At 41.6% G+C, this 72,089-nt stretch overlaps 1 protein-coding gene, 1 long non-coding RNA gene and 2 pseudogenes across 2 annotated transcripts; 2 read left to right on the forward strand and 2 right to left on the reverse strand.

Moving 5' to 3' along the window:
* Positions 1-33,109: 33,109 nt before the first annotated feature.
* On the reverse strand, positions 33,110-39,357 carry LOC148113447 (uncharacterized). The gene is made up of 2 exons (XR_015734498.1): positions 39,077-39,357; positions 33,110-33,424 (listed from the first exon to the last, which is right to left on the reverse strand). It is a non-coding gene; the product is annotated as an uncharacterized LOC148113447 (long non-coding RNA).
* On the forward strand, positions 38,453-41,152 carry NR0B1 (nuclear receptor subfamily 0 group B member 1). Its single transcript, XM_034423776.3, has 2 exons — positions 38,453-39,104; positions 40,680-41,152. The coding sequence occupies exons 1-2, from the start codon at positions 38,453-38,455 to the stop codon at positions 40,922-40,924; spliced, it is 897 nt and encodes a 298-aa protein (XP_034279667.2). The 3' UTR covers positions 40,925-41,152.
* Positions 41,153-46,464: 5,312 nt separating this feature from the next.
* LOC117669373 (putative ATP-dependent RNA helicase DDX23 pseudogene) lies at positions 46,465-47,713 on the forward strand (annotated as a pseudogene).
* Positions 47,714-53,959: 6,246 nt separating this feature from the next.
* LOC148113448 (uncharacterized) lies at positions 53,960-55,514 on the reverse strand (annotated as a pseudogene).
* Positions 55,515-72,089: the final 16,575 nt, after the last annotated feature.

The following is a 72,089-nucleotide window of genomic DNA, read 5'->3' on the forward strand; positions in this document are numbered from 1 at the left end:
TCCAAGACCTCTTAGATCCCATTCCATACTCTAATTCCATCCAAACTGGACTATGATCCGTTAAAACTCTTGGGCAGATCTTTGTCTTCTTCACCCTAGAAAAAAGATCATTTGTAATTAATATAAAATCAATCCTAGAGAAAGATTGATGTCTATCAGAAAAAAAGGTAAAGTCTTTTTCTTCGGGGTTCCTCTCTCGCCAGATATCTCTCAACTCCATATCATCCACCATTTCAAAAAACGATTTTGGCAATCTGGCACGCGTTGAAATATTCTGCAAGAGCCCCTTCTTATCTTTTTTAGTGTCCAAAACTCCATTCCAATCACCCAGTAAGATACATGATTTATAATCCCATTGTAGTAACTTGGAATGTAAAAGCTTATAAAATTTTTCCTGTTGTTGGTTCAGTGCATAAACTCCAATTAAAAGTATTTTTTCTCCTATTATTAAGAGTTCAATTGCTATAAATCTTCCTTGATCATCTGCCTCAATTAATTTGGCAACTAAGTCTTTTTTTAGGTATATAACTATACCATTCTTCTTCTCGGGAGCAGATGCAACAAAATGTATACCTAACCTTGCATTTATTAAATATTTTTGATCTTTGCTTCTAATGTGAGTCTCTTATAGACAGATTACATCATTTTTAAACTGTTTCAAATAATGAAATATTTTTCTCCTCTTTTGTGGTGAATTTAGGCCATTAACATTCCAGGTCAAAAATCTAGTTGCCATTCTTGGGCCCTGAAGCTTTTAGAGCATCTGCTGGAAGTCTCCATGCATTTTACTTTTTGGCCTTGCTCCTCCCACTGCTTCTGTTTTTGTAGTTTTTTGAATCATCTGGAGTTGCTGCACTCTTAATTCTTCTTGACGCTTGGCTGCCACTTGGGTCTGTCTTTGATCCTTAGGTTCTTCTATTTTTTCGAATATCTCCAAAGCTTGAGCAGTAGTCGAAAGTTGTATTAAGTCTTCTTGAGTAATCAAAGCCCCCCTTTAGCCTGTGCCAACAATTCTTCCTTCTCCCCCTTTCTTGCCCCCTTTTCTGCTTCCATCTTCCTTCTAGCTTCTGGGGACTGTGGGTGTCCAGCCTTTAGTACATTGGTGTAGAAATCTCTTGCCTTCCACACTGAGTTAAAACGATGTCTTTCTCCTGAATAATTCACCACTAGTCCAGCTGGAACCTCCCATCTGTACTGTATCTGACGGTTTCTCAGCTCTTCCACCAGAAAGCCATAATCCCTTCTGGCTCTCAACATTTTAGGGGGGATTTCTTTCAGTATTAAAACCTCCTGCCCCTGCACTTGAAGTTCATTCTTAAAAGTGACTTGTAGGATTTCATTGCGTATTCTCCTTGTTGTAAAATAAACTACAATGTCTCTTGGTAGATGTTCCTGTCTGGCAACCCATGAATTGACACGGTAAATTTTGTCAATTTGCCATTCAAAATTTGCTTTTTGGTCTCCCATTATCTATGCAAATGCTTCTGAAAAAATCTCTCTCAAATTCTCTTGCTTATTTTCTTTGAGGCCTCTTATTTTCAAAGCAAATTCCATATCTCTATATTGTATCATTATCACATCGGCCTCTGCTCTTTCCATCTTATTCTGGACCTCCCCCATTTTATTTTCCAGGTTCTCATTAGACTGCTTAATTTCTTCCACTTTTTCATCTATTGCTTCAATATGGCCTGCCAGACCTTGTACTGCCATGATAATATCTTCTCTAATTTCTTGATTTCATTTTTGAATAATCTCTTTAATTTGTACTATCTCCTCAGCAACATCTTGAATTTTATCCTCAAACATTGAAGCAATTTTTTTTTCTGTAACAAAGGCTTGTATTTTAAATGTTAATATTTAAATATTAATATTTTAATATTAACATTTCAAATGTTAATATTGGTGGTTCCATTGGAACTGAGAGAGATTGCAATTTGGATGTTTGAGCTGGTGAGGTCCCAGCACTTTTAGGGACAATAGTCTTTACTTGTTTTGAAGCCATTTTTAGTTTCCAATTTGAATTTATTTAGCAGCCAGAACAACAAATCCACCAAATCCAAAAATTCCCAGTCTTTAAATAATATCAATCCTTTTTTAAAAAAATCACTGCTATAGTCTTTTTAGCCTTTAATCTTTTTTTTTTTTTTGAAGCAAAAATGTCTAATTTTGAACAGGGGCTACCAGCGCTAAATGAAACTTTCCTTTTTAACTTTCGCTTTCACGCCCCATTAAAGCTCAATCAGCATCTTGGTTTCACTTTCTCCCCTTAATGAGTCAGAAGGAAGTAATACACATTTGGAGTTAAAGTTCAGTACTTGTAAATCTGATCTCTCCTGAGTTTGCTCAGCCTGCTTCCGAATGAAGTTTATTCCAAGCATTGTTTGCAGGGGTGGTTGCGGCATCTTCTTCTGCTTAAAGCAGAAACATCCTGGATCCGGAGCTCTGTCGGGCTTCCAGGGAGCTCTCACCCTTCGAGCCCCAGAATTGTTCCTGGGGCTTCTTGGGGAGCTCTACCTGCACCCGTCTGCTCTCTTCCTGCCCTTTTCCCGGGGAGAAAGTTTCCAAACCGCTAGACAGCTGATTTGCGCTGTTCTAGTGGCTTTACGAGATCGCGGGGCTGGCACTCACAAAAGAAGCGTCTTCAGCGCCTAGGGTGCCACTGGAAGTCCTATTCCCTCTATTTCTTATTTCTACCTCTATTCTAACTTCTAATCAGCTCACTATTGCAAATAGTGCAAATCCAGATGCCCTAAACTCTATGGTCTCCCCAAGATACACAAAGAAGGAACACCACTTAGACCCATAGTCAGCTCCATAGGCTCACCTCTACAAAACCTAGCCAAATTTCTTGCCAAACAACTACAGCCCTATGCAGAATCCATCACCTCACACGTAAAAAACTCATTCCAGTTCATAGAGATCATAAAGAAACAAAACTTATAGCCCAGCGACCTACTCGTGAGCTTCGATGTCATATTCCTCTTCACCCAAGTGCCAATCAAAGAAGCCTTGACAGCTATCCAAAACAAATATAACCCCCCCAAGCACTTCCTAGATCTGACCAACCACTGCCTATCCAACACATACTTCATCTATAACAGACAAAAATACAAACAAATAGAAGGAGCACCCATGGGATCACCCCTCTCACCTGTCATTGCAAACCTCTACATGGAACACTTTGAAACCCAAGCTCTAGAAAAATCTGATCACAAACCCAAATTCTGGCTCAGATACGTAGATGACACCTTCATAATCTGGCCACATGGGAAAGAAAAACTGGACAACTTCCTCACACATCTCAACAGCCTACATCCCAAAATACAGTTCACCATGGAAACAGAAGCGAACAACCAACTTCCCTTCCTGGATGTCTTAGTCTACAAGAAATCCAATGGCTCCCTAGGACATACCATCTATCAGAAGAAAACACACACAAACCACTATCTGCACGCACTCTCACACCACCACCAAGCACAGATCAAATCCGTAGCCAAGACACTCATCTCCAGAACAAAACACTTAGCTGACGAACAACACCTAAAAACCGAACTACACACTTTATTTATTTATTTATTTATTTATTTATTTATTTATTTATTTATTTATTTATTGTTTATATTTATATACCGCCCTTCTCCTGAAGGACTCGGGGCAGTGAACAGCCAACAGATAAAACACAAGAAAGACAAAATTTAAAAACATTATTAAAATCCGATTAAATTAATTTGGCCCACAATTAAAAGCACCCCTGTATTAAAACCCATAATTAAACAGTTTAAAAATTAAAACAATTTAAAAGAGTTAGGCCAGCCTGGCTTGTTGGAATAAAAACCTCTTTAGGGCATGGCGAAAGATGCGTAGATCTGGGATCCGTCGTATCTCCGGGGGCAGCTCATTCCAGAGAGTAGGTGCCCCCACAGAGAAGGCTCTCCCCCTGGGGGCCGCCAGTCAGCATTGTTTGACCAATGGCACCCTGAGGAGCCCCTCTCTGTGGGAGCGCACTGGTCAGTGGGAGGCTATCGGTGGCAGAAGGCCTAAGCCATGGAGCGCTCTAAAGGTGGTAACCAATATCTTGAAGTGCATCCGGAAGACCACCGGGAGCCAGTGCAGCTCATGCAGGAGAGTTGTTACATGGGAGCGCCGAGTCGCCCCCAAAACCACCCGCACGGCCACATTCTGGACCAGTTGGAGCCTCCAGGTACTCTTCAAGCGTACTAACATACTAACATCCAACAGATTCCAAAGAAATAAGATTACCAACCTAATCCAAAAAGAAACCCCCACTAAAATCCAAGACAGAGAACAAGAAAACTGCAAAGCCCTCCACCCATACATAAAAGGCACCACAGACAGAATCAGCAAGATCCTCCACAAACACAACATCAAGACAGCATTCTGCACAAACCGAAAAATTTCCACCATCCTAAGAAACCCCAAAGACAAAATTGAGTTAGAAAATCAAGGAGTATATGAAATCCCATGCACCGCCTGCCCCACCAAATACATCGGACAAACCAACAGAAGAATAAGTGCACGCATTGAAGAACACAAGAACTCTGTCAGAAAAGAGGAACCAACTTCTTCCATGGCCCAACACCTTAAAGCCACAGGACATGAAATTGACTTTAAAAAGACCAGAACTATCGCCAAAACTAAACACTTAAACAACAGAATAATCAGAGAAGCCATCAAGATGGAAAAATGCCCACACAGCATGAATAAACAAGATGATACCTCCCACCTACCAGCCATTTGGAAACCCGCCCTTATTGACAAACGAGTCCCTAACACAAAGAATGACACCAGACTCACACTCACGAAAACCACACAGGATGTCACCACCACACATCCACGCAAAAAGCAAACCCAAACCCACACCGATGAGGCACGACCACAAACAAGAAGCCAGACCACAGCTTCATCATTAGCCACTTTAAACCCCTCCAATCCATACATGAAGCAAATTGACACCCACCATGAAGATGTGGCATGACCACGAACGCGAAGCCAAACAACAGCAACGCAGCTCACCAGCTCAAATCCCCCTGCAACTCAGACTAACCCGAGCACAACCAAGCCCCCACCCAAACAGAACACACCTTCACCCAATCAGAACACAGCCAAACTCCCACCCAATCAGTTCACACCCCCACTGGCAGTTAAATGAAGAAACAGCTGTGATCACACATTGCTCCTAGAAGCACAAAGCCGAAGACACCAGCGTGAAGATGATGAATGGGACTTTGTCGAAATGTTGCCAAGACACTTCCAATTTTATGCAAGAGAAAACCTGAATAACCAAAGACCTACATACTGTAGAGACCACACACACAAAGGTTGAGGATGTATGTGGTAACTTTATTGTCTTACATAGTGACATTATATAGTTTGTTACTTTCAAGTTACAGCGTACTTGGCAGCATCTCATTGGCTACAAAATCTTTCAGGTAACTAGAGTCTTTGGTTAACCATTACTGCTTTGCTTAAGCACCTATAATGTTAGACTTTAATTAAAGTCTAATACACATATATCCCATTTTCTCTCTTGCTGTTCCTCTTATTTACAGAATTAGGGTCTTCTAATGTAATTTCCTGGCGCTTACGTGCAAGTAACCTTCCTTATCTGAGGTTTGACATCCAAGATAGGAAAATCCCTGCATATATGCAGATTGCAGATTCCTACATGTCCCCTCTTTTTATTTAATTTTGAGGGAACAAAGATTTTTGAATATATCGCATTTGATGAGGAGGCAGAGAAAGAGGAGCAGGGAATACACTGAATGAAACAACAGCAAGCAACTAACATGACAATAATAATCACAGCATTAAAAAAAACAACTGCTTATGCCAGGTCAACCAGTCAAAAGAAAAGGAAATAGCATGAACATTATTCTGAAAATATGATTGGAGTTTAGCAAGTTCATCTTCAATGGTTCTGTTCAAAGAGTGAAAATGAACAACACATCCATGACGGCTAACAAGTTTACAAAAATCTCCTTGTCGTGCTAACAAATAGTCAATAGCAAAACGTTGCTGGAGCACATCCTGATTCAGGTCCTCAATTTCATGTTGGAGATCATGAACAATAGCAGCAGTGGCATTAATTGATTTCTCCAGGCGACATGTTAAACCCAAGATAGAATGTCTATTTTCTTGAGCTATTATTCCAGGGTAAGCCCCTAAGGTGATCACCCCAGTAATAGCTCCAGCCACAGCACAGCCAAAGGTATTGAGAGAGGACAGTTGTGTATCAATGATAACTTCATCATTACATGTAGGACCTAATGAAGCACAGCATTGTCGTGAAGAAGAAGAGAGAGCACCAATCTGCACAGGTAGGGAAAAGTAGCCAATAGCAGTACACTGATAGTTCTGAGGGTGTACATTGGTTGCATATTTGTCAAAAAAGAACCACACAGAAGCGTTAAAAATAGGAAAATTATCAGGATACTTTTCAGGCACAATATTAGGTCCATACAAAGAAGAATTAAAGGTTCCCCAGAGCCAATAATAGTCAGTACAATAACTATAATTCCCTACTTTCGGTAAAATACGTTGAGCCTTAGCATAATCATTCCAATTGTTAAGCCAAGTATGGCGAGCATAACAGCAAAAACATAAGCCTCTAGTATATTGATTAGTACGAAGATAACGCCAACGGACAGAATTAAGTTTAGGATTAAGTTGTATAGGTTGAGTGTTATTCAAAGCAGTAACAACTAAGAGAAGACAAGAGAATACAAAAAAAGAATTGTGACAGAATTAGCTGTAATAATAGCAAAAACAGAAGCAACTAGATTTTCAGGAGTCTGAGGTAGGTCAGCTTGACTCAATTGTTGTTGAGCTTGGTATGTTGTGGCCTTCACTTGCTCCCATGTGATTGGCGAAGGTTGTTACTCAGGATTAGGAGCAAGACGATACTTTACTAGCGGTCTTATCAGTGGTTCTATTGTACGAAAATGAACATTAACAGGAACATCTGAAAAAGAATCTACAAGAGTTAAATAATTCAAAGTAAATAAGGCAACAGATAATAAATGTTCTTCATTTCCCATTTTTCTTTTTAATAAAAAAACAGGAGTATGACTGCATATATGCTCCACATATAAGGAATGTTGTCGATTCTCCAAATGATGCTTAAGAGACAAAAACAAAGCTAGCAAATTTATATCTAATGACAATGCACAATAAGAAAATGGCAAAGATTGCATAACTAAATAGACATATTGTGTATCAACCACAAGATTAATTCATTGCATAGGGAAAAGTTGTAAAGCTAATATAACAGCTGCAAGTTCAGCCCGCTGGGCGGAAGTTTGAATTGATGTGAATTTTGAATGCCGGTGAACCATCTGTAAAAATTGTCAGAGCATCAATAAAAGAAGTATAGACAAAAATATTAGAAAAAGATGGGTTTAGAGTAGTAGTAACCACAATTCTAGGATCTTTTGGTAATGAATATAAAACTTCTCCAACATAATTGGAGAAGGCAATCTGATAACTTTTAGATATCATCATAAGATGATCATGCTCAATTTTTGTACATGTGAACGCAATGCCTATCAAATCCTGTCCAATCAGTTGCAAAGCACGCTTTTGGCCTTTTATAATCAATTCTTCTAAAGCAGACTGGTAAGGATAAATGTTTTTAGGTGGAGTAGCAGATAAAGTTAACCACTCACAAATAGCTATTTTTAATGTGCTCTTAATGGTATATAAACACCCAGTAGGCAATGGAGAAGTAAGAAGAATAGTTACTTCTACTGACTCAATTTGGTCAACATATTGTTGCTTAACTTTGTCCAAGATGAGCTGTAAGCACCTTTTTTGATCATTCATCAAATGAACTGTATCACCAGGGGATTGTGCTCCTTTTAAAAGTTGGAATAGAGGTAACATATCACCAGTTGTTATGCAGAAGAAAGGCCTAGCCCAGTTAATAATGCCTAGCAACTTTTGCCATTGAACTAAAGTATAAGACTTTTGTACTTTTAAGTCAGGCAATACTGGAATGTAAGAAGCTTTCAGTAACCTATGACCCAAGTATAAGTAAGGTTCAGTTTTCTGAATTTTATCATCTGCAATAAATAACCCTTTCTGTGCAACAATAGTTTTTAATTCCTGCAGAAGGGCTATAGAATCAAACTGAGGAGCAGCCATTAAGATATCATCCATGTAATGATAAACCAAATAAGATGGAAATTTCTTACGAAATGGCTGAAGTGCATTGTCCACAAAATACTGGCACAAAGTAGGAGAATTAATCATGCCCTGTAGTAAAACACGCCAATAATATCGTTTAGTTGGCATGCTATTATTAAAAACACCACATGGGGGCAGCAGAGAGCCATTTAAGGAGAAGAGCCATCATCCAAAATCAATTTTGTATTTTAAAAAGAAAGGAGGTCCCGACCCCAAATATTAGTATGAATAACAAAGGGCGAAAGGAAGTAATAGAGAGGATTAAGCAATAGAGGTTCGATCAGGAAGAATTTGAGGAAGGTTCACCCAAGCCTGAATTAAAAGAGTTCCAATGTAATCAGAACCAATAACACCAGGGACTACAAAGCACCCCTTTTTATGAGAAGGTAGCTGGAGGAAGCACAGTTTGAGCAGGAATTGAAGCAAATTTTTCTTTATCCTGTGGTTGAAATGGAATAGTAAAGAAACAATCTTTTAAATCAACCCACCAACAATTGATAAAAATTAGGAATTAAATTAGGATTAGGAAGACCACATTGCAAAGGACCCACTAAACCAGAGGGAAGAGGGCCCTTAAATTGAGAAGGAATAAATTTAACTTCCAAAGGAAATTTAAATTCCACAGATTCCTGAGTTATTAAATCAAGCCCAGCATTACCTGCTGTGGCTGGAACTGTGGAAAAGAGACTAGGGGAGGAGACATGGCTACGGGGAAGGCACTCTTTTGTCCCCTCTACCAAGCCTCTGGCAAAATTACCACTAATACCATAATCAGTGACAGCCTTTTCTCTTAAAATTTGATAAGGCAGTCCTTCCCATTCTGCAATCTGCTGTCCTGCCAATTGACCCTGGCCCTGATGATATTGTACCGGACATACAGACAACAATTCAGCAATTTCTTCCCCAGGCATGGAGGAATCCTGTTTAGAGGATTTCACCATCTTCTGAAAAGAAAACTGAACAACAGAGTCAGAAGGTTTAGTAATCTGACCTATGTCAGTAAGAGCTGAAAGAGGCAGAATCACATATTCTGGAGAGGAAGGAGGACAGACAACAGCATTGGAATAACTTGGGGGTGAAGGAGTTAAAAGAGACAGTTCAGCAATTCCAAATTTTTCCACTGCATATCTACATAAATGCCATACCTGCAAAATCTCTACCTTAGCTCTTGGTTCAGCATGTAAAACTTTCCCAATTTTTTCCCAATCAGATAATCTTAAAGACCCCTTTTCAGGATACCATAAACACTTATTTGCAATCTTCTGGACCAGCCTTAAGAGACTGCATTGTGACAAATCAATGTGATTTTTCTTAAGTAAATAGCTTAATTCCTCAGCATGCTTTCTTTGTTCCTCAGAAAGCGAGGATCCCATACTTACAGAAACCTTTAGAAGGTTGAAGAAGCCACGAGGGCTGACGGTGCACCAGTCCTTGCTGGACGGAGTAAGGGTCCCTGTTCGGGCGCCACTTGTAGAAACCACACACACAAAGGTTGAGGATGTACGTGGTAACTTTATTGTCTTACATAGTGACATTATATAGTTTGTTACTTTCAAGTTACAGCGTACTTGGCAGCATCTCATTGGCTACAGAATCTTTCAGGTAACTAGAGTCTTTGGTTAACCATTACTGCGTTGCTTAAGCACTTATAATGTTAGACTTTAATTAAAGTCTAATACACATATATCCCATTTCCTCTCCTGCTGTTCCTCTTATTTACAGAATTAGGGTCTTCTAATGTAATTTCCTGGCGCTTACGTGCAAGTAACCTTCCTTATCTGAGGTTTGCCATCCAAGATAGGAAAATCCCTGCACATATGCAGATTGCAGATTCCTACAACATACAAACACCCACGAAAACCTATATATATTGTTCTTTTTTCGTAGGTCTATATGTGCATTACTGTTCTAGCCAGGATTTTTCCTATGTAAATCAAGATGTTTGTATAGCCATAGTTAAGTGACATCACAAATCACTATTTTCTAGGCTTCATCAGACATTTAAGCAGCATTATGCTGTCTGCTGCAAGACTTAAGGGAGACTAAAATAGATCTATTTCTCGCTTATTTGGCTTCATCAGTTAGCCACACCCTCATTTTATGACTCCTCCCTGTAACGGTTAAATATTTATTTTGTTCTTTTTTCGTAGGTCTATAAGTGCATTACTGTTCTAGCCAGGGTTTTTCCTACGTAAATCAAGATGTTTGTATAGCCATAGTTAAGTGACATCCCAAATCACTATTTTCTAGGGTTTATCAGACATTTAAGCAGCATTATGCTGTCTGCTGCAAGACTTAAGGGAGACTAAAATAGATCTATTTCTAGCTTATTTGCCTTATAATCGCATAGGCAATTAGTTTTTAGCTACTGAGGTAAGCTAATTATTTTTGCAAATATGCCGAAGAAGTAAAAACAAATACAGAATGCATTTTGCCGAAGATATAGATATCTCTGCTCTCTCTAATGAAGAAGTGAAAAGAATTTTACAAAGGCTTCAGGAGGAAAATAACGGAAGAGCTGCTTTTGAAGGCAAAGCACTACAACTGAAGTCAGTAACGCCCTCTTCCAATTATGCATGCTCTCAAACTGTCCTCCCAGAACCCAAATTTGAAACGCTTGGTGCAAGGCCAAAGTTTCCACAAACGGTGAAGCATTTTCCCTCCCATGCAGAGAGAGAAACAATTTATTATCCTCCTCAATCCTTCAGGATCACTCCTAATGAATTAGCTATAAGAAACTATCGTGATCAAATTGAAAATTTTGAACATGAGCTATCCCAGGCAAAAATGGCTTTATCTATGCTTGAGCAAGATAAGAGAGAGTCTTGTGTTTTTAAAATCTCTAAAAACACCAGTTTGCCTTCTCCTTTGGAGCCAAAGACACACCCCATGGTGGATTTTGTGTCAGGCCAATCAGAACAGAGAGCTGTGCACACGACACATGTGTCACATGATCATCTCTATTCTCAAATTACAAGTGCCATGAGTACAGAAAAATTACCTGAGCTGCCTAAAACTAAAGTTGCAGCACCATTTGCAGGCGAAAGTAATTTACTAGAGAAAGCTGAAATGCACTGCATCTTGAGAGAGCAATTACAATTGTTGCAGAAGACTTTATCAGAGATGTCCTTAACTCATTCAGATATTCAGTCTGCAATGCCACAAGTGTCTCCACAGGCTCAATCTCCAGCACCCCCTGGTGGTGCTGGTATCCTTTTAGATGGAACACAACAATGCTTAATGCAGCAAAGGCAAATGACTGCATCCCCAGCAGGTCATGTTAATATTGCAGCTCAAATGCCACAGCTCCAACCACAAATGCATGCACATGTGCCTCCAGCCGTGCAACCAGGACCATTTGTTGGTCCACAACAAGCACAGCAAATACCACAGGTATTTTTACCGGCACAGCCAGCATACCAAATGCATGTTCCTCACCAGGCATTTTCTGTTGCTCCACTAGCTGGTGAGTCAAAATTAAAGATGTCAGGACAGAATTATAAGGCCTGGGTCAGTGAGATTGGATTGTTACTTTGCAGAGAACGTACTCACTGTATGGTTTTTAATCCTCCTGCTCAGCCATGGACTCCTGCAATAAGAGACTTAGAGACTAAAGCTTGCACAACATTATTGATGTCCATGGATACTGAACTGCAGGTCACTTTTCCGCCTGATGCAACAGCCCAACAAATTTGGGTCCAATTGGAAAATTGCTACAGGCATGTTTCAATTGAATCTTCATGTTTACTCATGTCTGAGTTCCATGGTTCGAGATTGAAACCTGGTGAACAAATTGGAGGACATTTAACCAAACTGAAAGGTCTGAGAACAGAATTGAGAGAAAGAGGCTATTTTATTGATGATATTCAAATGATCAGCATTATTATTAACTCATTGAATTATGAATGGAAAGATGCCATTACAAAGATCAATCTAGTGCCTATTGCTCAATGCACAGTGGACAATGTATGCAGACTTTTAATTGAAGAAGAAGCACTCATGTTAGCTACGCCACATTTGAGAGGACCACCCGCATCAAGAACTCCAGCTAGACGCCCCTTCTGAGGAAGGACCTACGCTCCAAGGATGCCAAGATGCTACATCTGTAACCATGTGGGACATGCCACCCGGGATTGTCCCCAACGAGTTCCAGCTCCCGTCACGTACCAGCCCAGAGGAACAGACTCCAGAGGCAGAGGCAGAGGCGGAAGACAAGGTCGTCGGGGTCCCCGACGTGATCCACAACTCCACTCGCCACATTGGCTTTAACCAATGATCCACAACCTCAACCAGAGTACGACAGATGACTCCTGTGGACTTTGGACAGTGGTGCAGCGTTGCATGTTACTTACAGAAAGGAACTTTTCACAGAGATGCACGAGCCTGAACCTGAACTATGTGAACTTTATTCTTTTTCAAATCATCCTTGTCAGGTCAAAGGAAAAGGAACTGTTTATGTTGAAGAGCTCGATGCATTCATTCCTGATGTTTATTATATACCAACAGCAACTAGTAATTTGCTTAGTCAGAGTCACTTGTCTAGAGCATTAAAGTTCCAGGTTCACCACCTTGAAAAAGCAAGTTACATAGTTAAAGATGGAGATATTGTTGCTGAAACCATGTTAATTGGTGGTGTTTATTACTTAAAGCCAAAGCCTAAATTGCAAACACAGGCAAGTATACAAACTCCAAAAAGAGAAAGCACAGGCCCAGAGAGAGATGCTCCAGAGAGAGATCCTGTTGCTACTCCAAAGGCTCCTAAAGCCAACAAAATGAAAATTAGGAAACAGGTTGCTCAGAGCAAGCCTGGGGTTCCTCATAAAAATGTTAATGTTGAGAATTCACTAACTGGTAAATCTTTGCATTCCAGGTGTATCCATAAATGGCATAGAAGATTGGGGCATGCCAGTTTCCATGTTCTTAGGAAGATGCCGGAGTTCGCAAAAGGTTTGGATCTAAAGGGGTGTAAGCTGTTTTTGGATTGTGCTGTATGCAAAAAGGCCAAATCCAAAGAGCAGCCATTCCCAAACGTACTACACGCCTGGCAACACGCATTTTTGATTTGGTTCACACTGACATAGTTGGTCCTTTTCCGCCAACACTTGGTGGTAGAAAATATTTTCTAACAATTGTTGATAATTACTCTAGATATGGATATGTATATCCTATGAAAGAAAAATCTGAGACTTTTCAGATCTTTAAAGATTTTGCTGCTCTTGTTTCTACCCAATACCAAGTTCGCATCGCCAGAATCCAGAGTGATCGTGGTGCTGAATTCATGTCTCAGCATTTCCAGGACTGGATGCATAAGAATGGAATTCTTCATCAGACATCGGCTCCTTACACACTGGCTCATAACGGGGTCGTAGAGAGACGACAAGGGGTACTGCAAACCATGATGCGTTGTCTCCTAGAAGACACCAACCTTAGTAACCCATACTGGGGTGAAGCTATCAAATATGCAAATTACATTGTCAACCGTACTTGGAGCAGTGTAATAAATCAGACTCCTTTCTTCATGTTGTATGGCTACAAGCCCGATCTCAAAAACATCCATATTTTTGGTTCATATGCTATGGTGAACATTCCCTTAGCTCAAAGAAGAAAAGGAGATCCAGCAGCAAAGAGACTGAGATTTATGGGTATTGATGATAACTCAAAATGGAGCAAATAAGAAAGAGCCTTGGTAGTACAGTGGTTTAAAGCACCCTGTTATTAACGCAGCTGCCTGCAATTACTGCAGGTTCGAATCTTACCAGGCTCAAGGTTGACTCAGCCTTCCATTCTTTCTAAGGTAGGTTAAATGAGGACCCAGTTTGTGGGGGCAATAAGCTGACTTTGTATAAATATACAAAAGTATGAAGGATATTGCTTAACGCATTGTAAGCCGCCCTGAGTCTCCGGAGAAGGGCGGCATATAAAATCAAATAAAAAAAAAATATTGACTCCAAACATGTAATTGTGATTTCCCAATCTGCTATTTTTGAGGAAGATGTTGACTGGTCCAGGATTCATTCCAATGATCCTGGAGTTTATTTTCCTAGAGATGATACTGCTGATGCTGCGCAGATTGATGATCAAGATTCCACTAGTTCTTCTCAACCTTTAACCCTTAACCTGTTTATTGGCAAGTGCGTAAACAGAATTTTGTTTCTTGTTCATCTACTGAAGCTGAATATGCTTGTGTTTCAGATGCATGTAATTCTCTAACTTGGTTTGATGCTTTGGTCACAGATATCTGGACACACCCAATCCGACCGATCACAGTGATGGAAGACAATGAATCGGTGGTTTATATTTCTGAATCACATTTCACAGGTTCTAGGTCCAGACACAATGACATAAAACAATTAGTGAAAAAAGGTTTTGTTAAATTGCAGTATGTATCTACACATGATCAGATTGCAGACATGCTCAACAAACTGCTTCCAGCAGCTCAACACGAGTATCTGCATAACAAGATGTGCCTTATTTGATGATGTACCTGATATTCGCTCAACTGGCAAAAGAAGGGGTTGTCACTGCGTTTTTTGTATTTACCAGATGAGCTCATATTTCTGGACTGTCAGACTTTCCGTAGCTTGCCAAGTCCTTATCTCTGATCCACTGCGCATGTCCACATTCCTTTTTCACCTCCTTCTAACTTTCTTTGTTCTCCTGCCAAGAGGTCTGGCCGCAGAGGGGTGGATGGCAGGAACGTTGCCAAAATGTAATTATTTAGATAGTGAGATGTTTTATTTTCTTTATAACAAATAAATGAGTTTTTCTTAGAAAAAATATCTTCGGGGTTTATTTTCTTGCAAAAGTATGCTTCAAGGGAAAAGTCTCGATCCACGTCTCTAAATCAAGGTGCGATTACCCAAAAGCAAAATGGGATTAATTAGCACCCTGACAGAGAGATCATTTAAGCTCTCCAGAATGAAGCAAAGGAGCAAACACAGTAGCTGTTGCTTGTTAAACCAATTACCAGAACAAAGAGACACAGGAACTAGCCAGATTTCTGAAGCTACTTCTTTTCAGGAACAGAGATTAACATTTTTCCTTTCAAACAACGCTGAATAGGGAAAATTATCCCATCAATAAACACAGGATTAAACATCACCAAGTACAGAATCAAACTTCTCAAAAAACCAGTTTTAGACCAAAAGTCAGAAAGGGTATGTAAACTCACATTTGAATGTCAATCTTTCTAGCTAGCCAAGAAGCCTTGCTGAATGTCACTCATCTTGGTTTCTTGTCATTAAACGCTTCTTTCCGGGAGCTCTGCTTCATTATTCAATTATTTCTTCAAAGTGCTGATCATTGCATCCCAGCTGGAAAAACTCCAACAGGGGAGTATTTCCTCCCAACAGCAATGTAAAAAGCTTAAAACAACCCTTCCCCTTTAAGAAAGTTGTGATGGAGGGGGCCTCGATGGACCGTAACCTTATCTATTTTACAATCTACTAGAACAAATGAGCCTCATCAGCAGTTTACATTAAGCTGTTTTTATTTACATAAAATAAAACAAGGTCTATTCAAAAAGAATATTAGATGTCATTCTCTTTCTTAAGTGTCCTGTCAGCTCTCTGATGCAATCGCTCTATGCAATTGGAGTTCAGGCTTTTCTTCCTCAGAAGGAAGAGGCTTTAGTAACTTCAGCTCTACCTCTGATTCCGAAGAGAGATTCTGCTGGCAAGCATCTCCTTTTATACTGTCACAGTGGCAGTTAGGGGAGGGCATAGAAAAGCCCGGGAGATTCAAAGCCAGGAGCTGCTCTCTGATTGGCTTATTTAATTGTCTAAGCCAAAGGCCATTAATAGGCACAGCAAATATGAGGGAATTTTCTCTCACAATTCCCTTCTCTGTGGCTATTGATGCCAAGTATATGTTTTTTACATACAATATATTATACATATCAATAACAATCAGTATATGTGTCATATGACCAGAGGTAACTTACCTAGAAGATATTGGTGTTGTTCCCAGGGCAATGGTTTCGTAAGGATATCTGCTATTTGCTTTTTAGTATCACAAAAGATTGTTTTGATAAAACCCATTTTGGACAGTTGTCTCACATGCTTGTATTTTATATCAATATTGCGTGACCCTTGTCCCACAGCGTCAGCCTTTGATATGTTAATGGCTGCCATATTATCCTCATGAATATTTATAGGGTACACAGGTTCCTTCCACAGATTCATCAAAAGGTCATTGAACCAGACCAAATTGTTTGAAGCCTTGGACAGACATACATACTCTGCCTCAGCAGTAGAAGTGGCAATCAGTTTCTGTTTCCCTGAATACCAGTGGATAGGGCTCCCATTTAAAAATACAACATACCCCGAAGTACTCTTCCTAGACTTGATGTCCCCTGCCCAATCTGCATCTGAATAACAGTACAAATTTGGTTTGTCTGATTCATGAGGCTCTAAGAGAAGTGAGTAATTTGCAGTACTCTTCAGATATCTGAGAACCCTCTTGATCCCATTCCAGTGAAATTGGGTGGGGTTTTCAGAATGCCTGGACAAGATATTGACAGCTAGACTAATATCTGGTCTTGTCCACCCCACAATGTACAAGAGTGAGCCTATTATTGATTTGTAGAATGTCTTCTGTTCAAACTCGGCACTTTTGGCATACATGTTTTTTAGAAAGTCCGTTTACATGGGAATGTCACAAGGCTTGGCCTCTGCCATGCTGCATCTGTCAATTAAGTCTAAAATTTTATCCTGCTGAGAAAGCCTAAACCTCTTCTCAGTCTTAGCGAATTGAACCCCCAAAAATTTGTCAATTCGGCCTGGAGGATTTAGGGCAAAATTCTTGCCTAATTCGTCAGAGAATATTTTACATTTGCTCTCTGATTTGCAGACGTACAATATGTCATCTACATAAACCAAAACAGTTTCTTTGGTGCCCTGGTGACTTCTGATGAACATACATTCGTCAGCCGATGAGGCAAAAAAACCCATCTGCCTTAGACGTTTGGTAAGACATTCGTACCACCTGCTGCCCGATTGCTTGAGACCATAGACACTTTTATTTAAGAGCCAAACATCATCTTTCTGATGATCTACACCCTGAGGAGCTTTGACATATGATTTTTTGTCCAATTTGGCATGTAAATAGGCAGTTTGTATATTAAACTGGTACATACTCTCCCCGTGTATGGCAGCTATGGTGAGCACAGTCTTGATGCTCTCCGGGCGCATTGTAGGTGAGAAGGTATCAATGTAGTCATCAGGGAATCTCTGTGAGAAACCCTGTGCAACCAACCTCGCCTTATAAATAAACTTCCCTTTCTCAATGGGTTTCTTCTTGAAGACCCATCTAGTGCCAATTACCTTTTTGCCTTTTGGTAGTTTTGTTGGTGTGAATACCTCTAACTTCTTTAGACTGTCCAATTCAATATCCATTGCAGTATGCCAATTCTCCTGCTCTTTTTCAGGTAGTGTTAACACATCCTCATATCTTTGAGGTGTGGTCGAGATTTGATCAACAGAGGTAACAGAATCTTCGTACCTCTTGGGCTTCTTGCCCCTAGTGGATCGAATTGCCTTATTAATTGGTTCCTCACCTGCATCAGAGCTATCAGTCCACCTCATCACTGCTACTCTGAACTTTGAGAGTGGAGTGCCCCTTCTTCCAGGCTACTCCCTTCTTTCTCTTGAGGATTCCCTTTAAAGATCTGGAGGGCATTCGCTCTCCCTCATCCTCAGAGCCAGATGTGTCACCATCACTAGATGGATTTTCTGACACATCTTTTACCTGTTTATTCAAATTACGAGGAGGGCTGGGAGTCAGGATCTCATTGGCATGAATCCTGCTCCAATTTGTACTCTCGTGAAAAGTAGCTGACCTGGATATTACAATTTTTCTGTTTGAGTCCACAAACTTAAAAGCTTTAGAGCCTGATTCGTAGCCAACGAATCTTAATTTAACTGAGACTTTATCCCCCTTTTTTCTAAGTTCCTTGGGGATGTGGACATCGGCCATCACTCCAAATACATGAAGATGTGTTAATCTTGTCTTATGGCCATACACTACCTCATATAGGGTCTTTTGCACCACTCTGGACCATACCCAGTTGAGAGTGTAGTTTGCATACAAAGCAGCTTCTGCCCAATATGAGAAATCTAGGTCAGCATCCTCAAGGGAGCACCTCATCATCGCCTGCAGTACACTGTTTCTCCTTTCCGCCACCCCATTATGAAAAGCAGAGTAAGGGGTGGTACGCAAATCGACTATGCCCTTCTCCTTCAGCCAATCAGAGAACTGAGCTGAGTTGAACTCAGTTCCTCTGTTGGTCAAGATCTTCTGGATGTTGACCTTGTGCTGATTCTCAACCAGACTGCAGAACTGCTTAAATTTGGATAAGGCCTGATTTTTGGATTTGAGGAAATAGACAAATCCGAACCTGCGGATGACCTATGGTCATCAACAATGGTCAAAAAAATAATGACTCTTACCAATGGAGGGTTTCAAAGGACCCACCAAGTCCATGTGCACCAACTGGAATATGTGCTCAGACTGCCTCTCTGATTTCCTGGGCGCTGGCTTTACCTTGGATTTTGCAGTCCTGCAAATGGAACAATCCAAAAAAGTATTACAATTTTTAATTCTAATTCCATTGGAGCACTCAGACGCTTTCTGTACCACAGGGAAACTCATATGACCCATTCTGTGATGCATGAGGTGAGCACATTCATCATGGAGTGGCTTGCCAATAGAGATTGCATTGGCATCCTCGGGCCTTTCATTGCCTTGTTCCAAATTAAAGCTCACACCCTTTTTACTTCTCAAATCATATTTACAATTGTAGTTGCACTCCCTCTTTCCTTGGGGACCCTCGGTTTCACCCTCTGATTCTGGCTGAGATCCATCATTACCGTCATAATCACTAACCTGGTTTCTGACCTCAGACTCCTCAGCTCTCACAATTGGAGAGTAGTAAGGCAGACCATTAATTTTTAAAACTTCTCCAATTACACGCTTATCATTGGTGACTATAGCAGTACCTTTTGTAAACAACACTTCTATCTTTGTGTTTTCACTTATTTTTATGGTGCTAAGCAAGTTGTAATCAATTTCAGGTACATACAGGACACCACTAACCTCCCCAAGCCCAGGGATGAACACCTTCCCAATTTGTCCTTTTTGTCATCTTTCTTTGGCCATCTGCCCCTTCTCTGGCTGGAAGGGTTATTTTGTGGCTTTCTACGTGGGGTAGGTGATCTCCTTCTGTATCTGCCACCAGAAGGTGCCCTTTGACATAGAATAGAATAGAATAGAATAGAATAGAATAGAATAGAATAGAATAGAATAGAATAGAATAGAATAGAATAGAATAATTTTATTTCTATACCATCCTTCTCCCGAAGGACTCAGGGTGGTGTACAGCCTATTAAAAGCACAAGACATCAATTAAAATAATTTAAAATTATTAAATAATTTGGCTCAATTTAAAAACCCCAGAAATTTAAAACACCCAATTTAAAATTATTATGTAGATAGCCCGGCCTGGCAGAACAACAGGGTCTTGAGTGCACAGCGAAATACCCAGAGGTCGGAGACCTTACGCACTTCTGGGGGCAGTCCATTCCACAGGGCTGGGGCTCCCACAGAGAAGACCCTCCCCCTGGGTGTCACCAGCCGACATAACTTGGCCGATGGCACCCTGAGGAGACCCTCTCTGTGGGAGCGAACTGGCCACTGGGAGGCTATTAGTGGCAGAAGTCAGTCTCGAAGGTACCCGGGTCCTATGCCATGGAGCGCTTTAAAGGTGGTGACCAACACCTTGAATCGCACCCGGAAGACCACTGGGAGCCAGTGCAGCTCGCGCAAGAGGGGTGTCACATGGGCACAACGAGTTGCGCCCATAACCACCCGCGCGGCCGCATTCTGGACCAGTTGGAGCCTCCGAGTGCTCTTCAAGGGGAGCCCCATGTAGAGAGCATTACAATAGTCCAGCCGGGAGGTGACAAGGGCGTGAGTGACCGTGCGCAAGGCATCCCGGTCCAGAAAGGGCTGCAACTGGCGAATCAGGCGAACCTGATAAAAGGCCCTCCTGGCCACGGCCGTCATATGCTCTTCTAAAGACAGCTGTGCATCCAGGAGGACACCCAGATTGCAAGCCCTCCTGTAGGGGGCAAAGATTCACCCCCAATAGTCAGCGATGGCACCTGCTGACTATATCAGGACGCCAGAAGCCACAGCCACTCGGTCTTGGAAGGGTTGAGTCTGAGCCTGTTCCTCCCCATCCAGACCCGCACAGCCTCCAGGCAGCGAGACATCACATCAAGGGCATCGTTGGGGTAGTCTGGGGTGGAGATGTACAGCTGAGTATCATCAGCATACAGATGACACTTCACCCCAAAACCATGGATGATCTCACCCAGCAGCTTCACATAAATGTTGAACAGAAGGGGTGAGAGGACTGACCCTTGCGGCACTCCCCATGTGAGGCACCTCGAGATCGACCTCTGCCCCCCTGCCAACACAAACTGCGAGCGATTGGAGAGGAAGGAGGAGAACCACTGCAGAACGGTGCCCCCTATTCCTAACCCCCTCAACTGCTGCAGCATGATATCATGGTCGATGGTATCAAAAGCCGCTGAGAGATCTAATAGGACTAGGACAGAGGAGCAACTCCTGTCCCGAGCCCTCCAGAGATCATCCACCAACGCGACCAATGCTGTTTCTGTGCTGTACCCCTGCCTGAAGCCTGACTGGTATGGGTCCAGATAGATAGCATGTCCTGGTGTTGGCATTGCACGGGCAGTCTCTTTTGTAATGGTCCCTGGACTCACAGTTAAAACACTCCTCAACAGTGTTGACTCTTTCATAGGTATTAGGTCTCCTTGGTGGTCTCTCCTTCCTGTGGAAGGCCACCCTGTCCTTCCTCAGGTTGTCTTCTGCAATAAATTTACCAGACAGGACTTCCAGGGACATACCCTTATAGCTGGTATTATCCAATTGGGAAATAAAATTATTCCAGCTAGAGTCTAAAGAATTAATTATAATGCTGATTAAGCTCTGCTCAGACACAGGCTCATCCCTTAAAATTAGTTCCTCCCTCATTTTGTTGAGCTCACAAAGATGCTCATTCATATCCACCCCCTGCCCTCAAAAAAGCTTTTTCATAAACCTGCATCCCTTTTAAATACATCCTGTTTATATCCTCAGATTTCTGATGAGTTTCTTGCATAATAAGTATGTCAGGAGAATCTCTTTTAATCTTAAATTCTAAATGTCTTCTCTTAATCTGATTTCCAGTACCTTTAACATTCCAAGTCATTACCTTAATTACCCCCATTAATATTTTTAATTTTAACTATTCCCTCTTTTTCCTTTCTGTGACCAAAAACCCAAACAAATATATATAGACAACACATAACATAAAAAAAATAATAAAAATAATAATAATATAAAACATGCAAACAACATAAAACAAAAACTAACATAACACACAACCACATAAAATCTTCATCTCCCACCGTCTTCATTAAGACACGCCTCGTTTCCAAGAGTGGGGGAGAGGGGACTACGTCCATCAGCTGGGTCGTCTCTTCATTGGCATAATTCTGGTTTCAATTGAACAACTACAAGTTCTTTGTCCCCGCACTCGGGCTCATCTTTCCTTTTATGTTCAGCGTCCAATGTAATCATCCTTTCCACTCCTTCACCAGTAACATCTCGACTTTTCTTCTGTACCTCCGCCAAGGAGGGAGAAATATCTTTCGTTGGTTTTCTTTTCCTCTTTGGTTTTGGACCTAAACCTCCGACCGCCCCTCCTTCTTCCTCTGGTGTTGATGTATATACTTCAATTCCACCCATTTTGAGTAATTGTGATCTTAATTCACTTTGTTCTTCCTCTTTTTTCAAAAAGCCAAGCTCATGGAGGTATTGAACCGCATCCATTTCTATTGTAAATATATGCATTCTATTTTTATAGAAAAATTTCATTCGCTGTGGTGGTCTCCAATTATACTTAATACCTCTATCTCTTAATATTTTAGTAATTGGCTTCAAATAATATCTCCATGATCTTTCCTCTCTTGAGATATCTTGAAAGACTTGGACCTGTTTTCCCTCAAGCTTCAGCACAGCATCACCATTTTCTCTAATTTTTGCCATTACTTATAATTTATCATTAACACTTGCAAATCTCACCAAAACTTTTCTTATTATTTCACGTTGTCTTCTAAATCCAATTCGATAGACACTTATCAAATCTGTAGTTGTAAAATTTTTATCCAATCCGAGTTCATTAAGCCATTTCAAAACACATTGTTTAACATTGTCCACTTTTTCTTCCACTATGCCTCTTATAACAATGTTAGACTTCCTAACTTCTTCTTCCAGAGTACATATTCTTCTATCCTGTTTTTCATTTTTTAAAACAATTTCAGTTATTTGCTTATCAATTTTTTTTGTTTGCACTTGTAGTTGATCTACATTATCTTTTATCACTGTTACTTCTGCTGTGTATTTAGCAAAATTAACATTAATTTCTTGAACAATTTGTTCCAGCTGATTGGATCTTTCCTTCTTTTCTTCATCCATTTTTAAATATATTTTTTTGAAATTCTGTATCCATTGTTTCAATTTTATCACTTAATTTGTTTAATGCCAACACAATTTGAGCTGAGTCAATACTAGCTTGAGAAATCTGTTTGACCTTAGATCGCACCGATTCATCTTTAGATGGATCCATCTTAATAACTCCTATAATTTTTGACCAAATATTTCTATAACCTTATTCACAGTTCAAAATCAGTGGGTCATCAACTTGTATTTAAAATGTTGAATTATTGAAGAGGAAAAATCTTTAACCATCAGTTCTGTACCACAGATACTCAGAAAGGTCTTTTCAGAAGGACTTGGGCTTATTTTACTTTCACTTTAAGGAGCCAGAGATGACAAATAAAGCATTAAGGAGTCCCAAATTTAAAAAAGTTGAAAGTCCAAATTATTGAAAGCTTGCTTACAATTGCTTCTTGCGCCAGAGGCAGTGTAAAATACAAACAGTGAAATTCCTGTAGTCACATTAATCAAGATCAGTTACACTCCTCAGCGCCATATTGCCCACTGCGAACTTCAAACAGCAAACGTACTTTAGATTACTTTAAAACTTTTAACTTTTAGTCCACAATTTTCACAGTGTCTTCAAAAAAAAGGATAATTGCTTTCAAATTTTCGGACGATCCCACAAACAAGTCATTTAAATATTCGGCTATTCCCCCCCCCCCCAAAAAAAGGTTCCTGTTCTCCATGTTTATGTCAACTCTAACATTCAGGCAGCTCTCATATATCTTATTTTTATCTTATTCAAACATAGCTATAAAACTTAATTTGCTGCCCTTCACCCTGCGGACGTTTTTTGCGGATCCAGCTCACAATTAAGTTCAAAGTTATTGTTTTTCAGACCTCTTTAAATCATCGTTTCACAGTTTCATCACCCCCTCTGCTCACTTTTATTTCCCCGAAGGGAGAGCACTTTAAAAAAAAGCCTCAATTAAAAGCAGTTCAGGGTGGCTTACCACATCGATCTTAATCCAACCAAAACAGGAACTCTTCACTAACGCATTTAGTTGTTATCGGACTTTAAAAATGCTATTTATTTTTGTTTTCATCTGCTTTCAATTTTCCATATGCCGCAGAGAGACGAAGACAATGTCTTCTAAGCCACAGCCATGGACACGCCCCCCCCCCATGTCCTGGAATAGAATAATTATATCCTTAATCCTGAAACCAGGTAAAGATTTAGAAAAGATTGAATCCTATCGGCCCATTTCCTTGATTAACCAAGATGCTAAGATATTTACTGCAATTGTAGCAAATAGATTGAATAATTTTATAGATAAATATATAAACCACAATCAAGTAGGTTTTGTTAAAGGGCGTTATATGTGTGATTTAGTTAGAAGAGTATTAAATGTTATTGATATTGCTGAGAATAATGGTGATAAGATAGATATTCTTGCCTTGGATATTTTTAAAGCCTTTGATTCTATACAATGGGATACTATAAAAGAAATGATTTCTGCATTAGGATTTGGTAATAAATTTATTCATATTATTTCCAAATTGTACCAGAAGGGTACGGCAAGAGTGAAGGTAAATGGTATATTTACACAAGAAATAAATTTGGAAGCAGGGACGAGACAGGGTTGTCCCCTGTCTCCGACCCTATTTTTATTAGCAATGGAAATTTTAACAACTTTGATTGAAGAGGATTCAGAATTAATAGGTTATAAAGGCATCAAAGTTAATTTATATGCAGATGACACTCTTGTCATTTTAAATAATATTACAAATGATATAAAAAGAGTTCAAATACATTTGAAAGAATTTGAAGATATGACTGGTTTGAAAGCAAATTGGGCAAAATCAGAATTATTAATGGAAATTGATAGGGAAAACAAATTAGAAAAATTACAAAATCAATTTGGAATTAGGATAAAGGATAATTTAAGATATTTAGGTATTATACTTTCACTTAAAATTAAAAATTTAAAGAAACTAAATTATGATATAGTAATAAAAGAAATTGAAGAGAAAATTGGGAAATATAAAAAATTAAAGTTATCTTGGTTTGGTAGAGTAGCTTTATGTAAAATGATGTTACTTCCTAAATTTAACTTTTTATTCGAGATGCTTCCGATTTTTTTTAACCGAGAAGGACATTGAAGTATATCAAAAAAAATTAGATAAATTTTGTAATGGGGATAAAAAAACCAAGATTGATTAAGAAAATGTGGTATCAGAACCAAAAACAAGATGGTTTAGGAATTCCAAAATTATTAAACTATTATAGAGCATTTAATATAAAAACAGTAGTAAAAATTTTAAAAGGAGATGTTAAACTTTGGGGTAGTTTGGAAATGAAGGAAATAAAGAAGTTTGGTTACAAATGGTTTTTGGAAAATTTTAAAGGTAAGGTTAAAATTTGTAATTATTGGTTAAATAGTTTGACTAAAAATTGGGACAGAGTAGCAAAAAAATTAATACCAGATGTATTGTATTTAGGTAAACTGAAAGAGAATTGCCCAATGAAATTAAATAGTAACAGAGAGAGGATTATAATAGAAGAGAAAGTGGAAACAATTAGTGAATGGTTGAAATTTATAGAAAATGAAATGAGGAAAGAGGAAATTTATGGAAAATTAAACATTAATTGGTTTGAAAGAATTCAAATGAATAAATGGAATAGGAAATGTAAAGAAAGGAATGATGAGAGTAGAAAGGAAACGGAATTTGAAAATTTGACATCTCGAATAATAAAAGATGAAATTGGGCCAAAGGGATTAGTTAGTAAAATTTATAAAATTATTAACTTTGATAATAATTCAGAAAGGGTAATGAAAGAGAATTGGGTAAAAGAACTGGGTATTGAAATTTCTGATCAAAATTGGAATATGAACTGGGTCAGTAGAAAAATGAGGACATTATCAATAAGGATTAAAGAACATAACTATAAAGTTATTTGGAAGTGGTATTTGACCCCAATAAGACTTTTTCAAATGGATAATAAAGTGGATAAAATGTGTTGGAGATGTAAAGTGGAACTCGGGACATATGCTCATATGTGGTGTAAATGTAATGGGGTTGAACTTTTTTGGTCTAGGATAGAAAATGAAATATTTGAAATGATTAAGAAGAGGGTCAAATTGAAATTGGAAACCATATTATTATTAATATTGAATGAAACAACATTAACAACTGGAGAAAGTGAATTGGTGAGGATTTTGGTTATATTGGGGAGAATTATAATTGCTAGATATTGGAAATTAAATGTTGACTTAAAATTAGAAGAATGGTATAATGAAACATGGAAATTTGCATTAAATGATAAATTGACTTGTGATATTAAAATTAGAAGTGGTATATACAAAGAAAATGATTTTTGGAACACTTGGCAATCATTTGTGGACTTTGCACTTGGGAGATTGGATGAATCGGCACCAGTACCTTATCAAAGAGATTTCTGGAAGAATTGAAGACTTTAATTTCCTAAAACTTCCTTTCCATTTGTATAGCACGTTGGGGGAAAAAATTTTTTTCTTTCCTTACTATTGATTTTTGTATTGTTTTTTTTCTTTCTGTTATTCTTTAACAATAAAAATATAATAATATTTTTTTTTTTTTAAAGGAAGTGGCTCTGAATGCTGGAGACGCCACAGGAGAGTCTGCCATCTTGGAAACATGTAAGGAGCTGGCCGCAGCCGTCGAAAGAGTGTTGGGGCTGGCTGCTGTTGTACCACTGTCAGTGTCTTGATCTCAAGTTTGGTAGGCGAGCTTCTCGATTTTGTTGCTTGGGCCGCCACAACCGGGCTGGTCGCCTAGGCGTGGGCCCATTCGGCCTGTGCCAGTGGCATGCTCAGCACGGCTGGGACCAGCGGTGCAGCTGCTGCAGGGAAAGCTAGCTCTTCAGCTGGCTGGTAGCTTTGGGCCACCACAGCAGTATGCGCTGCCAAGTGGGTGGCCTCAATGCTGGTGCCTGCTCGCCATTGTGGGCCATTGGTAGCTGACAGGGTGACAGGTGGAGCCATGTTAAGTTGGCTACCCTGAATTAGAAGCTGGCCGGGCGCCATGCTTTTGGGCAGGAAACTTGAGGATGTAGTTTCCCGCCATTACCTCACTAGCGGTAAAAGGGATTGTGGGACAGGACTGGGTGGGTCTTACTGATCCGGCGCTGTCCTGGATCTCAGTCCTGTCCCTTGCCGCGGTCGCCGTGGTTGTGATCTGTAGCAGGGCGGTGAGGTCGGCAACCGGGTCTTTACTTGCCACCGGCAAGCTGAACGCTTGAAGTATTGCTGACCTCATCTTATCCCTCTCTGCTGGGTTCATGGACGAGGCCAGAAGGGGCGTCCTTCTGGTCTCGGCTTCTGCGGGCGGAGGACGCTCACTCGCGGCGGCGAGTAGTTCGTGAACAGGGACACTCACTTTGGGACCTGTCATCCCTCTGGTCTCCTGTGCGATGGATGCCTGGGGCTCTTCAGCTGAAGTCGCCCTGGCCCAGGATTCCATTGGTCGGCGTTGGGTCACCATGCGCCTGGTGAAGGCTCGGGTTACGATCCTCGCCTTTCGCCTTGGCTTGAGAATGGGGATTTTTGTTTAGTAGATTGTGCTAAGGTTTAAAACCATCCTCTGCTACTAATTGTGATGGAGGGGGCCTCGATGGACCGTAACCTTATCTATTTCACAATCTACTAGAACAAATGAGCCTCACGAGCAGTTTACACTAAGCTGTTTTTATTTACATAAAATAAAACAAGGTCTATTCAAAAAGAATATTAGATGTCATTCTCTTTCTTAAGTGTCCTGTCAACTCTCTGGTGCAATCACTCTATGCGATTGGAGTTTGGGCTTTTCTTCCTCAGAAGGAAGAGGTTTTAGTGACTTCAGCTCTGCCTCTGATCCCGAAGAGAGATTCTGCTGGCAAGCATCTCCTTTTATACTGTCACAGTGGCAGTTAGGGGAGGGCATAGAAATCCCTGGAGATTCAAAGCCAGGAGCTGCTCTCTGATTGGCTTATTTAATTGTCTAAGCCAAAGGCCATTAATAGGCACAGCAACTGTGAGGGAATTTTCTCTCACAAAAGTCAAGCAAAGAAAATCCAGAGAAGCTCTGGAGGTGACAGTAAGTCTAGGTGTCATGTGATACAAAGTGATACTGCCATTCAAGTGGAGGAAGGGGGGACTTGGATTCAATTTACTAGCATGGCCTGTGTCATCAGATATTTTACAACCTATATCCTGGCACCAAGGAAGCCTGAGATTCCCTTTACCTGCAGGAATTTTTATGATAGCCATGTGGGTTGTCTCACTTTAAAGGATAGTGGTGGGAATGCATGTTTGTTCGGGTTCTCAAAGGAAATAGTAAAGAAAACATCTTCACACTTGTGTATTGGCTGAAATCTGCATTCTGACTTAAAGGGAGGGGTCTCTACCACTTTAATCCTACTGCTTTGCCTAAGGGCATTCAGATTGTGCTTTAGCTGGATGGTTTTCACTTCTGCTTAATAAAAGAATACTTTTGAACAAGTACGTTTCAAGAGTTCGTACTTTCTTAAGTTGGAAGGAGAGGCGATCCTTACAGAAAGCACAATCTGCAAAATGGTCAACCCAGAGAAGCAATCTTCGCTCTACTGAGGGGACCTTGCAAACCATGTCTGAACAAAGCAGAGAGCTGGGAGAAACCGATTGCTGGGGAGAGACAGCAACCGCCACCCAGTCAGATGCCTCTCTCGTGCAACCCATCAGAGAGGATGAGGTAACCCTGGGGAATCCGGAAAAACCCCACTGGTCGATTGGCATTGGGAAGAAAGATGGCTGGGATGAGAGAACCAGAGGAGTCACCCTCAACCGTGGCAACCAAAAACTGGGGTGGAAACTAGAACTAGAAGCCCTTACTGACCAGGGGGGACTGACTGAAGCACGCCTGAGGGAGGACTATCTGAAGAGGCATATACCCCAATTGGTGATGGAGACTTTGGAAAATCTTAACATCCGAAGGGAGCCAGGACAACAACCAAAGAGCACTGAAAGGGCAGCAGTCATGGATGATGCCAGGGGAGGCACCCCCCACCCCTGGAGCCCACCTATCGAACAGATGGTACAGCAGCAGTGGGAGAAGACCCAGCAAACCCTCACCCCCAGGCAGCATGCACACCGGCGCCCATTTCCAACCAACCCCAGGCTCCTCAACTGGAAAGAGAAACTCCCCCCCTTGGGGTGAAGTTTGATGGGAATCTGCAACAATTAGGATTCTTTGTGGCACATGTGCCCACCTAAATGCAAGAGGGCGTGATTTCCAAACCCAAGGCTCCCGAGTGCGAGTTGTGACCCTACCCCTAGAGGGTGCCGCAACCAGATGGATGGTGACCCTACATAACGCCAACGCACCAGAACTGCGGAATTTCGACCTTTTCATGATGGCCCTGCGACGTCGGTTTGAGGACCCACTGGCAGATCACAAAGCACGCGACCGCATTAAGGTGGTGAGGCAGGGGCGACGGCCAGTAGCAGAGTATACTGAAAAATTCTGGGAACTCGTGTGTCGTGTGCACTGGCCGGAAGATATTTTGGTGAGCTGTTTCTAGGACGGACTGAGTGATGATCTATACAATGCCTGCGTGGCCCGAGGGGCACCGAATGACCTACATGAATGGTATGTCACCGCCGAAGAAGCTGAGATCGATATGGCCAGAAACCAGTATCGAGCGGGGCGAGCATGGAAGAAATCCTCACCCCAATGGGTGAGCCCCTCAAACCACAAACTGCATTCTCTCCGAGATCTTCAGCCTGTTTCAAGTGTGGAAAAGAAGGGCACCGAGCTGCAGAGTGTTGTTTGCAAACACCCACCCGGAACCACCCACCGGGGGAGGGTCCTGAAAAACCGGGTCGGTGTGGGAAGGAGACTGCTCTAAGGAGCAGGGAGACTGTAGAAGTCCCATCCCCTCCCCTCTTTGGGGAAGAAACCCTGGCATCTGAACAGGAGGAATCACACTCGTTCGGAAGTGATCCAGATGATGAGCCACTGGTAAGCAAACCAATTAAACCGCTTACCCTCCCCTTAAGACTATTTATCCCAAACCAGGACAGGGAGATAAGTATCCCCATCCTAGTGGATTCAGGGTGCACCCATTGTTTGATCAGCCCAACCTTAGTAGGGAAGTTAGGGATTAACATAAGAAAGCTGAAAACCCCCATTGCTTTCTGCCAACTAGATGGGTCAATAGCAGGAGGGGAGCCAGCTTCTCTGGCCACTGTGCTTCTACATATAGGCATCGGAAGCCACGAGGAAAGGCTTACCTTTATAGTGGCACCTGGCATGGAATGGCCGTTGGTTCTGGGCCTTGCGTGGCTAAAAAGATGGAACCCACAAATCAATTGGAAACAAGGCATCATAAAATTTCAGAGGAAAGTGACTTTTGCTGAGTATCCACATAAAGGACTTGAGGGGGTAGAGAATCAAGAAACAGCCATGCCTGGTCACGCCACACCAACTGAGGGCATACCCATAGAATACAAGGATTTAGCTGAGGTTTTTAGCGAAAAAGCCTCAGATGAGCTCCCCCTCCCCCACCGCGCCACTGACTGTTTGATAGAAATCTTACCCGGCGCGAAACTCCCTAAACCCAAGATGTACAGCATGTCACCGAGGGAGTTGGAAGAGCTGAGAACATTCATTGAGAAAAACCTAGCAAGGGGTTTCATCGAGCCAGCCCAACAAAAATTGCAGCTCCAGTGTTGTTTAGAGAGAAAAAAGATGGTTCAAAATGCTTATGTGTTGACTTTTGAAACCTTAATACTATCAGTGTGCAGAATGTGTACTCTAAAATACCTCCCGGGGGGGGGGACTTTCTGGCAGATGCGCTATCCAGAAAACTGCAATACATTAGTGCAAAGTCAGACATAATCAAACCTATAGTACAAAACAATCAACTAGCCGCTAAAGTAGTCACCAGATCCCAGGAAAAACAAGAAACAGTGACAGACAATGACATCACCCAAAATTTTAAACAAGCATTGGCCACTGATGAATGGTTTTTGAAGAACAAATCCAGCTGTCTGATGAAAGAAGACTTGGCTTGGGTGGGGGGGAAGTTGTATGTCCCTGCAAGCCAAAAACTATGCTTAATGGTACAGTGCCATGACTCCAAATTAGCTGGACATTTTGGGTTTGTGAAAACTTTACACCTGATTAAAAGACAATTTTGGTGGCCATCACTAAAAAAAGACATAGAAAGCTATGTAGCTAGCTGCCCCATTTGTGCAGCAGCAAAAAGACGCCATGGGAAATCCCCAGGTCTATTGCAGAAGGTAGCTGAACCTTCAGTGCCTTGGAGAGAGATCACTATGGATTTCATCGTGGAATTGCCAAACAGTGAGGGAAATACTGTTATTTGGGTTGTGACAGACCTATTTTCAAAACAGGTACATTTTATACCCTGCCAAAAGATCCCAACTGCTAAAAGTTTAGCCAAATTATTCCTAATACACATTTATCGACTTCATGGTGCTCCACAAAGGATCATCTCCGACAGAGGGGCTCAATTCACCTCCAATTTTTGGAGGGCGTTTTTGGGCTTACTTGGTACTGGCCAGGGGTTGAGCACATCTTTTCATCCTTGTACTAATGGTAATTCTGAAATTTTGAACTCGGTACTAGAACAATATTTAAGATGTTTTATTAATTTTTAACAGGATAACTGGACCGAACTTTTGCCTTTTGCTGAAGTTGCGTTTAATAATGCTGTCCATTCAAGCACTGGTTTTACCCCTTTTAGAGTAGCAACAGGCCAGGATTTCAGCCCCATGCCTGAACTACCCACAGAAGAACCCACCATCCCCTCACTTAAGGAGTGGATGGATAATTTGCAAAACATGTGGCCAGTGGTTAGATTAGCCTTACAGGAAGCTAGAGAAGCTTTTAAGATTCAAGCTGACAAGAAAAGGATGGAACCCAAACCTTTTCATATTGGAGACAGAGTATACTTATCTACAAAATTCTTGAAATCATTACAACCATCAAAGAAACTAGGGCCAAAGTTCATTGGACTTTTCCCCATCACTAGAATCATCAATCCAGTAGCAGTTGAACTACTTCTTCCAAAGACACTCAGGCAGATCCACCCAGTATTCCATATCAGTTTACTCAAACGAGAAGTAATCTCATCCCTCAGACCACTTGCATCTACACCACCTGTTCCCATCATGATTGAAGGTGAACAACACTTTGAAATCAAGGAAATCCTTGATTCTAGGATCCACAGAGGGAAAGTCCAATACTTGGTTGCTTGGAAACATTTACCATCAGCACACAATGAATGGGTTGCTAAACACCACGTTAGGGCTCCAATCTTACTGAGAAAATTTCACTCCCAATACCCTAACAAACCTTGTTGATCTATCATGAAATCTTGAAATCTTGTGTATATTTGTTTTTTTTTTTGTTTTTTTTTATAGGTGGACCCTTTTGTTTTCTAAGGAGGGTAGCATGTCAGATCCCTAAAAGTGATACTGCCATTCAAGTGGAGGAAGGGGGGACTTGGATTCAATTTACTAGCATGACCTGTGTCATCAGATATTTTACAACCTATATCCTGGCGCCAAGGAAGACTGAGATTCCCTTTACCCACAGGAATTTTTATGATAGCCATGTGGGTTGTCTCACTTTAAAGTGTAGTGGTGGGAATGCATGTTTGTTCGGGTTCTCAAAGGAAATAGTAAAGAAAACATCTTCACAATTGTGTATTGGCTGAAATCTGCATTCTGACTCAAAGGGAGGGGTCTCTACCACTTTAATCCTACTGCTTTGCTTAAGGGCATTCAGATTGTGCTTTAGCTGGATGGTTTTCACTTCTGCTTAATAAAAGAATCCTTTTGAAGAACTATGTTTGAAAAGTTTGTACTTTCTTAAGTTGGAAGGAGAGGCGATCCATACACTAGGTGTACTGCCAAGAATGTAATAAGCGTTAATGGAGAGGCAGTTTCTGTAAGCAGGGCAATAAAGATTAGGCTAGAAACAACACCAGAATGTTGTAATTCCTTACAGGATTAACCCTGTAAAGTGGAAAAAAACAAAAGGAGATTTCTTTTAACAACTGGTTCTCTGAACTGCTTAGAAAATTAACAACCGGTTCTAGGGAACCAGTGCGAACTGGTAGAATCCCACCCCTGAGTAAGTGTCACCACAATCCTCCAGATCAGGGGTTCTCAAACGTTTTAAACAGGGGGCCAATTCATGGTCCCTCAGACTGTTGGAGGGCTGGACCAGCTGGGTGGGCATGGCTAGGAGGTCATGTGACTAGGTGGGCATGGTCAATTTAGCAGTCCATTAAACAATGCACACAAATTAAACTGTACGTCAAGCTTCGATGCTATCTCAAAATAAATGACTTTCCAAACTGCCCATCTTTAAGGAAATTTTCTCTTTATTCGAGTACAGCAACCGGATCATGACACTGCGTGGTCAGTACTGACCTTTGCCCCCCAATCCCTCCCTTTCCGATCCCCAATTCTCTGCTTCTCATTGGCTATCTTCCAAGTCACTCTCCTGATTTCTTTTCCTGTCAGTTCACAGGAATGTTCCCCCTCCGCTCTTCATCTCCAAGGAGATTGAAACTTCAAAGGGATTTAGCAGGCAAAAGTTCAAACTTCATCCTCCCTTTTCTATGTCAGCGCTGATATGCTGACATCCGGCCCCTCTCCCTTCACTCTCCTGGTGAGGCCTGCATGAGACAAACAACAAGTTTAGTACCTTACCCCGTCCAAGGGTGTGTCCCACCCCCTCCCGGCTTGTCTGGGTGATCTGCATGGAATTTAGCTATGAGGCGGTCAGCTTGAATATTCGTGCTCTTCACCCAGGAAGCTTCTGACAAGGGGTAACCCTTCCACTTAATTAAGTATTGGAGGCGTCCTCTGTGCCACCTCGAATCAAGAATTCGCTGTACTTCATAGTGGGTTTGGCCTCCAACAATCAAGGGCCCTGGGGGATCATGTGGCACCGGCCTTAAAGTTGACCCTAACGTTGGCTTCAGGAGGGTACTGTGAAAAACGGGGTGTATCCTCCCTAGTAACCGGGGCAACTGCAATTGTACTGTAACCAGGTTGATTATTTTTACTATTGGAAATGGTCCTATGAATTTCGGGCCCAGCTTTCTAGTTGGGAGTCTGAGTCTTAAATACTTGGTGGAGAGGTAGACCTTCTCCCCTACTTGGAACGGCCTCTGGGGGGCTTGGTGCTTATCTGCTTGTTTCTTATAAGACCGTGCCGCCTTGTCTAATGCCTTCTTGATGTTCTCCCAGGTTTCTTTCAGCATTGCCATCCATTCGGTCAAGCTAACTGAGGAAGGAGGCTCCCTTGGGGACTCTGGCATGGGGACGAAATTCATGCCGCTCACTATCTTAAATGGGGTTAGTCCTGTACTACTGTGGATAGCATTGTTATATGCGACCTCAGCAAACGATAAGAGGTCCGCCCAGTTCGATTGTTGGTAGTCAACGTAGCACCTCAAGTACTGCTCTATCATGGTGTTCAATCTCTCCGCCCCCCCATTGGTGCTCGGGTGAAACGCTGAGCTGAGGCCTTGGGATGATCCTATGGATCGAAGGAATTCCCTCCAGAACTTCGTGGTAAACTGGACACCTCGATCAGAGATAATTCTTCTGGATACTCCATGCAGGCGGTAGATGTGTTTTATGAACAGTTTGGCCAATTGGCGGGCTGAGGGTAGTCCGCTGCAGGGTATGAAATGTGCCTGTTTGGAGAATAAATCTATTACAGTCCAGATCACTGTGTTTCCGCTGCTCCTTGGCAGTTCGACTATGAAGTCCATAGCAATCTCCTCCCATGGCCTTGACGGTTCAGCTACTGGCTGTAGCAGCCCCGGGGGCTTTCCTGGTCGGGTTTTCATCGTGGCACAGATGGTACAACTTTTTACATAGCTGTCTACGTCTTTTCTCATATGGAGCCACCAGAACTGTCTCCGTGCTAAATGCAGAGTCTTTAGGAAACCAAAATGTCCTGCTGGTTTGACGTCGTGACTCCTCTTGAGGACCAAGGTGCATAAGGTCTCTGGGACATAAAGTTTCGTCCCTCTCCATGCTAGGCCATCTCTCTTGGTCAGGAGATGTTGATTGTCTCGGAACCAGGGGTCCGCCAACGTTTCTGCCTTGAGCCTTGTCGTTAGGTCATTTGCTGGTTGCCCCTGCTGGTCTCGATGCTGCCGTCTGGTGGTTACTTGGCCCACTCCTTGGGCAGAGGGGATGATGGCATTCACTACCTGCTCACGTTCACTGTTATATTGAGGCATTCGGGAGAGGGCATCGGCCAGAAAGTTCTTCCCCCCTGGGATGTGCTTCAGCTCGAAGTTGAAACGATTGAATTATTAGGCCCACCGGACTTGTCTGGGCGATAACTTCCGTGGGGTCTTGAGGGCCTCCAGGTTTTTATGGTCAGTCCAAACCTTGAACGGTGTCTGGCCTCCTTCTAGCAGGTGTCGCCAGGTTAACAGCGCCCATCTCACTGCGAACGCTTCTTTTTCCCACGCTGCCCATCGTCTCTCTGCATCGGTGAGTTTGCGGGATGTGTAGGCACAAGGTTGCAGGTCCCCCTGGCTGTTCTTTTGGAGTAGGACTGCTCCTACTGCCACATCGCTGGCATCTGCTTGGATGACGAAGGGTTGTTCGGGGTCAGGATGCTTCAAGACCGGTTCTTTTGCAAACATTTGCTTTAGTGTTTAGTGACGCTGACACTGTAATCTGTTTTGCTCTGGGGAGTGTTTTATTTGCTTTTGTTTGCATGTTGCTCTTTTGGTTGACTTTACTTTTTACTAGATCTTTTTTTCAGTTATTTAGTCTAGTGCCCCACTTCAGGAAACTCAGTTTTGCAGCAATTCTTCTCAGCCCCAAGGAACTTACAATCAACAAGTCTCTCTCTCTCTCTCCCTCTTTCTCTGTCTATCTCTTTTTTTCTCTGTCTCTTGTATCTCTCTTTCCCTTCCCCTCTCTCTGTCTATCTCTCTCTTTCTGTCTCTCTCTCTTTCTCCCTCTATCTTCTGGAGGTGGGGTAGGTCAAAAATGGGGCATGCGGATGTCCTTGGGAGGCCTCCATGTGCCCCATTTTTGGCCTGCAGAGTCCTACTTTAGGCGCCCCCCCAATGAGCCCATTTTTGGCCCCCTGGGGTGTCCGCGCACCCCATTTTTCACCTCCCCCACATCCAGAAGCACTCTGCAGGCCAAAAATGGGCTAAAACGGGCCTGTTTTTGGCCTCCTGGGGTGTCCGTGTGCCGTTTTTCACCTCCCCCCCTCCAGTAGCATTCTGCAGGCCAAAAATATTGGCCTTACTTTCCAGTTCCAGCCCGCGGGGCTCGCGAAGTTAAGTCCTGCACTTGGCCGAAGGGTGGGGGCCAGCAGGTGGGTGGGGAGATGTGGGCAGGGCAGCCTGATGGTCCTGCGGGCTGGATTAATGGTTTTGGCAGGCCATATGCGGCCCATGGGCCATTGTTTGACCCCTGCTCCAGATGAATGTTATTTATTCTCCCTTCAAAAAGTTTTTCTAAGCTTGTAGGGGTCTGGTATATTCCATTCACCAGTAGATGGTGCCATTAGCTTAGTTTTCAGCATTGTTTCAGGTTTTATAGATTAAATTGATCCAAATTTAATAGTTTATGGAGGCAAAGTCCACTATTCAAATAAATTCAAGTAGATAGTCTAGCATTTTTAAAGCCTTTCCAAAACTATGCCTGCCCAATTTAAAAGTCCAATTTTCTATGTTTTAAAAGGTCTTTAACTTTTCTCCCCTTAGTTCCTTTCTTTTGGGTCTAGGATTTTTCTCTTTATGGTAGTTCCCTGCTTTAAAAAATAGCTCTAGGAGTCTCTTTTCCTGGATTTTCCTGTTTCTTTCTTTTTTTCTTTAAAATTAGGGTCTAAATAAAAAGGTTCTGTATCTTCTCACCCAGCTCCAGACACTGTCCATCTGCACCGCTCCTACATGTTTCTTAGTTGCCTCGACTATCCCAGCTTTATGGCAGCCATGATGGCTGCCTCTTCTCTTTGTTGAGTGAGAGGGAAGAAGCCCTGAGTCCAGCAGGAGAGTTGCTGCTCTCCCTGAACTATAGGGAGCCCCTCTTTTCTTCACCAGCCCTACAGGGTGGTTTTAGCTCCTTTCGGAGCCCTCCAACAGGGAGAAGTGAGCGTGGAAGTGCAGAGACCCGCTCGTCACCTTCGATATCGCCACATCAGCCAGAAGTCATAAAATAGCTAAAATGTCAAAACTGGATGATACTTTTGTTATGGGCAAACAAAATAAGAGAAAAGGCTACCTCTATCTGTGTGTGGTTTTAATGTTTCCAGAACTTTTCATTAAACAAGAAGTTAAAACAAAACAGACAAGGAGAAACCAAGTATATATCTCTCTGTATATCTCATCTATTGATATTGGTATCTCCACAAACTTAAGATGTTTCTGTTTCTCTAATAACTTGCCTGAGTGATCCTAATAAAGGACCAACCAGATCCAGTTACTCAAACTAATATGATAATGAAGAAGAGAGTAGGAAAGGAGAAGAATGAAGACATGGATCCTGAAAATAATGAATAGAAACAGACATCTGAACTTGATAATGTGGCTTATGGAGAGAATGAATACAGGAGAAAAAATGACATGCTATTCATTATTTTTAGGGAGGAAATAATCTCTTTTAACAATAACAAAAAAATGGTTAAATTGGATAGATATTACATTTTTTAAATTTTGTTAGGAGCTCCACCTTGTAAATTTACTTGTAAATCGCTGACTTCAATCTAAATTTTTATATTACAATATTACAGCCTTGAGCTCTAATTCAGTTAATCAGCTGAAAGAGAATCCGGCATATAATAAAGCAATATTCTGCAACATAGATTTAACTGCATTTGAGCAAAAGTATTTTTTTTATGAAAATCCATTAAAATTACTAAAATATAAATAAAATGAAAAATATATTTTTCTGGATGTCAATTCATTAATGAATAGTGCTTTTCTTTCAGGCTTGATAGAGGGGAGGGAGAGACACAAATACATTGAAATCAATTACCTTTAGATCTTTAAAAATATAGTTTATTAAATTGCTGTGCCTGAAGTTATTACAACCATCTTCTGCAAACCCAGAAAAAAATATTCATCTGACGGCTTTCTACAAAGTTCAAATCACTTGGCTAATTCTCCGAACAGCCTGTTTAGTGCCAATTTAATGCCCTGAACTTCGTTCATCTTTTATTTTAGCTTTCCTAAGCTTCAGTTCTCCAACTGAGGAATAAAGTAGAAAGTAGAAATAGGTAGAGTAGATAGATTTGCAATTTTTGTCCCTTTCGCTTTGTTCAAGAAGCTATTTTTTAATTTGGGGTGGGGGGCGCTGGAAGGAGACACAACGGAATTAGGAAATCCTTTTCCAAGCAACGCGAGCAGCAGATTGCAAACCCAGCACAAAGAGAAATATAGGCGCTCTCTTTCTCTATAGTTGGTAAGAGGGGAGGGGAGAAGGTGGAGTTTTTAAGGGTCGCTTTTCGTCTTGCTTTCCGCCCTGTCCTTTCTTCCCAGCCAGTAACAAGCGTCTTCGCCTTTGAAGTCCAGCGCCGCAAAGCGCGGTTACCCTCGCGCTATAAATAAAAGTTAAGGGCTACGTAGAGGACAACCAGCGTCTTTGATTTGGGCCGAAGGGACGTCGCTTCGCCGCTCTTCCTCCCTCAGAGTCCGCTGCTGCCTCCCCTTGGAGATATGGCGTGCATGGACAGATATCGGTGCTGCACTGACTCCCGGGGGCAGAGCAGCATTCTCTACAACATACTGAAGAGCGAGGAGCTGCAGCAGCAGGAAGAGACCAGCCGGCAGCAGCCCGTGCCTCAACCGGGCCAGGGGCCCTACGCTACGGCGCTCGGCTGCTCGTGCGGCAGGCAGAGTCGCGTGGCCCTCAAGAACCCGCAGGTTGCGTGCAAGGCGGCTTCAGCCGTGTTGGTGAAAACGCTGCGCTTCGTCAAAAACGTGCCCTGTTTTCAGGAGCTGCCTCTGGACGAGCAGCTGGTGCTTGTACGCAGCTGTTGGGCTCCCCTGCTCGTGCTGGGGCTGGCCCAGGATCGAGTGCATTTCGAGACGGTAGAGACCACGGAGCTCAGCATGCTCCACAGGATACTGACCAACAAGCGTTGCGATGAAGAACGGCGGCGGCGGCAGCTCCAGTTGCTCCGCGAGACGCAGGGGGAGTTGGACCAGAGCTGTGGGAATGGGAATGGAAGTTGCGGCAGCGGCAACGCCAAGTTACTGTCGGCGGCAGAGATCCAAAGCATCAAAGCTTTTTTGGCCAAATGTTGGAGTTTGGACATAAGCACCAAGGAGTATGCCTACCTTAAGGGGACGGTTCTCTTTAATCCAGGTAAGCCAGCCGTTTTTGGTAGTGCCTGGGTACGACTCGGGACAGGCCTCGAAGTTGGGGACCCCGGATGTTTTGGCCTTAAACTTCCCATCAGGAACTCCAATTCATCTGGTAACGGAAAGGGCCTGTCCTTCTGATAGTATTCTTCTGTAACTTGGGAGGAAATTCGACTGGTCTGGCTTTGCCAATACTTACAAAAGCATCTTTTAAAAAAACATTCAATAATTGGACTTAAGGATTTAGGTCCCACCGGCAGCTGTCAGAATGCAGCAATTGAGCTTAGATTGCTGGTGTCTGTCTGTATTTTTAAAATCTTATTAAGTTAAATGCCTAATAGTAGTCGTAATAGTCATTCTGCTTTTTGGATTCATAGCAAGTGATAGAGAGCTCAGATAGAGAATTAGAATTTTGCGAATTGAAATGTTAGAAAAAACAGTCTTCTGATGATACTTGGTTTGGAAGCAAATATCAATTCACAAACCTTGCATGCAGATAACACGAAGTAAGTCAAAACTCTTTTTGTATCTATATTGAGGAAAACAAAAATAAATGAATTTACCTCAAATTCATGTTATAAAACTAACGCTAGCTTTGTTTCAGCATATCTCATTTAAGGATTTAATAAAAAATAAAGTTTTGTTTTGATTAATAACATTTTAGATATGTGTTGTGGAAGAATATGATTTAAACTTTATTAAATTATGTAGTGTGGAATGGAATACTGAGTACATTAAGTATAAATACATTAGGGACTGAATAATCTGAAAAAAAAAATATTTGCAATCTTAAAACATCCAAGTTAGTTGAGATGACAGTCATTTATTATTAAAACAGTGTAAATAATGCTGCTCTTGAGGAACCGTGACAAGAGAGAAAAACATCAAGTTTCTGTGTTATTATCAGGTGTTAACTCACATACCATTTTCTAGGTATTTCAATAGTCAGAACCTAGCAGTGCTGTCTTCTAAAATACAATAGAACTATTCTAAACTGGTATAATATAGCGAGTGCTAGGTGCCAAAATTAAGAGAGAGATCCTATCATGCAAGATTGCAAAGTAATGAGCTGAGATGCAGATGTAAACATCTTAGTTTAATTTGGAGCTTCCTTTTTGCTGCATGCAACTGCAGAAATACTTTTGCAGCAGTGCATATTTTTAACTTAGGTTGTTTTGGAGTTAACAGATTGTTTGAAAAGCCTCTTTAAAAAAAAGTAAGTATGTTGCAATGACCATTTTCATCCATAAGAATGAACTTTAGTGAAATACTTTATTAAACATGGATGTCAGTGCATTTGTGTGAAGAGATATTTTTGCAGAAATATTTCTTTCATACCAATTTTAGTATCTCTTTAGAAGCAAATAGATTGAAATACCTTCCATGTAACAGTTTTTATATTACTCTATCAGCATGATAACATACTTCTTTCAATATATAACCTCAGTCAGAAGGTTCGATGTAGTACACTAATTTATTAATAACAAAATGATCCAATATAAATTGCTTATATTACAAGTGAAAGAGATAATAATGTAATGTTTATGTCCTGTTCTTCTTCCCGTTTCTTTCTTTTTAGAGTTGCCAGGGCTGCACTGTGTGCAGTACATCCAAGGACTGCAGCAAGAAGCACAACAAGCCCTAAATGAACATGTCAAACTGATTCACAGAGAAGACCAGGACAGATTTGCCAAACTGAATGTGGCTCTTTCTATGCTTGAATCAATTAATGCCAGTGTTATTGCAGAACTTTTTTTCAGGCCCATTATTGGAACAGTAAATATGGATGATATGTTGTTAGAGATGCTTTGTGCAAAATTATGAAATCATATGTGAGGCATGACAATTCAGTGTGGAAAGTCTTGACAACAAAATAGTGTAAAATAGTGTAAAATAAACTAACTTATTGTTTTTAAAGTGGCAATATTTTTGTATTCAACAATGGAATGTTCTTGAGTCCAATCTGTTTTATTAATTAGAAGTATCTTAAAGCATTTCATCTTCAATCTAAATTCTCTTGAAAAATAAAATAATTCTACACATCCAAAGAAAGGAGTTTGCAGGTTTCAGTGACTTCTTTGTAGGACAAGTATATAGGATTGCATTTTTTTCTTTTTTTTCAAAGAAGTAAAAGTATTATATAATTCACAAAATTAAAACCTAGAATGATCTGCATAGTATATATACAAAACAGAAAGTGTTCAGTCAAATGTTGTACAATTTTATATTTTTAAAGCATCTGTTTAATCAAGGAGAGTGTAATGTTTTGTCTTACATTTCATACCTTGTTTGTCCATTAATTTAGATTGAGCAAATTCATGACAACGTAATTCAGAACGCACTTCATAATGTCAGAAGTTCTCAATCTAGAGAACAACATCATAAAAGGGCTGGAGTGAATTTCTAGATAGACAGAAGATGCATTCACAATACACATACAAACATTTGGTTCTACAACATCAGTTCTAAGCAATTGAGTAAGATACATTTGAATTTGAAACAAACAGTCTTGTAATTAGAATTGTCAGTAATTGCAAACAATTCACTTTATAATATCTTGAGTAAAATAGAATAATGTGGATTCAAAGCTGATTCAGAGCAAATCTGATTACAAGTATTCTTGTAATACATTATGTTAGCCTAAATATTATCTCTCTCTTTAGAGGGATTAGAATGGGAGCCTGATATAAATCTCTAATTTTGTCATAAAAAAAGGTTTTGCTTTCCTTTTCCAAAAACTTTTCCTTTATTTTTGTATCTTTCATATGGCTGACTATTTTTACCTGAAATTAAAAAAAAAAAACCTTAGGTGTTAAAGCCCAAAATTAGTACACATTTTCTTAACTTTAAAATTCCATTTGCTACTTTGCAGAATGAAATTAGTATTAAGTTACAGTTGAGAATGAATAAATGAATGGGAATAAAGAATGCTTCAGCAACCATCACTGTTCTGCTCAAGTATGATCTATTCTTGTGAAAGTCTAGAGACACACTTAAGATTTGTAAATTAAGAAATTGATTTCAAATTATGTGAGGAGCATTAAAACATTTAGAGCACATAATTGGGATTCGCGCTAAAAACTGTTAAATATGAATAGTAAACTTTGCGAATAAAAATTGTACATGCCCCATTAAAATTTAAATTATACCTGAAAGAAGACAAGGTTCCCCAAAAATGTAAACATAATTATTATTTTTATTCTGCCCAATATCCTTTGTGCAGTATACACAAAAATAACTAAGTATAATTGATGCAATCAATTCTAAATTTTGCCAATACATTTCCTCATTTTCACTTAAAAATAGTTTCAACATTTTCATGTTCATGTTCAATTTTCATACAACGTATCATAGTATTGGTGGAATCTGACAGTACATATTTAGAATTTACCAGGTTTTTTTCTCTAAATTCAGCTTGATTGCTGCCTGATAATCAATCCCACTTGTGTACCGTTTGCTGACTTTCATACTCTAATCCCAAACTGGGATGGGCATAAAGAATGTCCTGGGTTCATGATAATGGATTAGAAATATCTAGTTTTTAGCATATTCCTGAAAATTAAGATGAGAGGCACATGATACAACTTGCAGTCTATCAACATCAAATGCAAAGATGCACAGTGATAATTTCAATTTTATCATTTTTGCTTTTTGAATCCAAAAAGGTGAATTATGAATGGGAAGTTATGAGAGCATAATTTGTTTTCTGATTGGTCTCTCATGTAGTTTAAAAGAATGTTATACAGTGGTACCTTGGTACTCAACTGTTTTGAAACATCGAATTTGTTTTTTTTTTTTAAAAAAAAAAATAGTTTTGAAGGATTTATTTATTTATTTATTTATATAACGGTGGGAATTGAAAAAAAAAAAAAAAACATCGAATTTGGTCCTCAATGCATTTTAATATGAAAATTTTGTCCCGGTATTCATAATTTGTTTGGTACTCAATGCATAAACTAGAACGTGTTGCTGTCAGCTGCCTTGTGAATCTCTACATTATTCCTTATGGGAAATATTTATTTGGTACTCAACATTTTTTGTACTCATCACACCTCTCGGAACCAATTGAGGATGAGTACTGAGATACCACTATACAATAGAACCTCTGGTCACGAACGCTTCTGACCACGACCAAATCAGGTTCCAACCAAAAAATTCACAATATTTTTTTTCCGCAGCCAATTTTCCCTTCCACGCAATTATTTTTGTAAGCGCCAAATTTCCAAAATTAGGTTCGGGTCACAACCAAATCGGGTTGCGACCAAAGCTATGGAATGAATTATAGTTGTGATCAGAGATTCTATTGTATATTAAATTGTTTAATTTTGTTGATTTTTTTCTTTTTAAAGGGTAACAGTTGATATTCATGAAGTTTAGTATTATAAAGAATAACAAATCTACAAGAAATGTCCTTATGTTCCATGTACTATGAACAGTAATGAAAATCAATTTAATGACTATTTTAATTATAGACTATAATAACAGCAGACATAACAAATAAAAGCAATAAAAATGTCCAGCAAATAAATTTAAAAGACATGCCATTTAAACATCCAATTTTATAAGTATTTATACTAGCTATAGAACAACTCAATGACAGTCTGGTCCACGTAGAAATAATTTCACCAACTAAAATAATTCCAGGCATACATGCTTAGGTTGCAGTTTTCACCTTTAATTTCAAATTATTGGTGAATGTACCATAATAGTAATAGCACTTAGACTTATATACTGCTTCACGGTGCTTTACAGCCCGCTCTAAGCGGGCTGTAAATATTCTCTTACAGATTCAGCATATTGCCCCCAACAATCTGGATCCTCATTTACTGACTTCGGAAGGATGGAATGCTGAATCAACCTTGAGCCAGTGAGACTCGAACTGCCAAAGTGCCAATTGACAGTCAGCAGAAATAGCCCGCAGTAGTACTGTGTTCTAACCACTGTGCCACCACAGCTCATAATAATTGAAAAATATTTAATATTATCATACAGAGCTGCATTGTTAAGTTTGAAAAAGGCATTCTGCCATATGATAATTACCTTTAACATATCAATTTATAATTGAGATCTGCTGTTATCTGAAACAGCTTCTCCACTAAATGTTTTCCCCTCTCCTATCTGTTTAATCCTTTTTGCATCTTCTCCCACACTTTAATTTTTTTGCTTTTTTCTTTTCTTGCCCAGTTTATCCCATTTTTTTTTCCTTGAATGATCTAAAATGTAGAATTTAAACCCTGAATATCACATCTTTCATCTTGAAAGCACTGCTTCTGGTTGCTAAGTAGCAATCATAAGCAAAACAGTGAAGGTTTTCTTTGGTGCTCTGAATAGTAGTATTTCAGATCTAAGAGGAACATAAGCATGGTAGCTATTTGATGAAACTCCCATTTCAAAAAACTGAATAGGCCAAGCCTGCCTTCTGGTTATTTTTGAATTGTTTACTGCAACTTATTCCAATTTACTACCGGTACTTTTCATCTGTCTCCATCTATTCTGATTTTTATTATCATCAGTCAGTATGGCCAATGGAATCAGTGAAAAATGAACCTATTACATGATAATTGATATTTAATGAAAATATTATTGTGTATTTACATACAAGGACAATCAGGAAAAGACACGGATATAAACTGAAAATGGCAAATCATCATATATCATACCCCTTGATAGGATGATTTATTTATAACTTTATAACATTGCCAAATAAAAAGACTGAAGGAATGAATGTATATTGTTGCCACTATAGACACTGCAATATGAAGAAAAAAGAAGAATTATGCATTTCAAACTAAAATTAAGGGCTATCAGTACAACAAGGGTCTTAGAGAACCAATGCTGCTGACGCTGAGCATGTATTTGTATTCTGAACCAATTTTTAATGTAAATAGTCTGAAAATCTCACTGTAGGATTATTTTAATTAAAAATGATAATATAACTATACCAGCAACTACAACCTTTACCAAATGCTGTTTATTCTGTGCCAATAATGCTTTCCAGAGCTGGATTTGTTCCACCCTTAATTATGTTTTTCCAGTTAATGCATAAAACTAGAACCATAGAACTATATCTGGCATTGCATTTTGATTAAGAAAATTTAAGTTTAAAAAAATAGAAACCTTGTTTTTAAAAATAATCATGCATTCTACTTTTTAAACTAATTCCAGAAGTTGTCTAATAATCTCTACAACTGTTATTAAATGATAAAGATAATTCTATGTTTCCTGGTCAAATATCAAAATCTAAGGGAGCATGGTATATTTAATGCTTTATTATCATAACTTTTAAGGTATTAAATAACTTTGCACTGGTATGTTGATAAAAGACAGGATAAGTGACCTTTTTTATGTGTATTGGAGAATAAGAATGCCTCATCTAGTGCAGGGGTGTCAAACTCAAGGCCCAGGGGCCGGATCCAGCCTGCAAGGTGTTTAGATCTGGCACACGGGGCCATCCTGGAAACAGCGAAGAACCAGCCTGTGGTGCCTGTGCCAGTGACAATGGAGTTCAGGAGAGCTGACCACGGCCCTACCAATCTCTGTTGTTGCTGGCAGAGGGTTTCAGGAAGCAATTGCAGCCAAAAATGGAGCTTGGGACCCCATTTTTGCTGGCAGAATGCTTGGGCCACCCGACATGAGTGACATCAAGCTGGCCACGCCCACCTGGCCACGTCCACCTGACCCCCCCCAGGTCAAACCAACTCTGATGTGGCCCTCAATGAACTCAAGTTTGACACCCCTGATCTAGTGGTTATTTTAGATATTACAAATGTGTATTTTGATAATACAGTAGTATGTTTTCTATTCCATCTAATGAAATCGGTGAGTACTACTGATGTATTGGTGAAAACTATTTGTTGAAATTACACTACATCTTTTCATGCAATTACAGTTAAGGATGGAAGAGATGAAGAAAGTAAAAAGAAAATAAAGAGAAGGAAAGAAGGAAGGAAGGTAGGAAGGATTTTCCTTCAGTGAAATAATGTTAAAAATCAAGTATGTTAACTTCCACATTTTATCAGAATACTCAGAAGTAGACACTATACAATATATGTTATAAACTATTTATACTTGAAGGAATAAGCAGGCGCCGTAAAATCTTTCTGTCCTCATAGAATTACTGTATTTTTCGGAGTATAAGACGCACCAGAGTATAAGACGCAGCTTAATTTTTGGGGAGAAAAATAGGGGGAAAAAATCTGCCTACCAGGTATTCATCTGGCTAGCGTCCTTAGTCTGGTCAGCTTCAGCACATTAGTTTGCTGGTTTTTTATCCCCTGCTTGGGGATAAAAAACAGCTTCTAAGGCAGCAATGCCTTAGAGGGAGCAGCAATGAGAAAAGCAGGCAAAGCACGGGTGGGGGGGGAGAAATTGCTTCACTCGGCTAGCACCTAGTTAGGGCTAAAAAAAAGCTTTGAAAAAGCTACATTGTCAATCAAAAGAAGGGCTGTGATGTATTGGCCAAATCTTTGGAGAAAATGGGGTACAATGCTTGCACCCTTCATGGTGGTAAAGGTCAAGAGCAATGTGAATTTGCCCTCTCCAATTTGAAAGCTGGTGCCAAGGACATTTTGGTGGCCACAGATGTAGCCGGTCGTGGTATTGACATTAAGGATTTGTCCATGGTGGTGAATTACGATATGGCTAAAAACATAGAAGATTACATCCATCGCATTGGTCGAACAGGACGAGCTGGGAAAAGTGGCATCACTATTTCTTTTGTTACCAAAGAGGACTCTGCTGTCTTCTATGACCTTAAGCAAGCTATCCTTGAGAGTCTGGTGTCTTCATGCCCCCCAGAACTGGCCAACCATCCAGATGCCCAACACAAACCAAGAACCATCCTCACTAAGAAGCGTCGGGAGGAGCCTATCTTTGCCTGAGTGTGTAGTTATCCTACAAAGAGCCCTCTCCCCCCACCCCACCCCCTTGTATTATAATCAAGGGTCACTATTTGACCACCATTTGAGGCCTAGGCAATGACACAGGGTAAAAGCATAGTGGCTCTTCCAGTCTTTAATAGTGAAGTGGCTGTTTCGTTTTCTCATTTTCTGTGAGTGTAAATACACTTTTCCCTCTCTCTATATATATGATAACCCTGCATTGAATTGAAGAGTGAACAATGGGAACATTTCTCCAAGAGATAGGGTGGCATCTTGCAAATCTTGATCTCCACAGATCCTTTAATGTTCTTCTTTTTGAAGATGGTGTTTATAAGAAAACTTGTATTTCTTTTTGTTGTGGCAGTTGAGAATGGCTAGCAATCTTGCCTTCCTGATTGATACTTCCAAACATATTTGAAGGGGGGAGGATTCAATTATTGATTTTTACATTTGCCATCTTCATAAATCAGACAAGGAGGACTTTTTGGACATGGCCCAATGAAGAGGGGAATTCTGTTTGTGATCACTACTTCTCCAGACTCTCTTTTCCTGTTCCAATGAGGACTTCTCCCCATTTCTAATCCTAAACTGTTATGTTTCAATGCAATTGTGTTTTTGTTTTATCTACAACTGCCCCCCCTCCCAGTCCACATAAAAAGGGCAGGTAATGTACAGAAAGACTCCTTTTTTTTTTTTTCAATGACCTGAAAAAAATTACTATAAATCCATATAAGACTTAAAAAAAGAAAAGAAAAAAGAAAAAGCTACATTCGGAGTATAAGACGCACCCAAATTTTCAGCCTCTTTTGGGGGGGGGAGGTGTGTCTTATAGTCCAAAAAATACGGTATGAATGTGAATGAAAATGAAAATGTAAATAACTAGCTGTGAAATTTCAAAATTAATGACAATACTATTGGGAGGAAAGAAGTGCACAAATCTGTGCTCTTTTTGACCATTCTTTTCCTATGGATGAGGTTTATCCAGATATAGTGCTAACTTAAAAGTTCAGTAGATTTCATACCACGTTTCTCCAGGAAAAGAGAAAGTAGAAAAAATTAGTTTATTGTCTTTGCACCTCGTACAACAAAATTAAATGCCATCTTCAGTGTACATCATACATAAGAAAATTATAAAAATAAAACAAAAACACATCCTTCACATTCTATATAATTGCATTGAAAACCCCTGATACTGCATTAATATTATACTATACAGTAGAATTCAATATAGTTACTGCTCTGGGATAGACACTGTTTTTCAGCCTATTTGTCCTTGTTTTTATTGTCCTGTACCGTCTGCCAGATGGTAATACTTCAAAAAAAAGGGTGCCCAGGATGAGATGGATCTTTAAGAATGTTTTGAACTTTCTTAAGGCAGCGGGAGCTATAAAACTTTTCCAAAGAGGGGAGAGGGCAACCAATGATCCTCTGGGCAATGATGTTAACCCTCTGGAGTGCTGTCCTTGTCAGGGCATTTATTAATCCCATGTTTGGCTCTGGGACTAATTACCCTGATTTAGAGAAGATGAATCGAGGCTTATTCCAAGTTGCACTATTCTGATAAAGAAAACGCGAAGAAGGTTTCTAATAAAACTCATTTATTTGTTATAAAGAAAATAAAACACCTCACTAACTAAGAAAAGTTAATTGTTACATTTTTGAAAGTAATTCGGGCCAGCTATCTCTTAGCCGGACCTTGCTGGAAAGAGAACAAAGGAAAGAGAGTGTGAAGGAAGTGAAGGAATGTGGGTGGATACGGAAACACGTAGCTTACTGATAAGAAGTTGGCAAAGCTACGGAGAGTCTGACAGTCCAGAAATAATGAGCTCAGCTGGTAAATAAAATAACGCAGTGACATTCCCCTTCTTTTGCCAGTTGAGCGAATATCAGTTCATCATCAAATAAGGCACATCTTCTCACGCAGATACTCGTGTTGAGCTGCTGGAAGTGGTTTGTTGAGCATATCAGCAATTTGATCATGTGTAGATACATACTGCATTTTGACAAAACCTTTTTTCACTAAATGCTTTATGTTTTGGTAACGAATGTCAATGTGTCTGGACCTAGAACCTGTAAAATGAGATTCAGAAATATAAACCACCGATTCATTGTCTTCCATCACGGTGATCGGTCGGATCGGGTGTGTCCAGATATCTGTGACTAAAGCATCAAACCAAGTTAGGGAATTACATGCATCTGAAACACAAGCATATTCAGCTTCAGTAGATGAACAAGAAACAAAATTCTGCTTACGTACTTGCCAATAAACAGGACATCCATTTAAGAACATCATATAACCTGAAGTACTTTTGCATGATTTCTTATCACTTGCCCAATCAGAATCTGCATAACAACATAATTCTGCATAATCAGTATGTGTTGGTTCTAACAATAATTTCAAATGCTTAGTGTATTTTAGGTATCTCAGTAATTTCTTAATGCATGTCCAATGAAACTGTTTTGCCTTACCTACGTGTCGTGATAAGAGATTAACACTAAGTGCAATGTCGGGTCTGGTCCAACTACTAATGTATAATAGTGACCCAATGACTGAACGATAAAGTGTTTGATCCTCGAACTCAGGACTTTCTTCTTGTGTCAAGTTGTGAAAATCTGTTTGCATGGGTGTCTTTGTTGTGTTAGCATCTTTCATGTTGCAATGATGCAAAATTTGTTCAATTTTATCTTCTTGTGAAAGACTAAACCCCTTCTGTGTTTTTTCAATCTGAACACCTAAATAAGTGCTAATGTGACCTAATGATTTCAATGTGAAGTATCTCTGCAAAGCTTTGGCAAAAATTTCACTCATTTGCTTATTTGGACCAATATAAACAATATCATCAACATAAACAAGAACTATCTCATATGCATTGTTAGATCTTTTTGTGAACACGCACTCATCAGTTTCGGACTTAATAAAGCCCATTGAATTTAGTTTGTCAGTAAGACATAAATACCACATTAAACCAGATTGTTTCAGACCATAGAGACTTTTGTTTAGGAACCAGGTATCCCCTTCTTGCTGTCGGAATCCTGGAGGACTTTTCACGTAGATCTCTTCATCTAGGTCTGCATGTAGATAAGCCGTGTCAACATCAAACTGGAAAACTTCTAAACCAAGGATAGTTGCAGTTGCTAAAGCAATTTTTACACTCTCAGTTCTGACTGTCGGTGAGTAGGTATTTGTGTAGTCCTCAGGATAACGTTGAGCGAAACCCTGAGCTACAAGTCTGGCCTTGTACAGTGACTCACCATTTGGTTTCTTTTTGATTCTATAGACCCATCGAGTGCCAATGACCTTTTTGTTGCCTAATTGCCTATGCGCTCTTATCAGAAGTAACAAAAACAAGGAAAAAGCCATAAATCAGACCATCCTCGTGCTACCAGAATGTCAGGGCATTTATTAATCCCATGTTTGGCTCTGGGACTAATTACCCTGATTTAGAGAAGATGAATCGAGGCTTATTCCAAGTTGCACTATTCTGATAAAGAAAACGCGAAGAAGGTTTCTAATAAAACTCATTTATTTGTTATAAAGAAAATAAAACACCTCACTAACTAAGAAAAGTTAATTGTTACATTTTTGAAAGTAATTCGGGCCGGCTATCTCTTAGCCGGACCTTGCTGGAAAGAGAACAAAGGAAAGAGAGTGTGAAGGAAGTGAAGGAATGTGGGTGGATACGGAAACACGTAGCTTACTGATAAGAAGTTGGCAAAGCTACGGAGAGTCTGACAGTCCAGAAATAATGAGCTCAGCTGGTAAATAAAATAATGCAGTGACAGTCCTATCTGCCACTGTGCAATTGGCAAACCATATACAGGTGCAGTAAATTAAACTATACTCTCTATAGTGCAGCAGTAGAAGGTTACCAGCAATTTTTCATTCAGTAGTTATTTCCTGAGAAGTCTTAGGTAGTATAATCTCTGCTGGGCCCTTTTGACCAGTGTTGCAACGTGAGCACCCCAGGTCAGGTCCTCTTTTATAATAACACTCAGAAACTTAAAACTGGCCACTTGCTCCATTCGGTCTCCATTGATAAGCAAGGGCTGGATGTCTGATCTATTCCTTCTGTAGTCCACTACAAGCTCCTTGGTCTTATTGGTGTTAAGGACCAAGTTATTGTCTCCACACCACAAAAGCAACCAGTCCACCTCATCTCAATAGGCAGACTCATCCCCCACCCCCCAGAAATGAGTCCCACCACTGTTGTATCATCTGCAATTTTAATAATAGTTTACTGGTGTGAGTGGGAATGCAGTCATGTACATAAAGAGTATAGAGCAGTGATGTGAACCTTTTTGGCACTGAGTGCCCAAACCAGAATGAGCGCACGTGCATGCGCACGTGCACACCAAAGTGCCAGAAACCAGGTGGCCAGTGCACATGGGTGCACCGGCCAGTGCGCATGGGTGCACCAGCCAGCTGGTTTTTGGGTTTCTGGCACTCCGGCGCATGTGAAGACCAGCTGGCCGGGATGCATGTGCACACCGGAAACCAGAAGAGCAGTTGGCGACAAAGCGTGTACCCTCAAAGAGGGCTCTGTGTGCCACCTCTGGCACACATGCCATAAGTTCGTCATCACAGGTATAGAATAAGGGAGTCAACATGCTATCCTATGGTGCCAAGATTTTCTCTTGAACATTTTATTTATTTATGTATTTATTGAATTTCTTTACCCCACTAAAATCCAAGATAGAGAACAAGAAAACGGCAAAGCTCTCCTCCCATACATAAAAGGTACCACAGACAGAATCAGCAAGATCCTCCACAAACACAACATCAAGACAGCATTCTGCACAAACCGAAAAATATCCACCATCCTAAGAAACCCCAAAGACAAAATTGAGTTAGAAAATCAAGGAGTATATGAAATCCCATGCACCGCCTGCCCCACCACATACATCGGACAAACCAACAGAAGAATAAGTGCACACATTGAAGAACACAAGAACTCAGTCAGAAAAGAGGAACCAACTTCTTCCCTGGTCCAGCACCTTAAAGCCACAGGACATGAAATTGACTTTAAAAAGACCAGAACTATCGCCAAAACTGAACACTTTAACAACAAAATAATCAGAGAAGCCATCGAGATAGAAAAACGTCCACAAAGCATGAATAAACAAGATGATACCTCCCTAACACAAAGAATGACACCAGACCCACACTCATGAGAGCCACACAGGATGTAACCACCACACATCCACACAGAAAGCAGACTCAAACCCACACTGATGATGAGGCACGACCACGGACCAGAAGCCAGACCACAGCTGCATCATTAGCCACTTTAAACCCCTCCAATCCATACATGAAGCAGACTGACAACCACCATGAAGAGGTGGCACGGCCACGAACACGAAGCCAAACAACAGCAACACAGCTCACCAGCTCAAATCTCCCCGCTACTCAAACTAACCCGAGCACAACCAAGCCCCCACCTAAACAGAACACACACCCATCCAATCAGAGCACAGTCAACCCCCCATCCAATCAGAGCACAGCCAAACCCCCAACCAATCAGAACACACCTCCAACCAATCAGAACACAGCCAAGCTCCCACCCAATCAGTTCACACCCCCACTGGCAGTTAAAAGGAAGAAACAGCTGCAATCACACACATTGCTCCTAGAAGCATGAAACCGAAAACACCAGCCTGAAGATGACGAATGAGACTTCATCGAAACGTTGCCAAGACACCTCCAATTTTACGCGGGAGAAAACCTGAATAACCAAAGACCTACATACAAACACCCGCGAAACCCTCAGAAATATATATATCTTATATATCTTATATATGTATAAGATGTTAGATGTTTATGCTAGCCCTGCTTGTTGAAACAGAAAGATCTTCAGGGCACGTCGGAAAGTGCGAAGATCTGGGATTATTTGTATTCCAGGGGGTATTTTGTTCCAAAGAGTAGGTGCCCCCACAGAGAAGGCTCTCTCCCTTGGAACTACTAGACGACATTGTTTTAATGATGGTACTATGAGTAGGCCTACTCTGTGAGAGCGTATTGGTTGGTGGGAGGTTATCGGTTGGTGGTCTCATAAGTACTGAGGTCCTAAGCCATGGAGCACTTTAAAGGTAAGAACCAACACCTTGAAGCGCACTTGGAAGGCCACCAGAAGCCAGTGCACCTTACGTAGAAGAGGTGTTACATGTGAGCACCATGTTGCTCCCATAATTACTCGCGCGGCTGCATTCTGGACCAGTTGGAGCTTCCAGGTGCACTTCAAGGGGAGACCCATGTAGAGAGCATTGCAGTAGTCAAGTTGGGAAATGATGGGGACTTGAGTGACTGTGTGTAATGAGTCCTGGTCTAGAAAGGGACGCAATTGGCGAATCAGGCGAACCTGATAGAAAACTCCTCTGGCCACAGCTGTTATATGATCTTCTAACGACAGTTGTGCATCCAGGAGGATGCCTAAATTGCGAGATTTCTCTGCGGGGGTCAATGACTCGTCCCCAATAGTTAGTGATGGGACTAACTGGCTGTACTGGGACACCGGCAGCCACAGCCACTCAGTCTTGGAAAGGTTGAGTCGAAGCCTGTTTCTCCCCATCCGGACTCGTACGGCCTCAAGGCACCGGGACATCACTTCAAGGGCATCATTGGGGTGGTTTGTGGTGGAGATGTACAGCTGAGTGTCCTCAGCATACAGATGACATCACACCCCAAAACCACGGATGATCTCTCCCAACGGCTTCACATAAATGTTGAACAGGAGAGGCGAGAGGACCGACCCCTGTGGCACCCTGCAAGTAAGGGGCCTCGAGGTCGATCTCTGTCTACCTGTCAACACTGACTGCGACCTGTCAGAGAGGTAGGACGAGAACCACCGTAATACGGTGCCTCCCAATCCCAGCCCCTCCAACCGGTGCAGCATGATACCATGATCAATGGTATCAAAAGCCGCTGAGAGATCTAATAGGACCAGGATAGAGGAACTTCCCTTATCCCGAGCCCTCCAGAGATCTATGGGAGCTGTCGTGCCACCACACTTTTGACAACCTTCGCTAAAAAGCGAAGGTTGGAGACTGGATGGTAGTTTGCTAAAACAGCCAGATCCAGAGAGGGCTTCTTAAGGAGGGGTCTCACCACCACCTCTTTCAAGGCGGGAGGTAAGAATCCCTCACTCAGAGAAGCGTTAATAATTCTCTGGAGCCAGCTACGTGTAACCTCCCAGGTAGCCAGCACTACCCAGGAAGAGCACGGGTCCAATAAACATGTGGTCGCATTCAGCTTCCCCAGTAACCTGTCCACGTCCTCAGGAGTCACAGTATCAAACTCATCCCAGATAATGTCCTCAAGATCTGCCCTCGTCATTTCATCCGAATTAACCCAGTTAGAGTCCAAGCCTTCTCGAATCTGAGCGATTTTATCATGCAGATATTGTGCAAAATCCTCAGCTCGTCCTTGCAGAGGGTCTTCCTGGGCTCTTAGCTGGAGCAGAGAGCGGATAACCCTAAACAAGGCAACTGGGCGATTATCTGCCGATGCAATAAGAGCGGAAAAATAGTTACATTTTGCCGCTTTTATCACCACTAAGTAGGTCTTAATATAAGATCTCACTAGTGTTCGATCGGATTCAGAACGGCTGGTCCTCCAACTGCTCTCTAGGCATCTTTTCCGGCATTTCATCCCACTCAGCTCATCAGAGAACCAAGGAGCTGGATAGGTTCAACGCCGGGTCAGAGGCCGCAAAGGCACAACCCGATCTAAAGCACCAGCGGCCATCCTATCCCAGGACGCCACTAGGTCTTTAGCCGAGTCATGAGCCAAGGTCTCAGGAAATGGCCCAAGCTCCATCCGGAACCTATAAGGATCCATCAGATGCCTGGGGCGGAACCATTTAATTGATTCCGCCTCCCTGCAGTGGGTTGTAGTGGTCAGAAGGTCAAGCTTAAGGAGAGAATGGTCTGACTATGACAAGGGTTGGATGACTATATCCCCTATATCTAGACCATTCAGCCACTGGTCAGAGATAAAGATCAAATCCAAAGTGTGTCCCCCCCATGTGAGTAGGGCCATGAACTATTTGTGTCAGGTCCATGGCCGTCATGGAAGCCATAAACTCCTGAGCCCCTTCAGACGTTTCACCAACGGATGGCAGATTGAAATCTCCCATAACCAGTAGCTTAGGAGTCTCAACTGCCACCTCGGCTATTACGTTGAGGAGCTCAGGCAGGGCTGCTGATACGTGGCAGGGAGCCAGGTATGCAATCAACAGGCCCATCTGTAACCCATAACCCCACTTCATGAGGAGGGACTCTCATCCGGTTGTCTGAGGGACAGTGCCTTCCCTAGGGTCAAGACCTTCCTTTATAATGACCGCCACCCCTCCACCCCTGCCCTGAGTCCTTGGCTGATGGAATGTGCAGAAACCTGGTGGGCACATTTCTACGAGGGGGACCCCCCCTTCATTGCCCAACCAGGTCTCTGTAATACCTGCCAGGTCCGCTTTCCCCTCCTGAATTAGGTCACAAATGAGAAGGGCTTTGTTAGCCGCGGACCTGGCATTGCATAACATCAGCCTAAGACTCAGGCTCTGAGACCTTGAGCAACCCAAAAAATGAGAAGAGCTTTGGAGGTGGGAGCACGCCACCGCTTGAAGATAGTGGGTGCGTACCCCCCTGACATGATGTGGCCTCCTCTCCCACCATATCTGCCCCTCCCAACCATAACCTTGATGGAACAGCCCATTTCCATGCCAGTATTAAGTCTGCCTATTCCCAGTTCCGAGTTTCCTATGATGTAATTTTGTGTTGACTTTGGCTTCACTTTTGGAAAACTATTTATTAATCCCTCCCTCTGTGGATTGCCCCCCAAATCCACATGATCCACCCTGTTTATACCCACCCCCCTTTCAGAAGCCATTAAGATTTTGGTTAGAAAATTAGATAAGAAAGCCCTTAATCCCCTTTTAGCACCGTGCCACCTCTCGGGATTCCAAAATCCGTCATCGAGGTAGGCCCTCGATAATGTGGAGGGCCAAATTTGCGAGAGGGGGGAGTCTCGCAATGCCAAGAGTTCGGTCGCCAAATACATCTAGTAAGTCAGATGGGTATAGCATTTGGGTCTGGTCCAAAAATCTGATGTATGAGTCTTGAGGCAGGCGAGTAATAAATTCAGTGTGGGTAAGAAACTGGTTTCCCTTGCCCTTTCACGGCAGGGGGAAGGAGTTTAGTGCTATCTCAGGATGGCCAGAGGATAAAAATCTAGTCATCCTCTCACGGTGGCTCGTTCTGAATGAGATGGTCGTAATAAATTTGTTGTTCCGTCTGCTCAAATGATGTCAGTAATTCGAAACTCCCTCAGCATCCACATTAGTAGCTGCCCAGACAACGTATGACAAGAGGGTGGATCAGTTGGAAATAAAGCCAAACAGTGAAGGTAGAATGATAATAGCTCCATGGGGTGGGGGGTAGATGTATATAAAGAGGGAAGGTAGTCTAGGTGTTGAAAGTATAGTCTGGAGGCAGCTAGGTCAGTGTCAAAATCAAGGTGGTAATGTATAAACTGGAGGTGGCTGGGTTAGGGACTAGCCAAGGCAGAGAATTAAGAAAGGTGGGGGAGGCCTCCAAGGTGACCAGGTAGATAGTCTTTTGTCAACCTCTGGCCTCTCCTACTCTTGGCATATTGAATAGTCCTCTGCATATATTGCCAGGCTACAGACTTTAGATTATAATGATGTCTTCCAATTCCAGCAAGGGTCTAAACACCTTGCGTGATTCAGGGCACTCAAGGCACTCCAGGGGTTAATAGTTTTTAGATTCCCTCTGATGACGTTGCAAGCTGTCACTGGCCTTAGCTCAGGCCTCTCGAAGAGGTAGTCATTTCTGTCCCAGCAGCTATCGTCGGTGAGGGCAACTTCAGGTTTCCCAGCAAGTCCCCAAACCAATTTGGAGCCCCCAGGGTTTCTAGGGCTCGACAGGGACTGCCATGGTGCCGTTCGTCACCGCCGCCTGCCGCCATTGTCATTCCAACTGCCGTTGCTTTAAGAATGAAGGAACTGATGTAACTGCCATTAATGGAACTGCTAGAGTTAGCCTCCCATGGTGCCTTCACATGCCAATATCTGCCCAGCTCCGATGATCCAGAGGGTGAGAGCTGGGAAAGGCTCCCCTACTTGGTGCTGGGGCTGAAGGGAGTTAAATCAGCCCCGGTGGACCTTCAAACGACCCAAAGCCGCCCCATCATCAGACAGAGATTAGACGAGAGCTGCCATCTTGGCGCATGCGCAGATAGATCTAACATGATTCTTTCTTAGTGGTATATTTAACTGAAAGCCAGCTAGGAAGGCTTTGCTTAGGATTTCTTTCTTGGAAAACCAACAACAGGAAAATTTTTATAAGCTTTTACATTCCAAGTTACTACAATGGGACTATAAATCATGTATTTTATTGGGTGATTGGAATGGAGTTTTGGACACTAAAAAAGATAAGAAGGGGCTCTTGCAGAACATTTCAATGCGTGCCAGATTGCCAAAATCGTTTTTTGAAATGATGGAGGATATGGAATTGAGAGATATCTGGCGAGAAAGAAACCCCAAAGAAAAAGACTTTATCATTTTCTCTGATAGACATCAATCTTTCTCAAGGATTGATTTTATATTAATTACAAATGATTTCTTTTCCAGAGTGAAGAAGACGAAGATTTGTCCAAGAGTTTTAACGGATCATAGTCCAGTTTGGATGGAATTAGAGTATGGAAGGGGATCTAAGAGGTCTTGGAGGTTAAATGAAAATCTGTTTAGATATGAGGAAAATGTAAAAGAATGTAAAAAATTTATGAAAGAATTTTTTATTATAAATATGCATAAGGGTACATCTATGGAAATGGTTTGGGACGCAAGTAAAGCATATATGAGAGGCATTTTGATATATTTGAATAATAAATATAGATGCAAACAGGAAAAAAAAAGGAAGGATTTAGAAGAGGAAATCAGAAAAAAAGAACAAGTTTTGATATTGAATCCAGCAGATAAGAAAATAAAAGAGGCAATTAATTTATTGCGAGGGCAATTTAATATGTTAATGGCAGATCTGGTCGCAACTAATTTGCAATATGCTAAACATAATATTTTTTGTAATGCTAATAAACCAGGGAGGTGGTTAGCATATCTGTTAAGGAAAAAACAAAAGTCACGGACTATAGAGAAAATAGAATATAAAGGTAAAGCGGTTTATCAGCAAAATATGATTAAAAAAGCATTTTTAAAATTTTATACGAGGTTGTATTCTAGTGATAAAATTCAAGGTACAGATATAGATAGATACTTACAGAAAGAGAATATTCCTACAAATACAAAAGAGCAAAGGGAGGGTTTAAATCAACCAATAACCACTGAGGAGATTATGTTTGCAATTAAGCAGTTGAAAGTGGGTAAAGCTCCTGGGATGGATGGCTTGACAACTGCTTATTATAAACATTTGCAGTTAGAAATGGTGGGACCACTTAAAGAATTATTTACTAATATACAATCTGGAGGAGATGTACCCCCATCTTGGAGGACATCTTATATCTCTCTGATTCCAAAGGAGGAGCAAGACCACACCCAGCCAAAAAATTACAGGCCCATATCACTCTTAAATACAGATTACAAGATTTTTGCTAAAATATTAGCAAACAGGTTAATGACAGTCATGCAACAAATGATTTATAATGATCAAACTGTTTTTATAAATGGTAGACAAATGAAGAGTAATGTAAGGCAAGTTGTTAACCTATTGGAGTATTTGGGGAAGAACAACCAAATCCCTGCGGTGCTGATATTTCTTGATGCAGAGAAAGCATTTGATCAATTGAATTGGCAATTTTTATTGAAAATAATAGAAAAGATGCAGTTTGGGGAACATTTCACAAAATCTATTAAGGCAATATATCAGAAACAAACAGCGCAAATAATAATTAATGTTAGTTTAACAGATACTTTTAATATAGAAAAATGAACAAGACAAGGATGCCTTTTGTCTCCATTATTGTTTATTTTGACTTTGGAATTTTTGTTAAGTAAGATATGTGGGTCGGACAAAATAAGTGGAATTAAGATTAGGCAGTATGACTATAGATTACGAGCATTCGCAGACGACTTGGTTGTTACTTTAACCCAACCAATACAGTCGGTTGTAGGTCTAATGGATATAATTAATCAATATGGACTTAAAATAAATGTAGGAAAAACAAAGATAATAACTAAAAATATGACTATAAATCAAAAAGAAGAATTAGAAAGACTAACAGGATTTGAAATTGTAAAAAAAGTTAAGTATTTGGGGGTCTATATTATGACATCAAATGCGAAATTATTTAAGTATAATTATGATCCATTGTGGCAAAAAATACAGAGAGAGATGGAAAACTGGAAAAAATTACAATTATCCTTGTTAGGAAGAATAGCAGCAGTAAAAATGAATGTTTTGCCTAAGTTTTTGTTTCTTTTTCAAGTGATACCAATACTTAAAAAAGATGAGAATTTGAAGATATGGCAGAAGGGTATTAATAATTTTGTTTGGGCAGAGAAGAGACCGAGAATAAAACAAATAATAATGCAGGATATACGTGAAAGAGGAGGTCTCAAAATGCCTAATTTAAGACTATATTATGAGGCAGCTGTTCTATCAGCAATGAGTGATTGGATGAATTTAACAGAAGAAAGAATATTGAATATTGAGGGATATGATTTGGTTTACGGGTGGCATGCTTATTTATTATATAATAAGAAAGTGGACAAGACTTTTAAAAGTCATATATTAAGGAATGCTCTATTGCGTGTCTGGAAAAAGTACAAGTATAAACTAAACGAGAAGTTACCATTGTGGACAATACCCAGACACGCAATAGAGAATATAAGTGTAGAGCAAAGGCAGGATGTGATTACATATAAAGAGCTTCTTAACAAGGAAAGAGGTATACTACAATTAAAATCTTTGAATCAACTAAGAGAAGAAAGGATAATTCAAACATGGTTTCAATATGTACAGTTGCAAGCTAGATGGAGAGAAGATCAGAAAATTGGTTTTCTGCAAAATGAGGAGAACTTGGTAAAACAGATTAGAGATCAAAGTCAAATGCATATAAAAAGGTTGTATAATGCGTTGGTAGAAATAGATTCAGAAACGGAGTTAGTTAAGGGCTGTATGATAAAGTGGGCACAAAATATTGAAGAACCAATAATGATGGAAACATGGGAAAGAATATGGGTTAGAAATGTGAGCAAGTCCAAAATTTAAGAGAGAATTTTTATAAAATGTTTTATAGATGGCATCTGGATCCTAAAAAGCTAGCCTGTATGTATCCAAGTGTGCAACCTAAGTGTTGGAGATGTGAATGTGATGATGCCATGTGTTATCATATATGGTGGACATGTAAAAAAAATTCAGGCATTTTGGATAAAAATATGGTGGATTATTCAAAATATTCTCAAAAAGAAGATAAAATTTACTCCACAGTTCTTTTTGTTAGGCATAATTACAGATTGTACTGTTATAGAGACTAAGTTGATTTTAAATTTAATAACAGCAGCCAGACTCTTGGTGGCACAGTACTGGAAGAAGGAAGACTTGCCTATTATTGAAGAATGGACACTAAAAGTAGTGAATTTAGCAGAGATGGCTAAAATTTCAGCGTATTTGAAGGACCATTCAAATGAAAGATATATATTGGAATGGAGAAGATGGATTAGCTATATTCAAAACAAATATCAGACTAAAAAGTTTCAAATAGCTTATGAATGAAATCTATATTTTCTTTTTGAATATTTTTAGTTAATTGAAAGGGGAGTTAAAGAGCAAGGGGGAGTTTGGAGACCACAGAAAGTTAGCTTATTTTAGCTTATGTTTGTTATGCTATACCCTGTTTTTGATCTGGGAAGTCCGGGGGGTGGGTGTTGGGGGGAGGGGGATTGGAGGGAGAGGGGGGATAGGGGGATGGGAGGGGGGAAAATTGTTGTAATGATTGTTAAAACTTTTTAAATAAAAAAAATTAATAGGAATATATAAAAATGAAAGGCTGCAGACATTGGCATATGATTATATAGCACTTTTCATACATTCTTTGGCCACTTGTAACTAAGCACAACATCATCATATTCCATGAACAAGTATTTAAAACATCATGCAACATATATAACAATTTATTGGGGGTTTTTTTAAACCAAATTTTGTTTATTAGCTTATAAAATACAGAAATACAAAAGAAAATACAAGTAGTCCATGACTTACAATAATTCATTTAGTGACTGTTCAAAGTTACAATGGCACTGAAAAAAGTGACTTATTACCATTTTTCACACTTATGACCATTGCAGCATCCCCTTGACCATATGATCAAAATTCAGAAACTTGGCAACTGACTCATATTTATGATGGTTGCAGTGTCCCAGGGTCATGCCCCGGTCGCAGCCCTGGTGGATGCCTGGGATAAGGCGGCCGCTGGGGCTCTCGACCGTGTCGTGCCTTTGCGGACTCTGACTCGACGCAGATCTTGGATGGCTCCTTGGTTTATGGGGGAGCTCCGGGGGATGAAGTGCCATAGGAGAGGTCTAGAGAGCTGTTGGAGAGCCAGTCGTTCCGAATCTGACCATGCACAGCTAAGATCGTTTACACGATCTTACCTGGTGGAGATGGTGGCGGCAAAGTGTCGCTACTTCTCTGCCCTCATCGTGTCTGCAGATAATCGCCCGGCTGCCCTGTTTAGGGTGTCCCACTCCCTCTTGAATCAGAGGGCAGGGGAGGACCTTTTGTAAGGGCGGGCCGAGGAGTTTAGTCAGCATCTGCTGGACAAGATCGCTCAGATTCGGGATGGTCTGGACTCTGACTGGGCAGGGTCAGACGGTGGGGAGGTGGCGGGTCTTGTTATTTGGGGGAAGTTCCATCCTGTTACCCCTGAGGAAGTGGAGAGGATCATGAGGAAGCTGAGTGTGACCACGTGTGTATTGGACCCGTGTCCCTCCTGGCTGGTTTATTCAGCTAGGGAGGTGACATGTGACTGGATACAGGCAGTGATAACTGCTTCCTTGGCTGAGGGAAGCTTTCCTGCCACCTTGAAGGAGGCGGTGGTTAGGCCTCTCCTCAAGAAACCTGCCTTGGATCCAGCTACTTTGAGCAACTTCTGTCCAGTCTCCAACCTTCGCTTTCTTGCGAAGGTTGTTGAGAGTGTGGTGGCATGTCAGTTCCCAGTGGCCCTGGATGAAGTGGAGTACCTAGATCTGTGCCAATCAGGTTTCAGGCCCGGATACAGCACGGAGACGGCATTGGTCGCGCTGGTGGATGATCTCTGGAGGGCTTGGGACAGAAGTTATTCCTCTGTTCTGGTCCTATTAGATCTTTCGGCGGCTTTCGATACCATCGACCATGGTATCCTGCTGCGAAGCCTCGAGGGGTTAGGAGTGGGAGGCACTGTTTTACAGTGGTTCTCCTCTTACCTCTCGGGTCGTACGCAAGTGGTGTTGGCGGGGGGCAGAGGTTGGCCATGATGCCCCTCACTTGTGGGGTGCCCCAGGGGTCAGTCCTCTCGCCTCTTCTGTTCAACATTTATATGAAACCACTGGGAAAGATCATCCATGGTTTTGGGGTGAGGTATCATCAGTATGCTGATGATACCCAACTTTTTATATTCACCCTGAACCAGCCCAGTGATGTCCTCAACGTGATGTCCCGGTGCCTGGAAGTGGTACGGGTCTGGATGGGGAGGAACAGGCTTCGGCTCAACCCTGCCAAGACCGAGTGGCTGTGGGTACAGGCATCTCGGTCCGATCAAGAGGTTTCATCTATAGCTATAGGGGGCGAGGTGTTACCCCCTGTAGACAGGGCACGCAACTTGGGTGTCCTCCTGGACTCACGGTTGAGCTTAGAAGATCATATAACAACCGTGACCAGGGGGGCATTTGCCCAGGTTCGCCTGGTGTGCCAGTTGCGCCCCTATTTGGACCGGGATGCCCTATGCACAGTTATTCATGCCCTAGTCACCTCCCATATTGACTACTGCAATGCTCTCTACTTAGGGCAGCCCTTGAAGACCACTTGGAGGCTTCAGCTGGTGCAGAATGCGGCCGCATGGGTTGTGATGGGATACATACGCCCATGTTACACCTCTCCTGCGTGACTTGCATTGGTTGCCAGTTGCCCTCCGGGTGAGATTCAAGGTGCTGGTGATGACCTATAAAGCCCTACATGGCTTAGGCCCAGGATATCTGTCGGACCATCTGCAACCAGCAACAGCTCCCCATCGTCCGGTGCGTTCTCACAGGGAGGGCCTACTCAGGGTGCCGTCGGCTAGACAATGTCGGCTGGCGACCCCCAGAGGTAGAGCTTTCTTTGTGGGCACACCAACCCTTTGGAATCAACTTCCCCGGGGGCTCCGGTTGGCCCCTGACCGTCACACTTTCTGCCGCGAACTAAAAACATGGCTATTTAAATTGCCCAGCCTGGACTGATGGGATTTTGGTTTTTAATGTATTTTAATACTTATCAAATTTCTATAACACCCTTCTCCTTTCGGACTCATGCAACTCAATATGCAATACGCAACTCAATATGCGTTTAATATGTATTTTAACATGTTTCTTACTTGATTTGAGATTGTATATATTAATTGTTGTGAGCTGCCCTAAGTCCTATGGAGATAGGGCAGCATATAAATCTAATAAAAATAAAAATAAAATAAATAAATGTAATCACCTTTTACAACCTTCTAACAAGCAAAGTCAATGGGGAAGCAGATTCACTTAATAACTGTGTTACTAACTTATCAACTGCTATGATTCACTTAACAACTGTGGCAAGAATGGTCACAAAACTCACTTAATATTTTTCACTTAGAAACAAATTTCGGGCTCAATTGTGGTTGTAAGTCGAGAACTACCTGTAGTAGGAAAATAAGGGAGGAAAAGGGAAGGGAGAAATGTGGGGCAAAGGGAAAAAAGAAAGAAAAGGCACTGACTTCTGACTCCCTTTGGTGTAGTAGAATAAGATAATAGTATCAAACCTCAACTTTTTACTTTTACTTTTATATAATAATATAAACTAGCCATTTCTGTAACAACATTTGGTAAAACCCATAATCAAAGTTTCATTTTTTTCCACTTCAAGCCAAAGTTCAGAAGTGGTTTCCAAGTAGAAACAAAAGTAATTGTATCTTTTTCTTTGATCAAACAGTCAATCTGGTCATCTCTGTTAAGTCCATTAACTTTTGCAGCCATTCATCCATTGTAGAAATTAATGTGTCCTTCTATTTTTGTAGGTAAAGTACTCTTGCTACAGTCAACATATATAACATCATCTTTTTCCATTAAACCCAGAAGAAAAGTTTGTTTTTATCTTTATAATCACTTTGAGAATCTTTTGTATTAAGATGTGAATCCTACTCCAATATTTCTTTGCTTTATCACATGTCCAACATAAATGATAAAAGGTCCTTCTTTACATTTGCATTTCCAACATTCATTTGAAATATCTATATACATTCTTGACAACTTATCTGGTGTTAAATACCAATGATACATCATCTTATAAAATTTTTCTTTTAAATTATATTTTATTGTAAATTTTAGAACTTTTGTCAACATATTCTCCCATTGTTCAAGCAGCACATTATACCCAAAGTTTGTTACCCACTGAGTCATGCAATGCTTTACATATTCATTCTCCAAATTCAAATTCAATAACAATTTATAGAACTTAGCAATAATATATTAATCACTACCACACGGTAGGATTTCCAATTCATCTTTCACAGCCAAACTCTTTCTAATTTAGATCTTTGTTTTAATTGTAAATATGTAAACCAATGGCATATACATCCTTCTGATTCTAACTCTTCTTTAGATTTGAGCATAGGATCATTAGAAAAATTAGTGTTGTTCCAAATTAGAAGGAGAAGTTCATACATTTTATTGACTAGTGAATGTTGTTAGGTGAATTGGTTGGATGGAGTCCTAATCCTCTTCATCAGCACTCCCACTCCTCTTCCTTGTTTCCTTTGTGTTCTCCAGTTACTATAGAGAACTGCTGCTTTTCTGATTAGAATATCCATATAACTTCTTTCCATGACAGGCAAAACCAGAGGAAGAATATTCTTAGAAAGTTGTCTGATGTATAGAAACTCATTTTTGGTGTATGTAATTCACAGTGAATTATAGAAAATAAAATAGAACATCAAATACACTGCAGAACAATTCACCAAGGCTGCCATCAGCGGCGCCATCTTGAGGTCTTTGCTTCCTTTCTTTTGAAAACTAGTGAGCAAAATCTTGTGAATATTTTTTACTGTCAGCACTCATGAGTTACATCAAAGAACATTATCTTTGTTGTTCAAAATGTTATCAAGCATTCTACTACTTATTATGTAGAAATATTATATGTTAATTAATTATGGCCATGCTTATGATATGAAATACTTGCCAGATTGACAAATATAGATTCTTACATTTGTATATAATATATGCAGCCAAGATATTTATTTAGGAACACCTTTATTATTTAATTACTTTATTAAACAAGTTAAACCTAATGGAAATTCTATATTGCGTAGATTTGGCAGATAGTTAAATAAAATACAAGTAGCAACTTGAGAATATACAACATACAGTCTCTGACAAACATTACATTTTTAATTAATATGAAAATTGATGACTAGATATAGTTACTTTCCTAATTATTCAATTTTAATGATAGATACAATACATTCTGTCATTGCCTTACAATATGCATCAATGTCTCATTGACAACTTTAAATTTTTTCCCCCTGAATAGACATTCTTTTTACACACTAAATTTATAGTTGAACTTGGCATTTCAAGATAATTCTTTCAAAGATTTTTTAAATGGCACAGAACCTTTCTAGCATGAGTTCAAATACAAATTAGCACTCAGAGATTTCTCAACAAGAAGAGCTAATGTCTTTTGTTTGCTTCATGTTCAGAGTACTGTAGACACTTTAAATCAGTAGTTAAATACAATGATTATTGCAGACTTTTACTTCAAAAAGGTTCATGCTTTTATTTTTTTTCATATTTGCAGGAAAGAGAGCGAATGTGAGTGATTGTTTATGTTTTATGTTTATGTTTTATTTGATTTGTATACCACCCTACTCCCGAAGGACTCAGGGCGGTGAACAGCCAAACAATAAAATAACATAGATACAAAAAATTTAAAAAACCAGATAAAATCAAATTAAATCATTTTGGCCCAGACAAATTTAAAACACCCCAATAATTTAAAAACAGATTAAAATTTACATGTTTAAAAAGGGAAGAGATTAGGCCAAGCCCGCCTGATGGAATAAAAAGGTCTTCACAGCGCGGCGGAAGGTGCGCAGATCCGGGATCCTCCGTATCTCTGGGGGGAGCTCATTCCAGATGGTAGGTGCCCCCACAGAGAAGGCTCTCCCCCTAGGGGTCGCCAGCCGACATTGTTTGGCTGACGGCACCCGGAGGAGTCCCTCTCTATGAGAGCGTACTGGCCGGTGGGAGGCTATTGGTGGTAGTAGGCGGTCCCGTAGATAACCAGGTCCTAAGCCATGGAGCGCTTTAAAGGTGGTAACCAAAACCTTGAAGCGCACCCGGAAGACCACCGGGAGCCAGTGCAGCTCGCGCAGGAGAGGTGTCACATGGGAGCGCCATGTCGCTCCCATTACCACCCGCGCGGCCGCACTCTGCGCCAGTTGGAGCCTCCGGGTGCTCCTCAAGGGGAGCCCCATGTAGAGAGCATTACAATAGTCCAGGCGGGAGGTGACGAGGGCATGAGTGACCGTGCGTAACGAGTCCCGATCCAGAAAGGGACGCAACTGGCGAATCAGGCGAACCTGATGAAAAATCCTCCCGGTCACGGCCGTCAAGTGCTCTTCTAAAGACAGCCGTGAATCCAGGAGGACGCCCAAGTTGCGAGCCCTCTCCGTGGGGGCCAATGATTCGCCCCCAATAGTCAGTGATGGCATCAACTGACTATATCGGGACGTCGGAAACCACAGCCACTCGGTCTTGGATGGGTTGAGCCTAAGCCTGTTCCTCCCCATCCAGATCCGTACGGCCTCCAGGCACCGGGACATCACTTCAAGGGCATCGTTGGGGTGATCCGGGGTGGAGATGTACAGCTGGGTGTCGTCAGCGTACTGATGGTACTCCACCCCGAAACCACGGATGATCTCGCCCAGCGGCTTCACATAAATGTTGAACAGGAGAGGCGAGAGGACCGACCCTTGCGGCACCCCACATATGAGGGGCCTCGGGGTTGACCTCTGTCCCCCTGTCAATACAGACTGTGACCGGTCAGAGAGAAAGGAGGAGAACCACCGCAACACAGTGCCTCCCACCCCTAACTCTTCCAACCGGTGCAGCATGATACCATGGTCGATGGTATCAAAAGCCGCTGAGAGATCTAACAGGACCAGGACAGAGGAGCACCCCCTGTCCCGAGCCCTCCAGAGATCATCAACCAACGTGACCAATGCCGTTTCCGTGCTGTACCCGGGCCTGAAGCCCGACTGGAACGGATCCAGATACGTCATTTCATCCAGGTGCTGGGGGAGCTGTTGCGCAACCACACTCTCGACAACCTTCGCCACAAAACGGAGGTTGGAGACCGGACGATAATTTACCAACATTGCCGGGTCCAGGGAAGGCTTCTTGAGGAGAGGCCTCACCACCGCCTCTTTCAAGGCGGCAGGAAAGACACCCTCACCCAACGAAGCATTTATAATCCCCTGGAACCAGCCTCGTGTCACCTCCCGAGAAGCCAGCACTAACCAGGAGGGACACGGGTCCAATAAACAAGTGGTCGCGTTCAGTCTACCCAGAATCCTGTCCACGTCCTCAGGGGTCACAGGATCAAACTCATCCCAGATAACATTCTCAAGACCTGCCCCCGTCCCTCCCCTTGAGACCACCCAGTCGGAGTCCAGATCTAAACAGGGCGGCCGGGCGATTATCTGATGACGCAATAAGAGCAGCAAAATAGCTACATTTCGCTGCTTTTATCGCCACTAGGTAATTCCTAATATGAGATCTTACCAGTGTCCGGTCAGATTCAGAAAGACTGGCCCTCCAACTGCTCTCTAGGCGTCTTTTCCAGCGCTTCAACTCCCTCAGCTCCTCAGTGAACCAAGGAGCCAATTGAGATCGGCGCCGGGTCAGAGGCCGCAAAGGCACAACCCGATCCAGAGCTCCAGCGGCCGCCCTATCCCAGGCGGCCACTAGGTCTCCAGTCGAGGTGTGTGCCAGAGCCTCAGGGAATGGCCCAAGCTCCATCTGGAACCTATCAGGTTCCATCAGGCGCCTGGGGCGGAACCATCTTACCGGCTCCGCCTCCCTGCGGCGGGGTGTAGCGGTTCGAAGGTCGAGACAAAGGAGAGAGTGATCAGACCATGACAAGGGCTTGGTGACTATATCCCCTATCTCGAGATCACTCAACCACTGTCCAGAGACAAAAACCAGCGTGTTTCCCCCTGTGTGGGTAGGGCCATGAATTAACTGGGTCAGGTCCATGGCTGTCATGGAAGCCATGAACTCCTGAGCCACCTCTGACACCTCACCCACGGACGGCAGGTTGAAATCCCCCATGACCATAAGCCTAGGGGTATCAACCGCCACCGCGGCGATGACGTTGAGTAGCTCAGGCAGGGCTGCTGCCACGTGGCAGGGAGCCAGGTACGTGATCAGCAAACCCCTCTGAACCCCGTGACCCCATTTCACAAGGAGGGATTCACAGCCGGCCACCTGAGGAACAGTGGCCTCCCTCGGTCTCAGGCCATCTTTAATGATAACCGCTACCCCCCTCCCCTCCCCTGTGACCTTGGCTGATGGAATGCATGGAAACCTGGTGGGCACATTTCAATGAGGGGAACCCCCCCTCCTGGCCCAACCAGGTCTCCGTAATACCTGCCAGGTCCGCACCCCCCTCCTGAATAAGATCACAAATGAGGGGGGCTTTATTTACTACGGACCTGGCATTGCACAGCATCAGCCGAAGACCTGGGCCCTGAGGGTCTATGCAACCTGGAGAATGGGTGGAGCCTAGGGGGCCGGAGCACACCACCGCTCGTAGACAGCGGGTGCGCGCTCCCCTAACATGATATGGCCCCCTGCTCCCGCCATATCTACCCCTCCCACTCACAGTATTGATGTTTGAAACACTATCCGGATGAGCTCTAACACCCCCCTCGACCCCAGGTCCCCCACCCCCCCACCGCACTTCGAGGCCAGACCCAACCCTCCCTCTTGTGGGTTTTCCCCCAAACCCACAACCCAAGTTCTAATTCGACCCTCCCCCTCCCTGGGACCCCTTAAAAGTTTAATTAAAAAATTTGATAAAAAACCCCTCAACCCCCTGGTTTTCACATGCCACCTCTCTGGGTCCCAAAACCCGTCCTTGAGGTAGGCCCTCGATAATGTGGAGGGCCAGATCTGCGAGAGGGGGGAATCTCGCAGCGCAAGAAGTTCATAGGTAGTATACATCTTAGGTTACAGCGAGGGAGGTGGAGATCATAATCAGGGGTCCATTTGGTAATCCCAAAATCAGATGTAACACACAGCCATGCGGCTCCACCAGTAAATACACTGTCCTCTCACGACAGTTTGAGGGGTCTTTCACAGTTTCAGCCAATGGAGAATGACATCCAGCCCGCCCTCTCATGGCAGGAGGCCCTTAAATAGCCCTAGAGATAGAAATGTTCCATCCTTCCGGTGGTGAGTTCATGATGTAAAAGAGACGACCCCCTCAGTGGTTGCCACATGGTTGTCCCAAGGTTGAAGAGAATGATTTATAGTTCAGTCAGTCAGTTCATCCGGGGGTTAAAGATGACAGTCCCTGCTCTTTATAGTCGCACCAATATGAAAGTTCCAGTAGGAGACACAAAATAGACGAGGGAAGGGGAGGGGGGGAGAAACCCCTTTACCTGGGGCCAGATGGTAGCCCATTTCACGGCCTAAACAAGGTCCGGGAGGGAGGGGGGGCGGGGGGAGAGAGAAGGGCTGGCATCAATGCAACAGGAAGAGAAACCCCTCCGCTGGCCACCAGCCCTTTCTCCCCCAGTTCTTCCAAGTAAAAACCCCCAGTTCTTCCTGGTGACATAACCCAATGCCATGTCCCAGCCTCCAGTACGTTTCTCGGAGGCCTCCAGGTCCTCTGCAGCCGCCAGGATCTTCCTGAAGGGGTCTCTCACTCATTACCCGAAGCCAGAAACCGGCTGCTGGAATCCCCTCCGTCGCTAGCCCCGCCATCAAGGCCACCATTGCCTTCGTCTCTCACAATGCCTCTAGCAACGCTGCTAGCAATGCCGCCGCTGCTGCTGCCGTCGTTCTCACAGCCGGTAAGCCACCTTTCTCCCTTCTCAGCTGGGACGCGGCAGCAGCGTGGTAGCAGCAGGGCTGCAATTCTCCATTCGGTCGACTCCGGGTGAACCCTGAGGGGCGAGAAAGGTCTCAAAACGCTCACCCCAGTCTCATCCAGCCAAACGGGGGGTCATTGATGGTCAAGACCCCCCTCGACACCCCGAAACGTCCAAAAATGCCCCCATCTGACCGCAGCACTCAGGGAGCGGCCACCATCTTGCGCATGCTCAGAGAAAGATATCTCTGTTAGTGTTAGTGTTAGTGACAAGCACAGTGTGCGTATGTGAGTAAGTGTGTGTACACTGTATGTATGTATGCACGTGTGTGAGAGAGATTCAATTGCACACATTGACCATTGACAAGTATTAGGTATTCCATCAATACAGACTCTCATGATTAATGCAGGAGCAATTACTAAGAGTGGGAAATATGAGGATTATGAAATGCAAGGTGAAATCTTTTATAGTTTATTTTAAATAACATAAAATGTATTTAGAAGAGCTTGAAGTAATGCAGATGTTGTTTGGTTTCATGAAATGTTTGGTTTCAAGGACTCTCACAATCCTGGATCTTCAAATATGTTGTCAGGATGGCCGCCTTTCATTATCCAAGAAAGAAAACCCCCGACTCCATTTTCATAGAGAAAGGTAACTTTTTCTGGATAAGAACTGAATGCAGTCAAAGAAAAGCAAAGTCTGAAGCAAAGGCACAAAAATCACATATAGAAAGCATTCCCTCCAACTGTCCAGGGTAAATCATCCAATCCACAGGTTCTTCAGGGGTCATGTGGGAGCAAACGTCTGGCAGTGTCATCCTCTTGCTATGCCACGACCATTGGCCTTGAGACGTTATCAGCTTCAAAGAAAACGCTGCAGCAAAGATTCACTTTCTATTTCCTCCAGCTCGCTTCCCCCTCCCAAGAATCCCAAGAGCTCCCCCCTCCCCCCGTTTCATGGCAGCTGAGCAAGTAAGCAATGAAAGAGCGGAGGCTGACATATGTATTATCTTGGCACTAGAAAGGACAATATTTTCTTTACCTCAGGAATATATAGATTCAATATGGCGGCAACAGAGGAAGCATTATTACATCGCAGGGAGAAAAGTTGCTATTAAACTAAGATAAAATGGTAGGAGAAGTAGAGAGGGAAAGATAAGTCATAGAAAAAAAAGATTGGAGAAAGGAAAAGGAAAGGAAAGATTGCAGAAATTAGGAGGAAAACGCCATCAAGGGCAGCGACCCACAGCAAACTTGGCCTGCTGAGAGATCAGACAAGTGTTCTCTTACCATTTTTTTGGTTTATTTTAACTTTTATTTCTAGTCTGTCTTTTACAGTTATGCTTTTGGTAGGTTGAGCTATAGTTTCTTTTTGCGTGAAGATTGATGCAAAGAATGAGTTAAGCAGCTCTGTTTCTCTCTGCTGCCTGTTACTTCCTTATCGTCTTCTTTCTTTAGTGGACTGACTATTTCCTTGATTTTTTTCTTGTTATTTATATGTTGGAAGAAACTTTTTTTTATTATCTTTGACTTTTGTTGTAAGTCTTTATTCATTCTTAGCTTTGCTTCCTGACTTCATCTTTGCAGATGTTGGCTATCTGCTGATATTCTGCCTTAGTTGTGTGTCCCTCTTTCCATTTTTTTACTTGTCCTTTTTGTCTTTCAATTTGTCAGAGATCTTTGTGCAGCCATGCTGCTTTCTTCTTGGATTTCTTGTTTTTCTTTTTCAGTGGTATTGTGCTGGTATGGGCTTTTATGATCATATTTTTCAGTTTCCCAAGCTT

The sequence above is a fragment of the Pantherophis guttatus genome, chromosome 5, assembly GCF_059756535.1.
Source record: "Pantherophis guttatus breed Tessera chromosome 5, ASM5975653v1, whole genome shotgun sequence".
In the NCBI taxonomy this organism is placed as follows: Eukaryota; Metazoa; Chordata; class Lepidosauria; order Squamata; family Colubridae; genus Pantherophis; species Pantherophis guttatus.

What these genes read in the sequence shown, in the direction of transcription:
- NR0B1 (XM_034423776.3), top strand. Translation starts at nt 38,453, where the DNA reads ATGGCGTGCATGGACAGATATCGGTGCTGCACTGACTCCCGGGGGCAG. An exon ending in GACGGTTCTCTTTAATCCAG is followed by an intron (nt 39,105 to 40,679) that starts GTAAGCCAGCCG and finishes CTTTCTTTTTAG; the next exon opens with AGTTGCCAGGGCTGCACTGT.